At 41.1% G+C, this 51,217-nt stretch overlaps 3 protein-coding genes across 3 annotated transcripts; all 3 read left to right on the forward strand.

Moving 5' to 3' along the window:
• The first annotated feature begins 25,097 nt into the window (after positions 1–25,097).
• Positions 25,098–26,717, forward strand: LOC116015876. The gene has a single exon (XM_031256044.1). It carries the CDS (start codon positions 25,098–25,100, stop codon positions 26,715–26,717), a length of 1,620 nt encoding a protein of 539 aa, XP_031111904.1.
• Positions 26,718–26,804: 87 nt separating this feature from the next.
• Positions 26,805–28,325, forward strand: LOC116015877. The gene has a single exon (XM_031256045.1). The coding sequence runs from the start codon at positions 26,805–26,807 to the stop codon at positions 28,323–28,325; it is 1,521 nt and encodes a 506-aa protein (XP_031111905.1).
• Positions 28,326–28,917: 592 nt separating this feature from the next.
• On the forward strand, positions 28,918–31,805 carry LOC116015878. The gene is made up of 3 exons (XM_031256046.1): positions 28,918–30,522; positions 30,583–31,145; positions 31,223–31,805. Exons 1-3 carry the CDS (start codon positions 28,918–28,920, stop codon positions 31,803–31,805), a joined length of 2,751 nt encoding a protein of 916 aa, XP_031111906.1.
• Positions 31,806–51,217: the final 19,412 nt, after the last annotated feature.

Consider the following 51,217-nt stretch of genomic DNA (forward strand, 5'->3'; position numbering starts at 1 on the left):
TTTTTTTTTTTTTTACTTACACCAAGCAAGATTACAGTGAAAAAATTCCAAAAACACTGCGACTTAATTATTCTAGATGCAAGTTACATTCCAACAACCAAACTACTTGTGAAATTTAATAAGGTGCTCAGAGTTCCACACTCGGGCGACTAATCGACCAGAAAGAGTCTCTAACTTATAGGTACCTGGCTGAACCATTGCAGAGACCCTGTAGGGTCCTTCCCACTTCTTGGCAAATTTTCCGTGATCAGTCGGCTTGCTAGCTTCCCTCCGCCGTAGGACCAGATCTCCTACTTGGAAATATCGTGGGTTTACTCGACCGTCATGGGCTACTTTGGCATTCCTCTGATATTCTATTAACCTTCGAGCTGCCATGTCCCTTTTTTCGTCTATGAAATTGAGTTCCGTACCTTGCATCTCATCATTCACTTCCGGATCGTAATTTCTTTCCCGGGTGGTAGGGAGCCATGCTTCAATCGGGACTCTTGCCTCGAATCCATATGTCAGCGAGAAAGGTGTCTCATTCGTTGCGCGACGCGGGGTGGTTCGATATGTCCAAAGAACATATGAAAGCTCATCAACCCAGCCTCGACCTGCAGTTTGCAACTTCTTTTTCAATCCATCCAAGATCGTCCGGTTGGTGTTCTCCACTTGACCATTTGATTTTGGGTATGCTACGGCCACTCGGGTATGCTTTATGCCCAAATGAGCCATGAAGTTCTTAAACGGTCGGCTGTCAAATTGTGTCCCGTTGTCTGTGATCAATTGAACAGGTACCCCGAAGCGAGTAATCACATTTTTCCAAAGAAACTTTTGACACTGTTGAGAAGTGATGGTTGCCAACGCTTTTGCTTCCACCCACTTGGTGAAGTAGTCGATCGCCACTATCACATACTTTTTGCGTCCGGCTGCCATCGGGAATGCTCCGATCAGATCCACACCCCACCTTGCAAAAGGTATTACTTCGCTGACCGGTTGATAGTAGGTGGCTGGTCGACCGGGTAACTTATGAAATTCTTGACAAGTGGCGCATCGTCGAACGTACTGTTCGCAATCCAGGTTGATCGAAGGCCAATAGTAACCCATCAGAATGATCTTTTGCGCGAGTGTTCTTGGTCCTTGATGGGCAGAGCAGATCCCTTCATGAACTTCTTCCATCACTACTTTCGCCTCGTCGCTGGTTAAGCACCGGAGCAGCGGTCCGCCATATGATCTTTTGTAGAGCCTATCATCAACCAATTGAAAACGTGGTGCCCTTAACTTAACTTTCTTTGCCCGGGAGGAGTCGTCCGGTAGAGTGCCGTTGGCGATGTAATTCTTCAAGTCGTACATCCAATCTGGCTCGCCTATCTCAACCGGTCTGACTTCTATGACATCAATGCTTGGCGCTCCAATTTCTTCAATACGTGCAATCTTGGACACGTATTCAGGAGCTTCTTGAGTCAACTTGGAGAGCATGTCAGCGTCCGTGTTCTCCATCCTTGATACTTGGATCAGCTCGTATTTTTTGAATTGTTGCAACAATTCGAGCGCAATATCCTTGTACTGTATCATTCGATCTTCCTTTGCATCGATCGTGCTGGATAGCTGTCCGATTATCAACCGGGAGTCTGACCGTGCCCTTAACCGTTCGGCCTTCATCTGCTTGGCCAGTCGCAACCCGCCTATGAGTGCCTCGTATTCTGCTTCGTTGTTGGTAGGTTGAAATTTGAAAATCAAGGCTTGATAAATCTTGAAGCCTTCGGGTGATGTGAGCACAATTCCACCCCCACATCCCTTTTTACTTGACGACCCATCAGTAGAAACTTCCCACCATGGTTCTTCTAGGGCAGTCGGTTGGTCATGTTCCGGATCGCGTGCGGTGCATTCGACGATGAAGTCAGCCAATGCTTGACCCTTGATGGCAGGACGGGGCTTATACTCAATCGCGAACTGGGTGAGCATCATGGCCCATTTGATCAATCGTCCTGATGATGTTGGATTCCTGAGGATCGTTCCCAACGGTTGATCGGTTAACACTACTATCGGGTGAGCTTGGAAGTAAGCTGCAAGTCTTCTGGCCGTCACCCAGAGCGCCAACGCGGTCTTCTCAAATTTTGTGTACCTAAGCTCTGCTCCTTGAAGAGCTTTGCTCACGTAGTAAATCGGCTTCTGAATTCCCTTAGCTTCTTCGCGGACAAGCACGGAACTGACCGCTCGGTCGGACACGGCCAAATAAACGAATAAGACCTCATCTTTCTCCGGCTTCGAGAGGACTGGTGCGGAGCTCAAGTATACCTTCAGACCTTCAAAAGCCGATTGACACGCCGGTGTCCACTCAAAGCCATTTGATTTTTTCAGGATCTGAAAGAACGGCAGAGACTTTTCGGCTGACTTGGATAGGAAACGGCTAAGCGCTGCTAGTCGACCAGTCAGTCGCTGAACATCCTTGACCGATCGGGGGGGTTGCATCTCCATTATCGCTCTGACCTTCTCGGGATTTGGCTCAATCCCTCGCCCCGTCATCATGAACCCCAAGAATTTTCCCGTCTGAACAGCAAAGGTACACTTACTTGGGTTCAGACGCAAGTTGAAAGTTTCCATCACCTTGAACGCCCGGGCAAGATCGGTAGGATGAGTTTCTTTTAATCGACTCTTGATGAGCATGTCATCCACATATGCTTCCATAGTTGATCCGAGCAAACCTTTAAACAATTTGTTCACCATCCGTTGGTATGTGGCTCCAGAGTTCCGCAAACCAAACGCCATTACCACGTAGCAAAACACTCCGTCCGGAGTGATGAAAGCAGTCTTCTCTTCATCTTCCTTGCTCATGAAGATTTGATGGTATCCTTTGAAGGCGTCCATGAAACTCAACAGCTCACACCCAGCCGTTTCATCAACCATCTGGTCAGGATTTGGTAGGGGATATGGATCCTTCGGGCAAGCTTTGTTCAAATCAGTGTAGTCAACACACATTCTCCATGTTGGCGGTTTAGGCGCGAGGACTACATTGGCTAACCACTCCGGGTAGAGGACCTCTCGGATGTGCCCTACCGACAAGAGGGTGGCGGTCTCCTTTTTCACGAATTCTCTCCTTTCGCTTGACAGGTGCCTTTTCTTTTGCTTGACTGGTTTCGAACCTGGTTGAATTGATAAGCGGTGGCAAATGACAGACCGATCAACCCCGGGCATGTCTTCCGGTCCCCAAGCAAAAACGTCTTTGTACTCCTGCAACACTCCGATGATGTCCTCACGTAGGTCTGCAGGGAGTCCCCGACCGATTTTAACCACCCTTTCTGGTCGGTCGGAGTCAAGTACTATCTCTTCCAATTCTGAGGCAGGTTGCGGTTTTTCCCTCTCTTCTCCGCGATCTACCTGCTGGGATATGGTGTGAATCCTGCCTTCCTCCCGGTCCGACTGTTTGACTGCTCGCACGTAGCACTGTCGAGCAGCACGTTGGTCTCCTCGAACCACTCCAACCCCATTGGGTGTATGAAACTTCATGCACAAGTGGTTCATGGATATAATAGCAGCTGCGCGAGTGATACCTGGTCGCCCAAGTATGGCGTTGTGAACACACTTCAATTTCACTACCACAAAGTCCATGGTAGTCTTCAATATGTTTGGTTGGCTGCCCAACTCCACATTCAAGCTGATGACTCCCTCTGCTTCTATGGAGTCACCGGTGAAACCCGACAACGGGGTCCGAATGGGGGTTAACTGATCGGTGGACAGACCCAATTGAGCAAAGACATCAAAATATAAGATGTTCACCGAGCTCCCTGTGTCAACCAGCACCCGCTGGACATCCGTTCCGTTGACATCTAGCGTGATGACGAGTGGATCATTTTGGGCTTCCCCATGGAATGGTAGATCATCGTCAGTGAAAAGTATTGGTTCTGTACGCTTTCTCTTCTCTCGAGGTTCCGAATGAATCGTCCCAACGTATAAGTTTCTCGCCCATTGCTTCCTTTGTCGTGAAGAGTCGCCTCCTTCAGGGCCCCCGTAGATGACGTGGATCACTGGTTTCTTTCCGACCGCCTTCTCATCAGCTAACCTGGGTGGGACGAATGCCTCGTCGTGCCTTTCGGGATTCCTTTTCATCACATTCCTTTCCGTTTTTCTTTGATTTCTATCCTCCTTCATCACAAATTGCCTCAACTCTCCCTTCTGAATGAGTTGTTCAATGAGTATGCGCAAGGCCATGCACTCCGAAGTATTGTGTCCCTTGACTCTGTGGAAAGCACAATACTTTCTCTTGTCCTCCCCCTCGGGTATCGGCTCCGGTGGGTGGATCAAATTGCATTGCTCGGCAAACTGCAAGACTTCCACCAGGGGTCTGTTCAACGGAGTGAAACGTGGTACATCTTCTGGTCGATTGTATTGTTTGACGTGTTTGAACGGTGGTTTATTTTTCCTTTGATCGTGGCCTCTGTCTCGATTGACCGGCTGCTCATCGCGTCTCTTTGCCATGTTAGCTTCGGTGGCATCTGCATGATGCTTGGCTCTGGTGATGGCATCCTCATAAGTTCGGGGGGGATTAACTATGAGGTCGTAGTAGAGCGTCCCGGAACAAAGTGATGCAAGGAAAGCTTGGATTGCCACCCGGTCCTCCATCGGTTCAACCTCATCAACCTCACGTTCCCATCTGAATAGGAAAGTAGACAACGGTTCTCCCACAGCTTGGTTTACCTTGTTCAGGCAAGTGTAAGATTTCTTTCTCGATTTACTTGCAGCGAAACGCTTTACAAACTTATCGGCCAACTGACCAAAATTTCTTATCGACCCCTGCTCCAAACCCTTGAACCATTCGGCCGCCTTACCGACTAAGGTAGCGAAGAAAGCTCTACAAATGACCGCATCGCTTACTCCCAACATCAACATGTTGCCATAGTACATGTCGACATGCTCTTGCGGGTCGTACCTTCCGGAATAAGTGTGAGCCAACGGGATTTGGAGGTCCTGCGGATAGTGGGCACTCATGATGTCGTCCGTAAAGGGGGTGGCAACCAGCGAGCATGATGGTTCTTTTCCCGCGCCGACTCTCTCGCGAAGCTCTTGTTGTAAACGATCTATTCTTTCCTGCATCCTGGCCATTTGGAGTCGGGGACTATCCTCCTCATCGAGTTGCCTCTCTTCCCTAACCGGTTGATCGCCTACTCGATTGGTCTGCCGATCACTCACCCGACCGACAGGTCGGGCCCTTCTGTCAGCTAAATGGGCGTCCCCATGTTGTGCACTCCCAGTGCTGCTTTCCTCTACAGTCATTTGGGGCCTTTGTCTCGCGTGTTCATTGTTATTCTGGGGCCCCAACCGAGATCTAACGCTATTCCGAATGCGATCAAAAGCGCTCCTACGTTGAATGGGGTCATACCGACGTCCCTCTCGATTGGACCTCCGTGTGCGATCCGTAGATTGGACTTCCTCCAAGTTACGATCTTGAGGTTGGGGGTGCGACTGTTGCCTCTGGGAAGGTCGGGGCGCCTGTTGTTCCACGGCAGGGATTTGAGGAATTGCAAGCATTTGGGGAGTGGGTGATACAACATAGTATCCGGGAGTTCCCGGCCACGGTTGGTACACCGGAGTCAATCCTTGTTGTGGAGTCCCTTGCAACGGGTTCCCCCCAAGTGCACCTGGTGGTGGAGTCAGCATTTGGCCAGTTGGGGGCAACATGGCATATGTCACTGGAATTTGAAAGCTCGTTTGCCTTGCATGTCCGCCTGCATTCGGGTTGACCGGTTGGGTAGGTCGTGCATCTTGCCTCTGGTTGGATGTCAACTCGTTCATTAGGCTCCTGGATCGTTCCAACTGGCGACGTAGATCATCTTCAGGGAGTGTTTCAATTACATTGTCAGGGTGAGGTCCGACCAACCGAGTCGGGCTCCCCCTACGCGCATGAGTTTGGCTCAAACTTTTCCTACTGTTCGTCATTTTAAGATGGATAATAGTGTGAAGAAAGAAAAGATAAAGGGATAGAACAGAGTGACTCGTTCAATCCCCACAGACGGCGCCAATGATAGCGTAAATGTAAACGGGGTCTACGATTACGCTACGGATACGTGTGTTACGTGTAGTGAAGAATGTCGCTCGGCCGGTCAGACGGTCGGTCTACCGGTCAACGACTGAGCGGTTCGAAGCTATATCGCTCTACGGGTGACGAACAGTGATAAAGAGTAAGCAGGAGAAAGACAATCGGCAAATCACAAGTGTATTAGTGTAGTACTGATGAGTCCCCTTTTTCAGTGAGGGGAATGACCCCTATTTATACAAAGTGGATTCACTATGCACATGGTGTCTGATATGCAAGTGGAGGGCATATGGGCTGTCACTCCGCAAAATGCGCATCGGTTTGCTCGAAGTGGTTGAGTTACTCGAGGTGATGAAAACACGGATCCCTTGTTCCCGAAAAGTTGTCGGTCGTCACATCAAGCAACTGTTGCGCTCGTGAGCCTCCAATCCACAAGGTGTGTTGCTTCCGATCATGCGGCCGATGGACCGGGCGACCGTCGACGGACCGTTGGGTGACCGTTGACGGACAGGTTGGGTGACCGACGGACAGGTGATTTACGGACCGACTAGTACATGTGCATATTTACCCATCAGTATGCATGCATGTAATTATTTTTATCTTGAAATAGTTATCTTTTAAAATTTTAACATTTAATACCAAAACTTTTGTATTTTAGAAGTAAAAAGCTTTCCTTGAACGCCCTGATTTTATTAGAAATTAAAGTATAAAAAAAGAGAGAAAAATAAAAATTATGACATCTTCAGTAGAGAATAAAAAGTAAAATAGAAATAGAAAATATATATAATATTAGGATTACACTTGTGTGAGATCGTTTCACAGATTTCAATCTGTGACACAAGTTGAATTAACATAATTTGCCATAGTATTATAGTATTAATTAAGTGCTAAAAATGATTAGATGCCGTAGGATTGATCCTAGACTCCTAGTAGCAATTTATACAGTGTATTTAATGACTAATAATTACGACAAATATCCTCATTTTTAATGGCGGCATTGAAGGCTTCCCCCTCAGGCGATCACATGCGTATTCATGAAGGATACGAATTATTGTAATGGATCCCCACGGATATTGACTCGAATTTGTGGGGTAGATCCGGTCAATTTTGTAATGGCCTCCGTGTCTTCTTTTCTCATTTTAGGTATCTTATATTTAGGATTAACGAGGACGTCAAAATTAGTATGATTTGCAAACCCCGCGGGGAGGGGGGCCTGGGTCTTAGAAAGGCCAGAGATTTTAATCTCGCCCTTCTCTCTAAGTTAGGTTGGCAATTGTTGACTAATGAAGACAAACTGTGGGTTAAAGTTATGAAAGAGAAATACATGAGTAACGGAGACGCCCTTGATGCTAATAAGCACAACTGTTCGTGGGGTTGGCGTAGCATTGTGAAAGGGAAGGAGGTGCTTGAACGAGGCATAAAATGGAAGATCGGTTCGGGGTCATCCGTTAACTTTTGGCACGACTGGTGGACGGGGGATGGTCCCATTGCCAATAACACAAATGTACAGGTCCCGTCGAATAGTAATAATATGCAGGTCAGTCAATTCATCGGCCGCGATAAAAATTGGGACGTAAGCGCTCTTGAACTCCTCATCCCCGATAATATTCTCAATTCCATTCGGGCGTCGCCAATCCCAATCAGAGAAAACCAGAGAGACTCGTGGTCATGGGCGCACTCAGGTACGAGTCTTTTTTCAGTTAAGTCTGCTCACTCTCTCATTGCAGGTCACCAAGAAGAGGAAGTCTCGTATGACTGGGTATGGAGCATCAAATGCATTGAGCGAGTTAAATTGTTCATCTGGAAAATCTTACACAATGGATTGCTCGTCAACTCAGAACGTAGGAAGCGGGGGCTAACATTGCAAAGCGGCTGCCCGAACTGTGAGGAGGGTGAAGAGACGCCGGATCATGTCTTTAGAAGATGCCACACTGCGGTTGCCTGTTGGAGTCTGATTAACGGTCCGACTGGTTTCAATGCCGGCTCCCATGCTCCCTTGGCGAGTTGGATCGAGGAAAACTGCAGAAGGCCACGACCTGGATCAGCAAACAGCGGCTGGAGCTCCTTCTTCCCTTACGTCTTGTGGAACCTTTGGAAAGCCAGGAACCATTCTGTGTTCAATAATGCAATTCTACCAGCATATGTTATTTACCAAAGGGCAAGTCGAGAAGCGCTAGAAGCCAGGGACCTTTTATTCCGAAGGTACGGCCCCATGCAAGGGAGTCAAATTTGGGTTAATTGGTCTCCACCACGGCAAGGGTTCATCAAACTTAACACGGATGGGGCCAGAAAAGCAAATTCAGGTATGGCTAGTGCCGGGGGAGTCTTTCGTGATCACCGTGGGGCCTGGATTGTGGGGTTCACAGCGAAAGTGGGGGTGGCAAACAGCTTCATTGCAGAGTTGTGGGGTCTCCGGGAAGGTTTAAGGATTGTAGTAAACCGGGGCTTCAATAAACTCATTGTGGAAACCGATTCCAATGCTACGATTCAAGTCCTGAACAAAGATGAAGATTCACGTCCTGAAGCGGATACTTTGATCGCTGACTGCCGCTTCTTGATGAACAAAGTTCAAGATCTTGAGATTGGCCATGTCTTTAGAGAAGGAAACCAATGCGCAGATTATCTGGCCAACATGGGTCAAGTCAACCAATGGGGAAAGTCAATCCTGGTTCATCCTCCTGATGGGGTCAATGACATCCTTTTAAAGGACGCCATGAATGTCGCAACTAGGAGGATTCGTTAGTTTTTTCTCACCGGGGCTTAGCCCCTCTTTTTCACCAAAAAAAAAAAAAAACTTAAAGAATAAGTTTTATAATGCACAATAACCACTGATCATTACATCAGTCATCTACTAAGTGCTAACGCAGATTAAAGAGAAATGTATTTTAATTCTTTTAACATTTATTATCTTTACATTTCATAAATTTTCAAAGCTGACATAATTTTCTAAGCCAATAATTTCGAACATAGAGGCAAACAAAATTAGCAACACAAACACAAAATAAATGCTATTAAATTACTTGATTTTTTTTTGACATTTTATGTTTCTAGATTTTTTTTTTGAAAACTTATGTTTCTAGATTTTAAGAAAGAGGAATACTATATGCACTCTCACATTCCAGTATTTGTTTACATGTCACTCTTTGATGATTTATTAAAAAATATGCAAACCACATTTATATTACTTTCTTTTCATTTTCTTCTAGTCAAATTAAAGCGCGTTACGAGAATTTTATTTAAATACATATATCATTTACCTTCAAGAAATTCCGAAAATTCATTTTAACCTTTTCACCTTTTGCAAGTGCTCATCTTTTCATCATTGGATAACAGTACTTTTTTGATTTTAGCCTCCCGTCAATCATTCATTCAGTCAGAGAAATCAACTTATATAATTTATTCAAAAGGTACTTTACTCTTTGCAATGATGCTCTTCTAGTCAAGTCTCTTTCAGCACATTCCAATTTTGCGTCTCTAGGAGGCAAATATATACTCTCATTCTCCATCACTCCATGCTCAATTTTTACTCCACATTTTAAAATCTTGAGATAAACACTCGTAATAAGACTTAAGACTTACATAAAAAAAAAAAATTATTAGTATTCATTAAATCATTGAGTAAAATTTAAAAAGTCAGAATTAAGAATACATATAATAGAATTAATTATATCATGAGGCATAATTTACCTTGTACCATGAATTATAGTTCATTAATATTATAATATTATAATTTCATTAAAAAGTATCTCTGTTCATTATTACTTATTATTATAACTAGTTTTATACGCGCATTGCGCGAATGGGTTAATGCCCAATGTTTATATTTCAATAAATATTTGAAAGTATATCAATGCAAGATTATATAGGAGAAGTTTATACATGGGTAATTGAATGTCGAATTTTTTTATTTAAATATCTAACTCAAAGTATATGAATCCAAGATAATATAGAAAATTCATTATAACTATTACTAAAATAAATGTTTGCAATCTTGTAAAATCGATAGTCTAAATATTTGGTCTAAAAATGATAGTCTAAATAAATACTACTTTTAATTTGAATTTTTCTAAGTGGTTCTTAATTCTCTTTTGAGTAACATTGTCATTGTCTTCATCTTTACTATTTGTTCTCTTCCTTTTTGTTGGTAGTGTGTTATTTGCAATTCGGATATTGTTAGTAGCATAGATGACAACGTCATGCAATGAGATTATGATATAGGAGCTATGGACTTTCCTTTAGGTGTTTTGTTTGGGGTTCATTTGGTTCAACCATTATTGTAGAATGAATTATTGTGGATAAATAAATCCCTAGTTTAAGAAAAATGACTAAATAAATTAATAAAAATTTGAAAATTTAAAATATTATGTATTCCAAAGATATTAAAAGGTAGTTTATCGCTTCAATTTGCTGGGTAATGGGTTATTTGATTACTTTCATTGTCAACAAATCCCCCAAGTAATTAATATGATTGGTTTCAAACTATTCTTTTTTTTTTTCATGATATTAAAGAAATACATATGTATCATTTTTTGGTGTAACTACTAATTTATTTAATTCAATAAAAGTAAAATAGAGTGATTATGCTTCAATTTGTTGGGTTATTATTTGAGTACTCTCTTTGTCAACCAATCCCCGAGTAGTTAATATAATTAGCTTCAAATTATTTTAAATTTTTTTTCATAGTATTAATAAAAATAAATAAATATATAACATTATTTTGTACTATAACTTTGATATTTAATTACAAGATATTGTAAAAATAAGATAATGGACAATGTAATGAATATCAATTGATAAATTTGAATGTAAAGAATCTTTCCATGAGAGAAAATAAAGACAATATAACTGTAGATTCATTATAACAATATTGTAAATTTATTAAGATGACATCAATTTGCATATTATCATTTACATAATAATAATAATAATAATAATAATAATAATAATAATAATAATAATAATAATATATTATTATTATTATTATTATTATTATTATTATTCATCTATAGTATAAATAAAACAAATGTTTCAAAATATATATACTATTCAAAATATGTCATTAAAATCTTTTGAATGATACTTATATTAATATTTTTTGAATTTTATTTGTCTATTGTTGAACTTAAAATATTGACAAAATGAATTTTTGTATTGTGAAAATGAATCTCCAGTATTCTTTTAATGAACCTATTTTAGGTTCAAGAGTATTATGATGCAGTTGCAATATTAATTTAAAGATGAAGATTCAATATTTAAAAATGATACACCAATGTTGTGAAAATGAACCTGCAACGTTTCATTAATGAATTTTCTTGAATGGAATATGGCCCAAAATGGTGGCAAAATAATAAATAAATAAAAAAGTTAGGAAAGTAATAAATAAACTGGAAATAAATAAGCTAGAGAAGTAATAAATAAAATAGAACTATGGTGTGTTTGGTTGACATGTTTAGCTATCAGGAATGTGTATCAAAGTCATTGTTATTGTTTGGTTGACAAGTTTTTAGAACACTACTATGAGTTTTGATTACTCAATTAATTGCAAAACTCATTCCCTAATAAAATAAGGATTTCATTTCCCTTCCTCCCCCGCTTTCCCAACTATTAATAATCATTCTCATTCCACCATACTACCAAACATACAAAATACTTTCACCAGAACTCATTACTACACAATTGCCAAGTATTTGATACCCATTTTGATTCTGATTCTCATGTGTGAATCAAACACACCCTAAATATGTTACCAACGTGACTCGAACCCTAGCGTGCCTGTAGGAGAGAGAAGATTTAGACTAATAAAACAGAAGATGTTAGGTGAGATGCCTTTTAAAGGGAGGGAATGGTGTCTTTTTATATTGTTAAAGGGAGATGCCTTTTAAAGGGAGGGAATGGTGCCTTTTTATATTGTTAAAGGACTCATGGATGGTTGACAAATGGACGGCATCTGGCAGCCTTCATTCTTAGTCACACACGTGTCCCCCCACTACTTTGCTTCTAGCGCATTCCCATGCATAAGTGGAGTTTCATACCCTTTAGTACATAAGATATCGATCTTGATAGCTTGGGTGGTTTGTCCTTGTATTGTTATGTGGGAGGTTGTGGGTAGGGGTGGGCAATTCGGTTCGGTTTATCCGATCCGATCCGATCCGATCCGAACCGAACCGAACTAGTAATACAAAACCGAACGGTTCGAGATTCTTGTAAACCGAATGGTTCGGTTAAAAACCGAACCGAACCGAACGGTTTAGTGAAAACCGAACCGAACCGAATGTTGTTAGGTTTTAATAATAATATATACAAATATATATTATATATAATAAATATATATTAAATTATATATATGTATATCCTAATTGGAATGAAAAAATTCATTCCTCCAGTTCACTGGAAGTCCAATTTTGGAATATTAGTTCCAGTTTTATTTATTATTTATTATTATTTTTTTAATTCAACTGGCCCTATTACATTGTAACATATGCTAATCTAATATTATTAATTTTTTTAAAATTTGTTTCTCAGCATTAGTTTTATTTTTTATTTTAATTTGTTTGAATTGTTAATTTGTTATGTTGGTATTTAATATTTAGATATTAGACTTTGGATTTGGATTATGTGATGTTTCATACATAGTTATTACGGTGTCCCGTTAAGTCGCGGTGTCCCTGGCCGCCTTATCGCGTAGGAAATGTTGAAATTCGGGGGTCGTAAACCGAATCGAAACTGAACCGAATTAAATCCGAACCGAAACCGAACCATTTCAAACCGAACTCTAATATTAAACCGAATGGTTTAATTTTTTTAAAACCGAAAAACCGAAACCGAAACCGAAACCGAAAAAACCGAACCGAAAACCGAAATGCCCACCCCTAGTTGTGGGTTTGAGCTCTTATGATGGACACCCCGCTTGGGAGGTTGGCCAAAACTTTCCCAATAAAATAGACCTTGGGTCCCATGACTCCATCAATTATTATTATTATTATTATAATAAATAATATGTTTATTTTTTAACAAAATGAACCCACAAATTTTTAAATACAATTTATTAACTTTTAGCCAAATAAAAAAAAATATAATTTTCTAACCTTTAGTCAAATACCAAAAAATTAAAATATCTTTTACAAAATGAGTTATTTTTTATAGAGCAAATTCTACTAAAGTTCATTTGAGTTTGAGGCACTACCAACTTTGGTCCTCAATTTACAAGCATACCACAATAAGTTCTTCAACTTCTCTAAATTAAGTTACCACTAATAGTCTTTCGCTCTTTTTTTTTTTTTTTTTTTTTTTTTTTTTTTTTNTTTTTTTTTTTTTTGTGAAAGTACAATGAAATTGGAGGGTAAAATAATAATATCCACTTTTCTTTCCACTCAATATAAGGATAACCTTAAAATCAAATCTACAAGGAGATTGAGAGAGTTATGTGAAATGGTATGCACTATGGGGAAAGTAAAATTTTTTTTTGTTTGTCAACAAATCATGAATTCTAGGAAAATGTAAGCATATTTTCCTTCCTTTTTTTTGTTTTTTTTTTTAAAATCTTTTTTCTAGTAGATATATATATATATATATATATATAATTTATATCAACAATAATTATAGAATATTTTTACACGTTTTTTTTTAAAAATTTCATAAGTATAAAGATTTGGTAGAGTTAAAATTATTATATCTACCCTTTTTTTTACTAAGTAAAAAAAAAAAAAAGAGTATTCAAAATTATGAGTTAATGTTTAGGGTTTACAGCCAGTCATTTTCATAACTGTGAAAATAAATTGGAAATCCCAACATTTGTTTTTAAATGACACAACTTACCTTTAAAAAAAATAAAAAGTATTCGTGATTGAGATATAAAAATACATTTCATAGTATTGGATATTGTATTCAATCTATCAAACTAATACCTATATAATCCAAAATACATAATATGCACATTTAGATCCAATAAATGTGTTTTCTAATTATAGTACAATTTTCAGAACTTATTTACCGACCATAAATATATTCCTCATAAATTACCATAACAAATATGATGATATTTTTTAGTACAATATAATTTATCTGTAACAAATATGATGATTTTAGTCCAATTTCATGGTACTTTCAAAAAAAAAAAAAAAAAAAAATCAACGAAAGACTATTAGTGGTAGCTTTAGAGAAGTTAGAGGACTTATTGCGGTAGACTTTAAGTTGAGGACTAAAGCGGGTATCTCCTCAAACTCAGATCAGAGGTCTATAATAGTAGCTTTAGAGAAGTTAGAGGATTTATTGTGTTTGGTTTATAAGTTGAAGATAAAAATTGGTAGCGCATCAAACTCGAAGAACGTAACCTTTAGTGGAATTTATTCTTTTTTGAAAATCATTTTGTAAAAAAAAATTTGAATAAACTAAGAATTAGCATAATGTTGGGAACAAAGTCCAAATAGTCATTTTAAGAGATAATGGATATGATATTTCTAATAATATATGATTTTTTTTTTTGTAACTCTTACTCTAATGTCTTCTTAAAATCTTTTTTAAAAAATATTTAGGGGATGTTTGGTTCAAGTATTGGAATTGCAATGGTAATGAGAATCAAATACTTGGTAATGGTAATGAGTTTGAGTAAAAAGAGTCACTTTATTTGCTAGTAAATAGAGAATTGGAATCAAAATAAATTATATATATATACACACACTCACACTCACACACACATATGTATATATATTAAATTCCATATTTAATACATGGATAATAAATTTTTAATTTTTTTAAATTTTTTTCTTATTTTTTATTCTATTGTTCAAAAGTAAAGGAGTAAAAGAGTAATGTGTTTTGTAATTATTAACGATTTGATTCCAATGGAAGGATAACAAAAGTAGGCAAATAAACATAATAATAGATTACAAAACCTATACTAGGGTGCAAAAGTCCCTAAGTAAATACCACCCTAGATTTTTTTTTTATCATATCTGTATATTGTTTAAAGAAAAAGTAGTGTGATTTTTATTTAAAAAATTACCGTCTTAGTTTTTAATATAACTATAGTTAAGTAAATGAGAAAATAATTTTTTCGTAATACTCCATGTCTTATTTTATTTGTCATTTTATCATCTATTGATCAAATTAATTTTTTTAGTAATCTTATATAAATTTTGTAGTTAATATAGTAATTTTAATATTGTTTGAAATACATAATTTTATATACTAATACTAAATTTAATATTATGAACATTAAATTGTAAAACTAACTCTCATTAAATCTTGTTAATTGAATTGGACCTAGAAAATGGGTGGGAGGAGGTAATGACTATGTTTGGCAAACATAGCTGAAAAGGTAGCTGAAAGCTGAAAAGCTATAAGCTAAAATCCGAAATCTGAAGAACTGTTAAGCTAACTGTTATGCTTAAAAGTGTTTGGTAAAATTAACTTTTTAATAATAAGCTATAAATAAAAAAAGAGTAAAAATGACATTTTCATAAAATTTAAATAGTTTTAATTTAAATAGGTTTGTTTACACATTAAAATATAAAATAATGAAACCAATATATTTTAATAAAATATAAAGTAAAAAACATATATTTGAAAATATATAAAGTAAAACAAAATATTTATAATTCATAAAATTAGTTCATACAAAAAATAATGTTCAAATACATAAATATCAAATTGAAATTACAACCAAACATATTGCAGAGAAAAGGCCAAAAGGAGCTTGCATGGGTAGCTCAACTGGTCACAATGGTGAAGTTTGGGAGCAAAAATTAGGGATAAAATAAGTTATACGCTCTTAAATAAGCTCGGTAAAACGGAGCCACATTAAAGCCATTATATAATTGGAGTATTAATTAAATTTGTACACTGTTAGTATGATACAATGTTGTTTGTTTGTTATCGAAAGAAGAAAAGGAAAATTTGAAACTGAACTGTGGAGCATATCTATATTGTGAGAGCTTTAATCATGATATGGACCAAAGCCCTCCATCGCTATACTAGGAATGAGTGAAATGTCCCACCATTCTATCCAGCTGTCTTCCTAGTGATCATGTTCTTATTTTGGTAATGATTTTTCGTGCAGACTTCTTGTTTTCCACCGTCAGAATTGGATAATGAAATATCATGATTTATGTAACAAAGGATCTACCCGATGAAACATGGGGTGAGATCTAAGCGCCATTAATCTTCAATCAATTTAGAGCGTGGTGTTTTTTAATTCGATCTGTTTAATATATCATCTTATACTAGCGAAAACAACATGCAATAAAGCTTTAAAAAGGAAAAGATAAGATCATATCAGAGATGCTCTCCCTCAATGTATCCTACTCGTTCATTATATTTAGTTTCCCATTATATCGAATTTTCTTGATGAATGCAAGAGATACAAAACTTGTGTACCTAAAGAACAAAACTTATGCATTTGAAAAACAAAACTTATACTCTTGAAGAACAAAACTTGTACACCTAAAAGTTCAAGGTTATGCACCTGAAAGTTCAAAGTTATGCACTTCAATGTCCTCAAGGTTTAAGGTTATGCATCTCAAGGTTTAAGGTTATGCACCTGAATGTTCAAAATTATGCCCCGTAAGTTTTAAAGTTATGCACGTGAATGTTCAAAGTTATGCACTTAAAAGTTTAAAATAATGCACCTGAAGGTCTAAAGTTATGCATCTGAAGGTTCAAAGTTATGCACATCAAGATTCAAAGTTATACACCTCAATGTTCAAAGTTATGCACCTCAAGGTTTAAAGTTATGCACCATAAGGTTTAACGTTATGCACCTGAAAGTTCAAAGTTATATATGCACCCATAGGTTCAAAGTTATACACCCATAGGAGTTAATACCTAATTTGGTCCCTCGACTATTAGGATTTCACCACTTTGATCCTCGACTATTAAAAAGTTGCTCAATTTAGTCCTTAACTATGTAATTTTTAACTAAAGTGGTCCCTCGACTATTAGGATTTCACCACTTTGGTCCTCAACTATTAGGATTTCACCAGTTTAGTCCTCGACTCTCAAAATAGGTCCCCAAATCCACAATAAACTTACATTCTAGATTAACATTTGCATAGTTGGAAACTAAATTGAGCAACTTTGGTAATTGAGGACCAAAGTGGTGAAATCATAATAGTCGAGAGACCATTTTAGGGAAAAATTATATAGTTAGGGACTAAATTGAGCAACATTGGTAGTCGATGACTAAAATGGTGAAATCCTAATAGTTGATGGATCATTTTAGGTAAAAATTACTTAGTTAGGGACTAAATTGAGCAACTTTTAAAGTCGATGATCAAAGTGGTGAAATCCTAATAACCGAGGGACCAAATTGAGTATTAACTCTAGGTTCAAACTTGTGCAATCGAAGAACAAAACTTGTGCACTTCAAAGTTAAGAAAATATTACCAAAATGTCATTGCATTTTTTTAAAACAAATTTTCCTTCAAAGTTACTATGGAACAACATAACCCCTGAACCAGCTGCCATCCATCATGAGGCCAGTGCTCTGTTTAATGCCTGGAAATCACTAGGAGAGAGGTATGTGATACCGGCATAAGGTTAACAGAGACCTCATCCTCCATGACAACCCCTCAGTTTGCCAAGTTGATGCAGCTTGATCCCCACACAGCACAACGTCATCATTTGGAGCGGGTTTACTATTGTTGGGAAATAATCTCGAAATACCCAAGAAAATGGACGAAAATAGAAAATCCACTAAAACAAATTATTACAAGAAATTCCAGGAATTTAAACCTACAACAAAGGTTAAATAAACCTCGAATACAAGGGACGATGAAGAACGGACTTTGGGGTAGATGTAAGTACGAGTTGAGTTGCCTCTATCCTTAAAACCTTATTTACCGCCTCCCGGGTTGCTGGAGCGTTGCGGTCTAGGTTTCCCAAGATAAAACGTACTACGATCCGCCGTTTGAGCACACAAACTTGGATCCGGCGAACGAGAACATGGGATGAACACAGATGGCTAGAACAAAGGAAGAGCAGAGTTTCGAGGTGGAAAACGGATTTTCGTATGTCACGTTTCAACTTGTCAAAAAGCTACTGCTCCCCTGGAAATATATAGAAGATTAAGGAATAATGGCACATCAATATGGCAACTAATTCTGGCTGTGTAACCTATGTATCAGCTCTCCACTAACCCCATTAACAAGAGCTTTAACTTAGAATAATAATAATTGGAATTAATATAAAATTAATTCCGTAACAGCTAGAGTTAAGCTCCTGAATGGTTACCACGGAGGTGAAAGGTTAAGCCAGAACCTGTCCACGAGAGGTCACCCAAAAGTCACGCTGGAATACCGCCTGCGAGCCGTGACTCTTTGCATCGAGAGGTCGATTTAGGCGGACTGGGAGTGATCAGTTCTCAGCCGCGAGAGATCGACCTGTGAGCTGCGAGAGATCACGTTCAGCCTGCCTAGCGTGTACTTCCTTCCTCGAGACATCGAACATGTTCGTGTCGTGCGGGCGTAACCTGGCCGCACGAGACATCGCTGATGTCTCGAACTATCGTGCCGCGCACCTTCGAGAGGGCAGCGACATCATCGATGTCGAAAGGTCGCTGCCCAGTGGCCTGAGATGGAAAAATTGTTCGGAGTTTTGGCATAACTTATGCCTGCAAGGCCAGCCCCGTGCACACGAGTTCAAGCCTTTTCGAACTCATTTTGGGATTTGATTTGCACCCCACCACCCCTGCGCGCGAGAGAGAGCCTCTATGCCATACAAGTCAATTAGCTTAAAAAAAGTCTCTTGTTTTTATAGTGGGTGAAATCCTCTTCCCAAACCAATGTGGGACAAAGGCTTTCCTTAAAGCTTTTCCAACACAAATTCCATCTCAATGGGTTTACTTTGAGAACCAATTTCTCATTCACCTGTTATCCATTTTGAGTGTATAATATATCGATCTCTTCGTCTCACTACGAAGAATCCGAATCCACTTTGACTCGACCCAAATCGGATGTGGACCCTACATATATTTATACCACAAAATGACCACTTAAAATGTCATTTATGCCATTTTTTCCAACAACTATCAAACAGATGCCGACCATTTCATTGAGGTGATCAATGAAGTGTTTAAAGGAGCCCTTGACTCTTACATGGTTGAAGTTATGGCGTGTAGAGAAGCCCTATCAAATCACGACCTCGACACCATTTTACTCGAATCCGATTGTGCAAATGCAGTTGTGGCCTTGACCAAGCAAAACAGAGTGCTTTCATATACGGGTTATGTAGTTAAACAATGCCTTAGTATCATTTCTAGTTTTCAACACTTTTCTTGTCATCATATTAGGAGATCAGTGGACGTCGTTGCCCATATGTAGAAGGTCCTTGGTGAAGATTCCTAAACTTCGGGCATATCACAACGGTTTTAATAAAACCGCCATCAAAATATTAAATAAATTTATAATTTAAAAAAAATGTTGTAACATCAGTTTTATAAACTAACTGACACTGTCTATAATTATTCAATTTTTTAAATTTTAAAAATAATACATCTGTTTTTTATTCAGTTGAAAGTGTATAAGATACAATTTTTTAATTGGCGATATAGCATCGGGTCATCGATTCCTTTAAAAAATTGATGTCGTATCTTCAAATATTTTTAATTTTTTTAATGAAACCAACGTCATATCTTTTAAAATTAAAAATAAATAAATATTTTAATTTTTTTAATTTAAAGGAAACAATGTAAGTTTCCTCCGGATACCGATCAACATCGTTTCCTTAAAAAAAAATTATTATATAGGGCATCAGTTATCTCAGATAATCGATGTCATACATAATTTTTATTTTAAAAAATTATTTTTATTTTTTATATGATACAACATCAGTTATTTGGAATAATTGATGTCGTATCTTTATTTTTTTGTTTTTAAATTAACAACGTCGGTTTATCTCCTCATCCTCTTCCTCCTCCTCACCACCACCCTTCTGCCACTATCTTCTTCACCGTACCACCACTGCTCGTTGCTGTTTGTCATTGCCGCCACTACCAACTAACTTTGTTGCTGCCTCCACCTTCCTTCGTCATTGTGAGTTTTTAATATTTTTTTCAAATATTATCTTAATTTTTAAATTTTTGTGAATTGAAAATAATTCTTTAAATGTATTTTGAAATATTTTTAAAATTTTTTGTGAATTGTCATAAATATTTTTAATTATTCTGAATTATTTATTCAAATATGTGGTAATTTTTGTAATTTTTTGTGAAATTATTGTGAATTCTTAGAAATTATTATGAGCTCTAATTTTAGGAATTACATTAAGTGATTATGAATTTAAGGTAATATTGTGAGTTATTCTAAATATAGTTTTGAATTATTGTGTAATTTTAGGAATTATTGTTAATTGTGGATTATTGAAAATAGTTAGGAATTATTGTGGATTTTTTGAAATTGTTGTGCCTAGGAATTATTGTAGTTTGTTTGGAACAAGTGCATATTAGTTTTTGATGATACCAAAAGAATTAGGAAATTTTAGTCCCCAATTCGATTTTATTTTCTTAGACTTAGGAATTTCTCTTCATTCCGTTCGAATAGTCCGAATTGTAATTCAAATGGTTATACCTTGGATAGTTAGCAAGGAGCTTTATCGAAGAGTCAAGAAGTCGATGAGTAGAAGATCGAAAGGCTGCAAAGGTCAAATAATGGAAGAGCATGCCTATCGAATATAAAGGACTTAAAGTAGTAATCGAATAGTAACGTCAACTATTCGATTATGAAATGTTACATAGCTTAAGGTTCAAAACCCTAACTCAAATAACAAAAGTTAACTATTCGCACTAGTACACAGACGGCTTTTAACGTCGGCTAAGTAGATCCTTTAACATCGGCTAAAAGCCGACGTTGTAAGTGTACATATACAACGTCGGCTAAAAGTTAGCCGACGTTGTAAGGTACACATACAACGTCAGCTATTTACAAATAGCCGACGTTGTAGGTAATTTGAAAACAAATAAAATACCCTACAACATCGGCTATTTGTAAATAGCCGACGTTGTAGGTAACTTAAAAACTACTAAAATACCCTACAACGTCAGCTATTTACAAATAGCCGACGTTGTAGGTAATTTGAAAACAAATAAAATACCCTACAACGTTGGTTATTTACAAATAGCCGACGTTGTAGGTAACTTAAAAACTACTAAAATACCCTACAACGTCGGCTCTTTACAAATAGCCGACGTTGTAGGTAACTTAAAAACAAAAAAAATTACCTATAACGTCGGCTCTTTACAAATAGCTGACGTTGTAGGTAACTTAAAAACAAAAAAAATTACCTACAACGTCGGCTCTTTACAAATAGCCGACGTTGTAGGTAATTTAAAAACAAAAATATTACCTACAATGTCGGCTCTTTACAAATAGCCGATGTTGTAGGTAATTTAAAAACAAAAAAATTACCCTACAACGTCGGCTAATAAGACTAGCCGACGTTGTAGGGTAATTTTGTTGTTTTTAAATATTCATTTTATTTTTCTTTTTACACCCAAAACCTGCTCAAATATATATAGCAATCACAATCACATTCAAAACCTGTACAATTTATATTTATAATATCAAAATTAATAAAAGCAATAAATCTCACAATTGATAATAATTAATAATACAAGTTCATAAAAAATTATCTATATTAATTAATACAAGCCATAATATTATCCCAAACTTTGTAACAAAAGCAATAAAAGCAATACATCACATTACTATTTCACATACTAATAATGCAATGTATTAATCCATTCATCAATGAAGTACTTGGCCCATGTGTCTCTAACTTCATCAATCTCTTTTTGATTGTAGCTCAACGAACCAACTCTCTCCACTATCTGTAATAATTTTGAAAAGTAATAAATAATAATTAGCAAGCTAATTTAAGCTAGTATTTTTAAAATTTGAATGAGAAATGTATGTATTTTCTTAAATTACTTGCCTTATCCATTCCTTCGTATGCTTCTTTGGAAAGAATTTCAAACATGTACTTCATCACATAATACCCGCATTCGGTAGCTCCAACTTGTTTGGCACACTATATATTTAAATTATAATACAATTAAGATTTCATTTAATTAAAAACTATGAAATATATGAAGTTTTACAAATGTATAAAATACTTACCAAACAATTAATCCATTTTGGTTGACGATTTGTTTTCTTTCCTTTGGAATGTAATGTTGATTTCATACACCTATAAATATAAGAGATATGTATACATAAATACTATATGGCACCGTACTTTATGTATAATAAGTATTAGTTAGTTATAAGTTTACCGACATTTCAACTATGTCTTTAATGTCCTGACGTGGTTCGCGTCCAACGGAATCAAACCAATAGATTTCATATAACAGTGGACAAATTGCCATCAACATCCAATGTTCCCTACAAACAAATAATTTATTAGTTGTAAGTAAATATAATATGTAATAAAAGCACATTGTATTTAAACTATTTTATTTAAAGCAATTAAAACTTACTTATAAATGTAAGGGGCTAAATAACATTTTTTCTGTCCGTATTGCATGGTGACATTTATATACCCTGTTCGTTGTGCTTTAGTCATCAATTTTGGTTGAATGTAAGATGGATCTATAAAGCCATACGTGGTCTTGGATGCCAAATGAAATTCCTTATACAGACACCTATTACAAAAATACATCCAATTAATTATATATATATCAAATAATTGAAATGAAAAATATTATAAACAAATAATAGCAAAGAACTTATACCTTATAAAGAACTGCATACAACAAATATCCAACGTCTCCATATTCAAAAACTGCATGGTCTCCAACTTCTCAACATATACATCATATTCAATGTCGCCCACAATACCACGAGACATTTGCACCACAAGATTTTGTTCTAGTTTGCGAGCAACTTTATATGCCTTTTGACATAAAGGACTCAAAGAAGTCGGATCAACTATAATCATATCAACATTAGATTGTTGCACAGCGGATTCAATCGTCAATTTGGACATTCTTTTTAACTGTTCAATATAAGTAACAATTACTATTTTTAAAGAGTAAATTAAATACTTTTTAAGAACCAAAAGTTTTGATGGATATTCTTCAAATTATGTGGACGGATATTCTTCGCTTGTATCTCTTGATGTTTTTTTCTTGATGCCTACATAAAAAGAAACCATTAAGTAGTAATATATATTTAATATATTTGAGATAATAATAATGATATATATATATATACCTGAAATTGTGGAGTTTGACGAAGAACAACATATTGTTCCCATGTGGCTGGGTCAATGAATGAGTATGAATCACAAGGGTTCTTGTTTGAGTCATTGTTGAATATATAGTCTCTATTTAATCTTGATTTAAAGTCTTTCCACCGATCACCCGCATATGACAACATAGCCTTCCTCACACTATCTGTATTGGGAATATCATAAACACTCTACAAGACAAGATTATTGATTAGTATAAATGTAATTATATTAATGTATTTTTTGTAAATATCTAAATATAAAAATAAGTTACATACCAAGATATCATCCTAAATGTTGTCTTGAATCTCTTCTGGGACTTCAGGCCATGAACCTATTGTGATAGGAATTTTGCTTCGTCCTTGATGGTATATGGAGGCGGCTGGGTGGACGAACCGGTCGGTAGGAAGGCGAAGCCAACAAGCATCAATGTCTACCCTCCAGACTCCCTTGGAGGTCGGGCAGTAGGAAGGCGAAGCCAATAAGTATCAATGTCCTGAACATTCAAGGACCATCCCGACTCCCTTGGAGGTCGGGCGGTAGGAAGGCGAGGCTAATAAGCATCAATGTCCTGAACATTCAAGAACCATCCCGACTCCCTTGGAGGTCAGGTGGTAGGAAGGCGAAGCCAATAAGCATCAATGTCCTAAACATTCAAGACCCATCCCTACTCCCTTGGAGGTCGGGTGGTAGAAAGGCAAAACCAATAAGCATCAATGTCCTAAACATTCAAAGACCATCGCCGACCCCGGTAAGACCAGTCGGTCGGAAGGAGCTATCCGACCGAGTATACTAAGTGACCAGTTGATCCTCAATGGATTCCCGTAGAGACGATCTGCGAGGACAGGAGTTAAAAGGAATCAACGGCTATTTACGTTTGAGTGTCCGTCATTATGAGCACTTAATGTCTTTTATGAGCTATTATTTGTATCATTAATTAGGAGATTAAGTGTGTAACCGACCAGGTGCGTAAGATATATAGCTGCACGAACCCTTTGAGAAGGAGGGGGTATGCATGAGAGGAGATTAAGCAACTTGAGAGCTTAACATCAAATATACTTATCATTCTTGTAATTTTTCGGTAGTGTTGGCCCGCTAGCCGATCGCCTGAAGATCGGGAAACCATCACTGGCGCCGTCCGTGGGGATCGAATAAAAGTGCCGCATCTCCGGTGAGCAATGAGAGGGGCAAGGAAGGCAATCAGTGCGGGGGGACGACCCCGCTCCAACGACCTACGAGAACAGTTGGGCCGGTCCAATGGCCACGACTTGCGAGAACAATTAGCACGACCTAACAGTCAAGACTTACGGGAACAAATCTTGGGACATCCCAATGGAGCGCCCTTCGGTGGAGCCGATCTAAGAGAGCAGTTGGGACGACCAAACGGCAGAGACCTGAGGGAGCGCTTGAGCCGGCAGACTTCTCGGCATACCGGGGAGTCACGTCAAGGTATGATCAGTAACCGACCCCCACCAGGGGAGTTAGAACAAATTGTAGTTCAAGTTATCAACGAAGTGGAAAGACGAAGGCTTGAGAACTTCGGCACGAACAATCAGACCGATCCCGTTCGACCGACGGGAGAAGGGACTGCGAACCCTCAAGTTACTGAGCAAGAAGGGCGTCACAGGGAAGACCACCTGGCCCCCGTCGAGAAGACGGCAGGCGTCGGGAGGTAGCTCGATCTGTTATGGATCGATTAAGTGACCCCCAGGGAAATTCGTTACGAAACCCACCACGCGGAAACCCGGATCGACCGAACGGCAATCGCCAAGAACGTTGAGCCGCGGCAGCTTGGCGGAGGGTACAGGCTGCTATATCAGAAAGTAGCGCGGAATCTCCCGCGGAACCTAAGTACCGCCGAAGTCAAATGGAAGGTTTCGAGCGAAGGCTACAAAACCTACAGGACCAATTTGAAGGCAAGGTGAGGCCTTCCGCTGAGAATCTATTAACCTCCTCGCCCTTCGTGGATGAAATTATGGATTATCGGGCTCCCGCGGACCTAAAAATCCCGGAGCATGCTAGTTTCGATGGGACGGGGGATCCCCGAGAACATCTGGTCAGTTATCAGGCCAAACTGCAAGTCCTAGGGGTGGAAGAACCACTTATGTGCAAGGCTTTTCTCCCTACTCTCAAGGGACTCGCCCAAAAATGGTTTCTGGCACTGCCAAGCCGTTCCATTCGGTGCTTCAATGATTTGGCCGACCGATTCCTTACTCACTATGCCGTAAACATCAAGCCGCAGCGCAATCTTACTCACCTGAGCGGGATCAGTCAGGATGAGGGAGAAGCTTTGAAAACGTATCTGGCTCGCTGGCAAAAGGAGGTACAAACCATTGAGGGGTTAGATGAGCAAGTGGCTATCACCTTTTTCATGGAGTCGCTCCGAGCGGGCAAATTGTTTATTCATCTTTACAATGATCGCCCAAAGACGTATGTAGAGGCTATCCAAAGAGCCAGTCGTCAAGCAGACACGGAAGAGGCTGTGAGACAAAAGCGGCAGCGAGAAGCTGCCGGGTCCAGCGCTAAGCGATCACAACCTGAGTCCAAGAGTCGAACGGAACCTGAGCGCCCTAGTCGTACTAAGGTACGACGAGGATCTGAGAGGGTGGGGGCTTCGCCCCCTCACCTTACCGTAGCCCAACCCGTGCATGAGGTTAAAGATACCTTGCCTCCCCCTCCGCCTCTGAAACCTGGAGATCAGCCCGAGATCTTGCCCCCGGGAGGGGTCTCGTCGAAATACTATCGATATCACCGATCGACTACACACACCACGGAGGAATGTTCTTACCTGCGCAGAGAAATAGAGGCAATGATACAGAAGGGTGCTCCGCCTCCACCTAATCAATGGAGGCGATATCCGCGTTCCGATAAAACAGATTCACGCTCTGATCGAGGAAAACAACCCGCCTCTGAGGAAGAGGAGACTAATTGGAAGCACAAACCTGTTATCAACATGATAGTAGGAGGACTGGAAGGAGGGGATTCATCCGGTTCTCGGAAAGCTTGGGCTCGGCAACTATATGTGGGAACCATCTACGGTCGGGACGACAGTCTAAAGAAGGTATGTCGAGAACCCATTGTGTTTACTGATGAGGACTTACCCCGAAGCCAACATCCCCATCGGGATGCTTTGGTTATTGCCATGGACGTCCATGGTACGGTAGTCCGAAGAGTCCTAGTGGACACAGGAAGTAGCGTGAACATTTTGTATTTAGAGGTGTTTGAGAGGTTAGGGTTACAACGTAACAAGCTAAAACCTGTGAAAACGCCTTTAGCCGGTTTTACCGGGGACTCAATTGAGTCAGAGGGATCCATACGTTTACCGGTTGAAATTGGGACCTTTCCCAACCTTCGAAGCATAGACATGNGGCGTCGGGAGGTAGCTCGATCTGTTATGGATCGATTAAGTGACCCCCAGGGAAATTCGTTACGAAACCCACCACGCGGAAACCCGGATCGACCGAACGGCAATCGCCAAGAACGTTGAGCCGCGGCAGCTTGGCGGAGGGTACAGGCTGCTATATCAGAAAGTAGCGCGGAATCTCCCGCGGAACCTAAGTACCGCCGAAGTCAAATGGAAGGTTTCGAGCGAAGGCTACAAAACCTACAGGACCAATTTGAAGGCAAGGTGAGGCCTTCCGCTGAGAATCTATTAACCTCCTCGCCCTTCGTGGATGAAATTATGGATTATCGGGCTCCCGCGGACCTAAAAATCCCGGAGCATGCTAGTTTCGATGGGACGGGGGATCCCCGAGAACATCTGGTCAGTTATCAGGCCAAACTGCAAGTCCTAGGGGTGGAAGAACCACTTATGTGCAAGGCTTTTCTCCCTACTCTCAAGGGACTCGCCCAAAAATGGTTTCTGGCACTGCCAAGCCGTTCCATTCGGTGCTTCAATGATTTGGCCGACCGATTCCTTACTCACTATGCCGTAAACATCAAGCCGCAGCGCAATCTTACTCACCTGAGCGGGATCAGTCAGGATGAGGGAGAAGCTTTGAAAACGTATCTGGCTCGCTGGCAAAAGGAGGTACAAACCATTGAGGGGTTAGATGAGCAAGTGGCTATCACCTTTTTCATGGAGTCGCTCCGAGCGGGCAAATTGTTTATTCATCTTTACAATGATCGCCCAAAGACGTATGTAGAGGCTATCCAAAGAGCCAGTCGTCAAGCAGACACGGAAGAGGCTGTGAGACAAAAGCGGCAGCGAGAAGCTGCCGGGTCCAGCGCTAAGCGATCACAACCTGAGTCCAAGAGTCGAACGGAACCTGAGCGCCCTAGTCGTACTAAGGTACGACGAGGATCTGAGAGGGTGGGGGCTTCGCCCCCTCACCTTACCGTAGCCCAACCCGTGCATGAGGTTAAAGATACCTTGCCTCCCCCTCCGCCTCTGAAACCTGGAGATCAGCCCGAGATCTTGCCCCCGGGAGGGGTCTCGTCGAAATACTATCGATATCACCGATCGACTACACACACCACGGAGGAATGTTCTTACCTGCGCAGAGAAATAGAGGCAATGATACAGAAGGGTGCTCCGCCTCCACCTAATCAATGGAGGCGATATCCGCGTTCCGATAAAACAGATTCACGCTCTGATCGAGGAAAACAACCCGCCTCTGAGGAAGAGGAGACTAATTGGAAGCACAAACCTGTTATCAACATGATAGTAGGAGGACTGGAAGGAGGGGATTCATCCGGTTCTCGGAAAGCTTGGGCTCGGCAACTATATGTGGGAACCATCTACGGTCGGGACGACAGTCTAAAGAAGGTATGTCGAGAACCCATTGTGTTTACTGATGAGGACTTACCCCGAAGCCAACATCCCCATCGGGATGCTTTGGTTATTGCCATGGACGTCCATGGTACGGTAGTCCGAAGAGTCCTAGTGGACACAGGAAGTAGCGTGAACATTTTGTATTTAGAGGTGTTTGAGAGGTTAGGGTTACAACGTAACAAGCTAAAACCTGTGAAAACGCCTTTAGCCGGTTTTACCGGGGACTCAATTGAGTCAGAGGGATCCATACGTTTACCGGTTGAAATTGGGACCTTTCCCAACCTTCGAAGCATAGACATGNGACCTATCCTGCTCCCATAATATGATCCTAGGGCGACCTGGATTAGAAGATCTGGGCGCTCTCATCTCCCTCGAACATCTTTGTCTGAAAATCCGGACCCCCAATGGGATCGGAGTCGCTCGGTGCGACCAGAAGGTAGCTCGGGATTGTTATTTACAGTCCTGCCGAGAGATTGGGAAAAAGGACTTGAGGATTCATGTTATCACTAGTCGGGAGGAACAGTTAAAGAGTCTTGACCGACCCGAGCCGGCGGTAGAGCTAGAGGAAATTGAGATCGACCCTTCGCGCCCTGAAAGACGGGTAAAGATCGGAGTGGGTTTGGCTGAGAAAGTCAAACAAGAAATCATCCAGGAACTGCGAAAAAATCAGAAGGAATTTGCATGGGGCCCTGAAGACATGCCGGGAGTTGACCGGTCGGTCATTTGCCATCGACTGGCCGTCAACCCTAACCACAAACCGGTGATTCAGAAGAAAAGATACCTCTCGGCGGATCGACGAGAATTCGTTAAGACGGAGGTGGAAACCCTAATGGCTGCGCAGCATATCCGCGAGGTAAAGTACCCGGACTGGCTTGCCAACGTAGTGCTCGTGCCGAAGCCTCCCGCTTAGCGAATGTGCGTGGATTACACAGATCTTAATCAGGCTTGCCCAAAAGATCCGTTCCCTTTACCAAGGATCGATCAGTTGGTGGACGAGACGGCCGGCTGTGATTTATTGAGTTTCATGGACGCCTTCCGAGGCTATCATCAAATCTTCATGCACCCCGCTGACGAGGAGAAGACTGCTTTCATTACTCCGGATGGGGTATACTGCTACCGGGTAATGCCTTTTGGTTTAAAGAATGCCGGGGCCACCTATACCCGAATGGTAGGACGATTGTTCAGAGACTTGCTGGGGAAGTCCATGGCAGCCTATGTGGATGACATGCTTGTGAAAAGCAAAGACGAGAGAACCCATGCAGGGGATTTGGCATCCACCTTTGCCATAATGGAAAAATACAATCTGCGATTGAACCCAAAGAAGTGCGCCTTCGCGGTGCGAGGAGGAAAGTTCCTCGGTTATATGGTCACTCGGAAAGGAATCGAGCCTAACCCTGAAAAGGTGAAGGCTATACTTGATATGCAGCCTCCCGGGACCTTGAAAGAGTTACAAAGGTTGACTGGGCGACTCGCGGCCTTAAACAGGTTCCTGTCCAAATCAGCAGACCGGGCTTTACCCTTTTTCGAAGCTATGAAGAAAAGGGAAGGGTTTCGCTGGACGGAAGAATGCCAAAAGTCGTTCGACGAGTTAAAAGATTACTTACAGACTCCGCCACTACTATCTACTTCGAAGGAAGGGGAAGTGTTATTCCTTTATCTGGCCGCTTCCCAAAAAGCTGTTAGTTCTGTGTTAATCCGAGAGGAAGAGCGAGTACAGCATCCGGTCTATTATGTCAGTCGAGCTTTAAAAGCCTCAAAAATCCGTTATACCCCCTTGGAAAAGGTGGTGTACGCTCTGGTAATCACTGCCCGGAAGCTGGTACCGTATCTCCAGGCCCATCCCATCCGAGTCTTAACTGATCAGCCTTTGGCAGGTGTTTTACGAAATCCCAAATCTTCGGCGTGTTTGGTAAAGTGGGCCGTAGAGCTCACACAATATGGGATTGAGTATCACCCTCACCCCTCAGTGAAAGGTCAGGCATTAGCCGATTTTATAGTAGAATGCACCGCTCAGAGTCCTGAACCCAACGCCAAGGCCCCTGAGGAAGGGGATTGGTGGGAAATGCACGCCGATGGAGCTGCCAGTCAGCACCATTGCGGAGGAGGGATCATGTTGACGACTCCTGAAGGTTTCCGCTTATACTATTCATTAACGTACGAGTTCAGAGCCTCGAATAATGAAGCCGAGTATGAGGCCGTGATCGGAGGATTGCGGATGGCCAAAGCCCTTAAAGTCCAGAGGATCCGGATAAAGACTGACTCTCGCTTAGTGGTCGGACAGGTAACCGGAACATGTGAGGTGAAAAATGAGAGACTCGGACGGTATAAAAAAATCACTGAGGGACTTTTGGGTGAATTTGAAGCTTATGAGTTAGAGCACGTGCCCCGCGCTGAGAACACAGAGGCCGATATTCTGTCCAAAATAGCCTTAGGAGGAATACCAGATCATCTCATCAGAATCTGTCAGAATGAACGAATCTTGCTACCCAGCATAGAACCAAAAGTCGTTCCAAAAGACGTTTGTATCACCGAGGAACTGGACCTTGAGGAACATCCAGAAGTAAAATTCTGGATGTAGGAAATTCATAGGTATAAGGAAAATGGGGACCTCCCTGATGACCCAGTTGAAGCAGCAAAAATCCTGAGACAATCTCCTGCCTATGTGTTGATAGATGGTCACATGTACAAGAAGTCCTTCGGGGGATCGTTGTTAAGGTGTTTGTTCCCTTCTGAGGCAAACCAAGTCATGGAGGAGGCGCATCGAGGAATTTGTTCAGCTCATCAAGGGGCCCATATGCTAGCCCGCAAGATAGTGTTACAAGGATATTATTGGCCCACTATGGTCAAGGACTGCACCGACCGAGTCGCTAGATGTGCGATATGTCAGTCTTTCGCCAAGAAAGACACTCGGCCGACCTCCTTCTATACTCCGATTACGGTAGCTATTCCCTTTGCCAAATGGGGAATTGATACTGTAGGACCGTTGCCCCAGGCACCCGGACGGTTGCGATTTTGTGTGGTGGCTGTGGATTTCTTCACCAAATGGGTAGAAGCCGAGCCCTTGTCAACTATCACTGAGTTTCATGCCGCAAGTTCCTTTGGAGGAAGGTCATTTGTCGATTTGGGCTCCCGGAGCACTTGGTTAGTGACAATGGAAGACAGTTCGATTGCCGACCCTTTAGAGACTTTTGCCAACAGTACGGAATACGACACACCAGGGTCTCCATAGCTTACCCCCAGGCCAATGGTCATGTCGAGAATGTTAATCGAACCATTGTGGATGGAATCCGAAGAAAGTTAAATGACTTGGGAGGAATCTGGGTTGATGAGTTAGATCGAGTCCTATGGGCATATCGAACGACTCCTCGGAGAGCAATCGGAAAGACCCCATTCTCTCTGACTTATGGCTTCGAAGCAATGGTACCTTCCGAGATTACCACCCCAACCCTTTGGGTGTTACAGTACAACGATGATGAAAACGAAGAAAATCTGCAAATTGAGAAAAACTTCCTTGAGGAAAGGAGGGACGCGACGCATGGACGAATGGCCGAATATCAGCAGTCGGTCAAACGCTACTATGATAAAAGAGTAAAGGAGAAGAAGTTTCAAGAGGGGGATCTGGTCTTAAGAGACCGGGACGCCAGTCAACCTAATCAAGGTGGGAAATTTGCAATCAAATGGGAAGGTCCTTACCGGATCAGAGAAGTCATTCGCCCGGGAACATATCGCTTGAAGACCCCGGAAGGGCAGGCTGTGGAAAGGAAATGGAATGCGGTACACCTGAAGGAATTCTTTCAGTAGAAGGTTAGGCTTTTAAAAGATTGTAATGAAAGTCACGAATTTTAATAGAGTGATCTCTTTTTTTGCGACATCTTGTTTTTGAGGGAATTTATGAGTCTGGCAGTCTGTCTGCCTTTGAGTGAGTTAGGTTGAGATAACCTAAGTCTCATTTCGATCTTCGGATCCTTATAAGTCTGGCAGTCTGTCCGCCTTTGAGTGAGTTAGGTTGAGATAACCTAAGCCTCATTTCGATCCTCGGATCCTTATGAGTCTGGCAGTCTATTTGCCCTTGAGTAAAGTTAGGTTGAGATAACTTAAGTTTCGTTTCGATACTCGGAATGTATGAGTTTGGCGGTTGTATGCCTTTAGTAAGGTTGAGAAAACCTGTCGGATGAGTCCTCGACTGAGGGACTCGGAATATATGAGTTTGGCAGTTGTTTGCCTTCAAGAAGGTTGAGAAAACCTGTCAGATGAGACCTCGACTGAGGGACTTGGCATGCAGCTAAGGTCAGCGAATTATCAGGTGAGGGAAAGAGCAAAGAGAGATGGAGTAAAGCCAAAACAAGCAGACGAAAAGGAAAGGCAATTGTTTGTTCAAAACATAAAAGGCCTAAGGTAGTCAAAAAAAGCCCCCTTACAAAAGCGCAGCGAATATTTTTTAAACCCCCGAGTTGCCACCAGCTGTCTCCCCCTCTGTTGAGCCAATAGGGGGAGGGTCGTTGGTGCTTCCCTGAAGGCGAGAGCGTTGTACTAAGCCACCTTCCGCCGGCTCCTCCTCCTCTGATATGTTGAGTATTGAAGGCACAGGATTGCGATCCATTCCCGCCAGAGCAGTCAAGTTGGCAGCAAAATTCAGATATGAGGAATCCATCGGAATTTGCCCGCCACTTGAGTTCTCCGGAGTAACCCTGTCGGTTTCTCCGGCCCCCTGTTGACGTGCGGGGGTAGCAGGAATGCGAGAAGGAAACTCGGCTAACTGCGCTGGAAGGCCCCATTTTTCTGGGTTGAAAGTCGGATCCCTCTCCAAAAGAACCGGGTAGATGTCACGTTGCATGTCCAAGGACCCCATGTGATAATCCTCCTCTCCCAGATCCGTCAGATAGGCTCGGCCTTCATCAGAACTTAGCCACTCCATGGCCAACAGCCTTAACCTCGAACGAACGTTGGCCAGCACATCCTCTTCAAAGGCTCGGGAAGACTTATAAGTAGCCACGGCTAAGTCCGCAGCCTCAACACTCTTTTTCTTCTCCGCCTCGAGCTCTAACTCCAGTTGACCTACCCGGAGTGCCGAGTCGTCCAGCTCTTTCTCCCATTTGTGAAGGTCGGCCCTTAGGGTCGGCACTAGCTCCGCATCGGCCAGAAGAGGACTTATTCTCTTCTGCATTTCAGACTGGACAGCAAGAGCCTGCCAAGTAATAAAAAAAAAGTGATGATGAACGAGGAAGTACAATATGAACTCCATGCGGGAGCTGGGCATGAGTATAGCTTACCCGATACAAGTAACGGGAGACGCCTTCGAAGACCTTCTCGGAAGGATGACTCTCGTAGTGAGCTGCGTCCTTGGGAAGGATAACTTTGTCCAGCCAGTCATGCACTGGAAAAGCACCTTGAACGATGCCCTCATCGGCATCAATCTCAAGACCGACAGCCACTCTTTTTGCTGATGGGGCTGACAGAGAAGGGCCGGCCGGGCGTTTTGAACCAGAAGTGGAGCCAGGAGGAGGTAGGGCCCGACGAGCCTGACGACCGCGTGATGCCTCCGCGGAACGAGTAGGGGAGTCATGAATGACAATCGGGTTGGAGGAGGCAGCGCGGCTCCGAGAGCGTTCTTTCAATGCATCATGGCGGCTAGACATTTCGGAAGAGAGAGAGGGGGTGGTGGAGTCGCCGGAGAAGGTTTCGTTACCCGCTTTTTCACCATCTTCCTCTGCTTCTGCCTCTTCCTCAGGATCTAGAAAGCAGTATATTAAAAAGGTAAGCTATAAAGAGAGAGTTTAAAAAGATGAACGACTCATCACCTAGAAGGGCTGCCCCGGCAGGAAGAAGTCCGGCTTCCTTAAGGGCCTTTAGGCTCGACCATACGCTGACTTGAAGCTCGCACAAGTCTTTCAAAACTTTCATCCCATCGGTCGTTTTTTGGTCAGGGGGAGGTTTTTTGAGGCATTTGAAAAAAGAGGAGTTCCAGGTCAAGGGGAAGTCAAAAGCCGGATGAGAGGAGGATGACCGTACAAATAAGAAAAGGGGTTTCCACCCTTTGAGAGAGTCGACCAGTCCGTCAAAAATTTTACAGCCGCTCCGCTGTGAAATTTGGACATAGCCCGGCGAGTTGGACCCGACTCTATTGACTAGGTAGAGTTGTAAGAATAGATTGATCGTTGGATCAATCTCAAGTTTTATGCAAATCGTTTGAAAACAAGTGAGGAGGCGGTGGGAGTTCGGAACGAGCTGACCAGGAGATAAAGCAAAGAAGCGAAAAAAGAGAGAAGCGAACGGACTCATAGGGACTCGGAACCCGTGACGGATAGATTGGAGGTGCACCCCGACGAACCCACCAGGAGGGGGTTCGTACACATGAAGCTCGCGAGGGGCATAGATTTCTGTCGCGGGGCCCAATAAATCTTGGGCCTCTTCCAGTTCACAGGCCGAAATTTTGGAATGTAGGCCTGCGAGACGGCCGATGTCCTCTAATTGGCCTGAAGGCCTTTGGAGGTCAGTGGGTAAGGCCGCAATGGCCTGAATGGGCTCTGGGTTTAGAGCAGCGGAAGAAGAGGCGCCCTGTGCGCTCAATGAGGTCGAAGCGTTGGGGTTTATCGTAACCCCCGTGCAGTTAGGAGTAGAAGACATAATGGAAAACAAATACGAAGAAACCTACCTGGTAGACTCGGAGGCAAAGAAAGAGAAGTTCAAGAGAAGGAAGGACGGGGCGGAGGTCTAATTTGCAAGTCGCCGGAAATTGGTCGGAGGGTTGAATGGAAAATCACAGTTGCGCCGGAGATCCGATAATTCCTTTTGTTGGGGGAAGAAAGTAAAACAGTGAAAAGTAAAAGGAGGACGGTGAATCTCGGTATTTATAAGCAAGGGTGATAAAAGGAGATGATGACACGTGGAGGGTGAGATTTAATGACCTGACACCGAAGAGACGTGAAACGTACGCGGGAAGTTACTTCTTTTGGGAATCACAATCGGCGCGAAGTGTAAGCGGTGGCGACGTTCAAATAATCCGTAATCCAATAATGGGATTTCAAAGGTTAGACCGGAGTCCTGAAAATGGAGTCGGCACTCGGTCAACCGTGCCCCGGAGTCCTGAAAATGGAGTCGGCACTCGGTCAACCGTGCCTCCCTGACCTGAAAATGGAGTCGGCACTCGGTCAACCGTGCCTCCCTGAAATGAAAATGGAGTCGGCACTCGGTCAACCGTGCCTCCCTGAAAAGGGAGTGTAGTCGGCACTCGGTCAACCGTGCCTCCCTGAAAAGGGAGTGTGAAAAGAAGTCATAAGGTTGGAGTGTTGGTTAGGCCGGAGTCCTGAAAATGGAGTTGGCACTTGGTCAACCGTGCCTCCCTGAAAAGGGAGTGTGAAAAGAAGTCATAAGGTTGGAGTGTTGGTTAGGCCGGAGTCTTGAAAATGGAGTCGGCACTCGGTCAACCGTGCCTCCCTGAAAAGGGAGTGTGAAAAAAAGTCATAAGGTTAGAGTGTTGGTTAGGCCGGAGTACTGAAAATGGAGTCGGCACTCGGTCAACCGTGCCTCCCTGAAAAGGGAGTGTGAAAAGAAGTCATAAGGTTGGAGTGTTGGTTAGGCCGGAGTCCTGAAAATGGAGTCGGCACTCGGTCAACCGTGCCTCCCTGAAAAGGGAGTGTGAAAAGAAGTCATAAGGTTGGAGTGTTGGTTAGGCCGGAGTCCTAAAAATGGAGTCGGCACTCGGTCAACCGTGCCTCCTTGAAAAGGGAGTGTGAAAAGAAGTCATAAGGTTGGAGTGTTGGTTAGGCCGGAGTCCTGAAAATGGAGTCGGCACTCGGTCAACCGTGCCTCCTTGAAAAGGGAGTGTGAAAAGAAGTCATAAGGTTGGAGTATTGATTAGGCCGGAGTCCTGAAAATGGAGTCGGCACTCGGTCAACCGTGCCTCCCTGAAAAGGGAGTGTGAAAAGAAGTCATAAGGTTGGAGTGTTGGTTAGGCCGGAGTCCTGAAAATGGAGTCGGCACTCGGTCAACCGTGCCTCCCTAAAAAGGGAGTGTGGAAAGAAGTCATAAGGTTAGTGTTTTGGTTAGGCCGGAGTCTGGAAAATGGAGTCGGCACTCGGTCAACCGTGCCTTCCTGAAAAGGGAGTGTGAGAAGAAGTCATAAAGCGGTTATGATAGTTAGTCCGGAGGCCAAAGAGAGGAGTCGGTGCTCAATCATTCGCGCCTCCTGGAGAAAAGAGTAAGAAAGTCATGAGAGGAACGACGCCACACACAAAAGAGCCATTTATTCATTAAAGCTTAGCCGAGGATACAAAATAGCCCTATAGGGCCTAGCAGGTCTACGATTATGGCTACATAGAGACTTTCGGTCGATGGGAGGTCAAGCTGAGGCAGTAGGAGAAGCGACAGAAATCACGAATGGCGTCTAAGAAGGAGGCGACGGCGGATCAACCTCGAAAGCAGCTGGAGGGGTAACTGGGAAGACTGTGTCCGGAGTCGCTGGGGAAGCTGGTGGGGTATTCCCTAAGGAATCATCAGCCAAGAATTCTGTTAGTAATTCTAAGTAGTCAGAATCGTAGTTGGGGTCAAGTGGAGAACCTACTTCAGTTCCAGGAGGTGGCGGGGCCGCCACTTCCTTCTCTTCATCTGAAGGAATGAGAAGAGAGTCTTCGTGGGTATCCCCCACTTCATGACCACCGTGCGCAATTTTCTGTTGGCGAAGCATTTCTTGCCGGGCCTGCTCGGCCAAGCGCAGGGAACGTCGTGAGGGAGGACCAGCGGCGTCGCTTTTCTTCATTGTGATCAACAAAGGGAAGTGAGCCCTTCCGAGAAGAGGAGAATATTTATAGTAGAAGGGAGCGAGTTAAAGGGATAGGGAAAAAGGGATAAAGATCAAAAAGGACGGTTGTCAGAATAAGGAAGGTTCTAACATATAGATTTGGTGAAGATATCTTGATAATCGAGTAGAATCAGGGATTCTGATTGGAATTGACAAGGAGAAAGACATAACAGAGATACGGACCCACTTTGTCAGGGGAATGTACTTTCCTAGGCTTCGGTTCCTTAAACCAAGGAAAGTGAGGGACTAGATGATGGTATATGGAGGCGGCTGGGTGGACGAACCGGTCGGTAGGAAGGCGAAGCCAACAAGCATCAATGTCTACCCTCCCGACTCCCTTGGAGGTCGGGCGGTAGGAAGGCGAAGCCAATAAGCATCAATGTCCTGAACATTCAAGGACCATCCCGACTCCCTTGGAGGTCGGGTGGTAGGAAGGCGAGGCTAATAAGCATCAATGTCCTGAACATTCAAGAACCATCCCGACTCCCTTGGAGGTCAGGTGGTAGGAAGGCGAAGCCAATAAGCATCAATGTCCTGAACATTCAAAGACCATCGCCGACCCCGGTAAGACCAGTCGGTCGGAAGGAGCTATCCGACCGAGTATACTAAGTGACCAGTTGATCCTCAATGGATTCCCGTGGAGACGATCTGCGAGGACAGGAGTTAAAAGGAATCAACGGCTATTTACGTTTGAGTGTCCGTCATTATGAGCACTTAATGTCTTTTATGAGCTATTATTTGTATCATTAATTAGGAGATTAAGTGTGTAACTGACCAGGTGCGTAAGATATATAGCTGCACGAACCCTTTGAGAAGGAAGGGGTATGTAACTATGTATGAGAGGAGATTAAGCAACTTGAGAGCTTAACATCAAATATACTTATCATTCTTGTAATTTTCTGGTAGTGTTGGCCCGCCGGCCGATCGCCTAAAGATCGGGAAACCATCAGTCCTAACAATGCAACATAGTTTTTGAATTCAGGCCTGTTTTTTCCAACTGGCTCCAGTCCTTCAAATTCAACTACCTTCTTATTTTCGACAGTAGCACGCTTTAAAATTAATTTATTCAGTCGAGTGACACCCCTCTTTTTCTTAGCAGCGGTATTAGTATATTGGGTGGTACTATCATTAGTGGGATCACCTGATGAATCCATATGTCTGTTTAGCAAAGAAATTATTAGTAAATGACAACACAAAATAGTATGCATAAATATAAATATTTAGATAGTGTAAACACAAGAACAAGTTAAAAGCATTACAAGTAATATCAATGCTCCCATATCCCTTCATGATGATCATCCCGTGATGCATGCACTTCATCTATCTCATTATCCACAATGACTGGCAATAAACTTAAAGAAAATGGTGGGATTTCCTCAATATCAAAACTAACATCTTCGTTCAAATCACCAGTAATTTGTTTCTTTCCATGAAGGACAATTGACCATTTTTTATTACAAGGATCAGTAACATAAAATACTTGTTTTGCTTGGGATGCCATAATGAATTGCTCATTTTTGTGACCTTCTCTGTTCAGATCTACAAGTGTAAATCCTAACTCATCAGCTTTCACACCGTGTTTACTATCTACCCATTTACATCGGAACATCGGCACCCTAAACTGAACATAATCAACCTCCCATATCTCTTCAATCACACCATAATATGACAACTCTGCAATCACAGGATTTTTATCTTTCGGACTACTAAAATGCATTGAATTTGCAACTAAAGAAACTCCACTGTTTTGCATAGTGCTCATATCATCTTGCTCTTTTGTATAAAAAGAAAACCCATTAATATCATATCCAGTATAACATATGACTTGCATACCAGGCCCATGAGCTAACCATCGTACAGTTTCAAAAACATTTTTATCTTTAAGAACTTTACTTTTGAACCAACTAATAAAATTACGATTATGTTCGCTCACAATCCACATGTCTGTCCTTCTTGGATTTTGCTCTTTAATCAAGGCCTTATGTTCTTCTAAATATGGCTCAACTTCACTTGTATTGTGCAAGATGTACTCTAAATATGGCTCAACTTCACTTGTATTGTGCAAGATGTACAATAAATATGGCTCAACTTCACTTGTATTGTGCAAGATGTACAAATGCGATGGCTCAACTTCACTTGTATTGTGCAAGATGTACAAATGCGCTTGCTCAACTTCACTTGTATTGTGCAAGATGTACAAATGCGCTTGCTCAACATCTTTACGAGGCATATCTTGCACATTGGTTCCTCGAGTACCTTTCCCAACAATTCTTCCTTCATGTCGATACTTAGAAACACCAATAGCTTCTACCCCCGCCAAGTATTCAGTACAAAATTCAGTAACCTCCTCAGCAATATAGCTTTCAACAATAGATGCTTCTGGTCTATATCGGTTCCTCACATAACCTTTTAACACTTTCATGTATCGTTCAAATGGGTACATCCACCTCAAATAGGCAGGGCCGCACTGTCTTATCTCTCTCACCAAATGTATAACCAAATGAACCATGATATCAAAAAATGAAGGTGGAAAGTACATCTCTAGCTGACACAATGTAACAGTAATACCATTTTCCAATTCATCTAATTTGTCTGGATCAATAACTTTTCCACAGATAGCATTGAAAAAGAAACAAAGACGTATAATAGTATATCTCAACTTTTTAGGCAATATACCTCTAACAGCCACTGGCAATAGTTGTTGCATTAAGGCATGACAATCATGAGATTTCAATCCCACCAATTTTAAATCTTGCATATTCACAAGTGTTCTGATATTTGATGAATACCATTGTGGTACCTTCATTCCACGTAAACACTCACAAAAACTTGTTTTCTCCTTTCTTGATAAAGTATGAGCAGCTGGAGGCAAATATGTCTTCTTATCCCCTTGGCGTGGAGCTAATGTAGCTCGTATGTTCATTTCAATCAAGTCCAATCTAGCATTGAGTCCATCTTTAGTCTTACCCTTTATGTCTAAAAGAGTTCCAACAATACTATCACATACATTTTTCTCCACATGCATCACATCAATACTATGCCTCACATCTAATGTCTTCCAATATGGAAGATCAAAGAATATAGATTTTTTTTTCCATGGACTCTTTTCATTTGAACGTATCTCAACATTAGTTTTTGACCTCTTACCTCTTTGAGATATTAGCTTTTGAGTCTTACCAAACGTAACATTTATACCTTGCACACGTTCATAAACTTCAATCCCAGTCAGTGGTTGTGGAGCATTTGTAGAGTCTTGTTGCCCATTGAAAGCCTTTTTTAATCTCCTATAAGGGTGAAATCTATCAAGAAACCTCCGGTGACCCATGTAAACTGTCTTTCTACCATGAACAAGTTGATAATAGCACGTATTCTCTTCACAAATAGGGCATGCCTTATGTCCTTTGACAGTATTCTCTTCACAAATAGGGCATGCCTTATGTCCTTTGACACTATTCTCTTCACAAATAGGGCATGCCTTATGTCCTTTGACACTATACTCTTCACAAATAGGGCATGCCTTATGTCCTTTGACACTATACCCAGACAGGTTTCCATAAGCTGGAAAGTCATTGATTGTGCAGAAAAGCATAGCTCGCAACTTAAAATTCTCTTTCCGGTATGCATCAAACACTATAACACCTTCATCCCACAATTTTTTCAAATCTTCAACCAAAGGGGCCAAAAAGACATCTATGTCATTACCTGGTTGTTTTGGACCAGATATCATCAAACACAATAATATATATTTGCGTTTCATACACAACCAAGGAGGTAGATTATAATCACCAACATTACTGGCCACGAGCTATGCTTACTGCTTAGGTGTTCGTGAGGGTTTATTCCATCAGTACAAAGTCCAAGTCTAAGATTTCTAGACTCATGGCCAAATTCAGGAAAAGCATTATCAAAAGTTTTCCATTGAGGAGAATTAGCAGGGTGACGAAGCTTTCCATCAGATATTCTTTTATCTACATGCCATGTTAAGTTTTTCGCGTCACTTGGATTTGAAAACAAACGCTTAAATCTTGGAACAATTGGGATATACCACAAAACTTTAGTTGGTGGCCCTTTTAAACTTGCCGTACCAACAACATGCTCTCTTGGTTTGTACCGAGATGCCCCACAGATTGGACATGCATGCAATTCTTTATAATCATTCCTAAACAATATGCAATCGTTAGGACAAGCATGTATCTTTTCATACTCCATACCCATGGGACATAGAATTTTCTTGGCATCATATGTATTCTTTGGAAGTTCATTATCTTCTGGAAGCATATCTTTTAATAACCCAAGTAAAGCTGTAAAACTCTTGTCGCTCCATCCATTTCCAGCTTTTAAATTGAATAATTTCAGAACATCAAATAACCGAGTATATTTACTACACCCTGGCCATAAAGGTTGTTTTGAATCACTTACTAATTCATCTAACTCATTTGATCGATCGGTGAACTCTTCTCCAACATCGCAAAACATTTCATCCAACCGATCTTCAGACTCATCATCTTCATTTGCTTCGTTCTCAACATAAGTGTTAGATGTACTAGTTCTTTCCCCCCCCCCCCCCCTTCACCATGCCATATCCATTTTGTATAACTTAGATTAATTCCATCACAAATTAGATGATCATATATGTCATTTGCACTTAATTTTGTTAAATTGCAACACTTCTTACAAGGACAAAAAAACCTCCCATTATTATTCGGAAGACGGCGTTTTGCAAAGTCCAAAAATTCTTTAACTCCGTCATCATATTCCCTACTAATCCGAGAAGCATGCATCCAACTTTTATCCATGACAAGTCAATCTAAAATCATTATTAACTCTAATTAATCTAGTGTTAACATTCAATCATTGATTCAACAAATATAATAACTAAAACTTACTTCAGCACAGACCACGGTGTGGCTAATCACTGGATGCGCAATAGAAAGCCGAAAAGTTAAAAAAGCACAGACCACGGTATGACTAATCATCGGTTGCATAAGAGAAAGCCGAAAACATAAATAAGCACAGACCACGGTATGGCTAATCACCGGATACATACGAGAAAGCCGAAAACATAAATAAGCACAGACCACGGTGTGGCTAATCACCGGATGCATACGAGAAAGCCGAAAACATAAATAAGCACAGACCACGGTGTGGCTAATCACCGGATGCATACAAGAAATCCGAAAGTTCGTAGAAAAATAAATGAATAAAGATCTTACCTCACAAAGCTTTGTCCACGTCGATAAGCTAAACCTCGAATCAAACTAATCACCTACAATGGAAAGGGTGATTTGATCATAACTAAAACTATTTGTAATGTAGTATAAAGTAATGTTCTAGGAAATTAAAGGAGAAACTAAATACTTTAATGATTTTATAATTTTATAATGTGTAAAATTTAAGACATATAATACTCCTTAATGATATTGGTCCATTGTGATTCAAGATTAATTTAACTTTTTTTCCTAGAAACCCAACACAAAGAAGAAATATATTAATGAATAATTTAACTATTCTTATTTAATTTAGCTAACAAGCAAACATTAATCCATAAACATTCATGTTGTGAACAATTTAGCTAACAAGCAAACATAATCTAGTGAACAATTTAGCTAACAAGCAAATATCATTAAAAAAATCCATAAACATTAATGTTGGAGGCATCTACTTGCTAATGAATAAAGTGTGAGATCCTCAATGATATTTTTAAATAAAATAATTCAAAAATTAAAAAAAAAATAAAACCCTTACCGTGAAGGCTGATCGGCGGCGGAGCTCCGGCGGTGCAGCGGTGCGGCGTTCGGCTGCGGCGGTGCGCCTTTGAGCGACGGCCGATCTCCCGCGGCGGTGCGGCTGCAACTGTGCTCGGCGGGAGTGCTTCGCGGTGCGGTTCGGCGGGACTGCTTCGCGGCTGCGGTTCGGCGGGCGTGCTTCAGCGGCTGCGGTTCGGCGGGACTGCTTCGCGACTCCGACAGCTTGCAGCGGCGGAGGCGCTTTGTGGGGATGTGTGGGCGACGGCGGTCGGCGACGGGTAGTTCAATGTTGGGAGGCGACGGCTGTTGGGGTGACGACGGCTTGGATTAGGGATTGAACGTCCGAATCCTGTTGGGGGGGGCGACGGCTTGGACGTTCGAATTATTTTGGTTTTGGTTTATTAGGGATTGAACGTCCGAATGTTAATTTGGGGGCGACGGCTTGGATTTATTAAACCCTACAACGTCGGTTATTTTAAATAACCGACGTTGTAAGTCAATCCTATAAAACACGGCGCAATACGACGTCGGCTAACTTCCTAGCCGACGTCGTATTGCGCGGGGGCGGAGTCCGTTTGGTGATACGACGACGGCTAAAGATGCAGCCGTCGTCGTATCACCCGTCGCCGGTGTAAAACTGCAATACGACGTCGGCTAACCAGCTAGCCGACGTCGTATCGCGTAGTAGTATTAGGTTGAGACTTTACACGTCAGTTATGTCATGAAAACCGACGTTAAAGGTTTTAAATAACATATAACGTCGGTTAATTACTTAGCCGACGTTAATTAGCCGACGTTGTATGTGATTTCTGTAGTAGTGTCGATAGAACTGTTTGAGACATTCTCTGAGCAAACAGTTCGAAACCTTAAAAGGTCAGGAACTTTATGCTGAGTGTTACCAAGGCAAATGAGATCCAAGGTACACTTTCTAAGAAAGATTTTAATTAAATTCCTAGACAAAAAGATCTGAGCAAAAAGCAAAATGTAGCAGGTAAATGCATGTTAACGGCTAGAAAATCTTAAACAAAAAGTAACCTTTTGAAATATCCACTGGTCATTACCCAAGCGTTAAGCTAAGAGATGTTCGAAATTCATCTGCCTCCAACGGATTTATTTCAAACAAGCATTATAAATACTTTCAATCAAGACTAAAGAAGGTGCAGGTCAATTAAGACAAATTATACAAGTGTTCAAAGCTTTCATGTGCTAAGAAATTCTTGACCACTGAGAGAGATTATAGCTAAAATTTCAAGATCAAGTTCAAGACTTTGGCAATGATAAGATAACATTCAAGAGGCAAGCTAAGTCTACGTGTTGGAGGATCAACAACTCTTTGTTGAAAATCATTTTTATCTCTACTCGGTATAAGTAGAAAGATGTACTGTGGAGTAACAAGTGAAGATTTGTGAAAAACCTAGACAATTAAGGTCGGGTTTGTGTTCAAGGCTTAAGTGGTCTCGCACTATACTAAGGAGTTTAGTGCGATCCTCCAAGGAATTTTTGGAGAAGAACGGAGTAGGCTGGTTGATAGCGGGACCACTATAAAAAAAATCTCTATATCTCTTTCTCGCTCTCTCATTACTAATTTACAACATTCATATTATACTATAAACAACCAAACCCCTAAAATTTGTCAAAGAACAAAATTGTGCTTAACATTTAAAAAAGGGTTCACGTTTTTCGCTGGAAATACTTTATTAAAAATTATTATAACTTTAGATTATTTCAAGTCTAGAATATTTGAACAGTAAAGATTTTAAAAATATATAGATGTCTATTCACACTCCCTCCCTTCTAGACTTGTAACCCACCCTTTGGGGCCAACATAGTATTTTAGGAATTTTTACCATTTGAGAGTTATTATGTATAATTAATAATTAATAATTGTAAAATATTATTGTGAAATTTTGAGATTTATTTTTAATATGTAGAAATTATTGTGAATTTTAGGTAGTATTGTGATGAGTTATCCTAAATACTTAGAGAAATGCATTATAGCCTCCCTTTTCTCTCTAAAACCAAACGCCTTTCTCTGCTGCTCAACTTCGGCTTCCACCGCCGGCCTCCGGCCGGAGCTCTAATGGAGCTTTGAGCCGGCGGTTTTGGTCACCTTCTACGTTTGCTTTCGCTCCGACCATCGTCGCAGTTCAGTCCGCCTCCGACCACCGCCACAGATCTTCTTCTTCCGTTTTCTTTCCCTTTGAATAAAATAATAGTAGGTAAGTATTGGGTTTGTGTTGGTAGTCTTGAACTCCCAACCCTACTTTGACTTTACCCACTTTTTATTTTCTCTATTATTGTGTTTTCCTCTCGTTACTTTCACGAGCATTTTTCCTCTCGTTACTTTCACGGGCTTTTCATTTTCATTAGCATAAATCGTTTAGTTTGGTTTCGGCAAGTGTTGATCTTATTCAAGTTTTCTATAGCATAGTTAGAAAAAGTTGTTTCTATGTCTGACTGTAAGGAATGGTTTACCATTTCATTGATCGTTGATGTAAACGTTTTATGTTATGAATTAATGGAATAGCTACGTTTTCTTTCAAAAAAAAATACTTAGAGAAATGCATTGTATGTTATTTTTAAAAATGTTAATAAACATGTACGACATTGATTGTTTGAAAAAAAATCGACGTTGTATCTCGTTATTAAAAATTCTTAAAAAGACACTACGTCAAATTTCTTACAAAACCAACATCATATCTTTTTAATAGTAATTTATTTTAAAAATGATATGACATTGAATTTCCATAAATAACCGACGTCATTTCGTTATTTTTTTAAATGACATACAACGCCAGTTTCGAAAAGTCGACGTCATATCATTGATTTGCTACTACGGCAAAATCTACTACACAATATAACCAAAGTTGTAACTTAAAAATAATTGACATTAAAATTATTTTTTGGTGGTAGTGTATGATTTGGAGCATGCAAGCAAGGACTTTTAGCTGGATGTAAACAATTGGTAGGGATAAATAGTTTTGAAGGGATTCTATAAAGGAGGGCAACTTCTATCTATTGTAGGAGTAGATCAGATGGTAATAACTACATGTTTCCTATAGCATTTGCAGTTGTAGAAGGTCGTCAGTTGGTATACGGTGGACCATGGTCCACTATGCATTGTGGACCACGGTCACAAAACGCAGCCTTTTTTTTTTTTTCAAAACTTCAACTTTCATTAATCATAAAACTGTCTGTACATCAAAGCCCAAAAGTGGCTATGAAAGTAGAACTATATATACAAGGTGCTATCAAAAGAGGCCAAAAGGCTAACACATGTATGCATTCTTCTAACTCAAATCCAAAGTCTTCCATGTCCACCAAGTCTTCATCATACCTGACATCCAAACATAATGCAAGTTCCTTGCCCCACACAAGAAGGTGGGACCGATGCTCCTATACATAAAACAAACCCAACCACCCTTAGAGGCACAATCAACCCGGAGGTACAGAGCTCTGCATTTTACCCTCCGTGCCTTCACAATCATACCTCTAAGCAATGGCTCTCACCTCCAACACCCTTATGCTCTCAAACCACTCTCTAGTGCACAGATCTCCGTGTTTTACCACCGAAAGCTTAATGGTTCAAGTGCACAAGCAATGCCTCCCTCACCCAACACCCTCAGCACCCAAACCAGTCCCATACTGTACAGAGCGCTGCATTTTTATCAGTAGGGACCTTAATGATTTGGATACTAAGCAATGCTATCTCCAACACACCCCCATCCCCATCAGAAATCATTCATCTCATCATACATTTTTCAGCATCATTTCCTTATACCACCAAACACCAATTCAAACTTTAAAACATAAAGTGCACAAGAGCACTCCCACCTCAATGTGTATGCTATGCAAGGAACCTGTATCATATCAACATCAACAACCATATCAAACATCATTTCCAAAGGGAGACTATGGGTGTAAGATAGAAGAATGCAACATGCCACAGCCCCCTAAACCCATACAAGCACATACTAGTTTTACATCAGACAAAACTATACAAAAAAAGACAGCAGATCCAACATGTGACTGTCAGATCTGCCATCTCTACTGTGATTTCTGTGTTGCTTCCTCCTCTACACTTCCTGTAACATGCTACTACCTGCAAAATTGAACAATCCATTAGATCAAGAGTGTGCCCTTCAGCCTTATCTTCATTAGGGCAACAGCACTCCAAAATAATCTGCATTCTGGTTCCCAGCACTGCAGCTGCAAATATAAATCTGTTAGCTCCCTCTATACATTTCTTTTCACTCAAATTGTGTTGTCTTCATTTCACTCCTCTCATTTTTCCACACAAAAAACCACCCCTTCTCTCATTTTTCACTCATAATCTTCATTTGTCACCACCACAGAAACTCACCAGCCCCTCAAACCCCCAGAATCCTCACTGTGATCAGACCTCCAAGCAACCCCCCAGGGTCCCATACCCTGGCCCCATATAGTATTTCAACCCAGGGGTCATGGTTCTACCCAAGGCACAACCACCAGGGTCCCATTTCCTGAACCCCCACCAATTCCATCTCTGAGGGATCCCCATTATGCAGAATTAAGTCCAGGCACAAATACAAAGTGGGGGACCCCCTCCAAGGCCAAAACCCTTCCAATTCCTCTTGGGAGGGCTTCCTTCTTAACATAAATAACATTCACATTGGTGCATGCATTCACAAAGCAACCAGCAACACAGTTGATTCTTTCAGTACACTGATTCACAACTACCTGAACCTCCTCAGAAAATCTGCTTAAATCTCCATCATCAAACCATTGCCAGTCACTGGATTCCAAGATCATTCTCCTTATTTTTTTCTGCCAACACCAAGACCAGCAATCTCTAATCATATTCTTAATTAATTCACCCATGCTACCCCCATCCTGCAAAAGGTAAATCCCAGCTACACAGAACCCTCCCTTTGAATTTCTTACAAAGAAGCCACACTTAAGACCATCTCTAGCCACAGCCCAGTTCACTTTAATACTTCCAACAGGAGGCCTACACCAACTTGATCTCTGTACAATTCTTTCACATCCAAACTTCTCCATTTTCCCCAAAATAAAATTCCAGTTGGGTGGGAAAGGGTCCCAATAGGGCCACTTTCTTTGTATACAATCAGCAACATCCCTCACCACTCTATAGATCACCCTTTGCACTGATGGATTGGCCCCTCCATACTTGCAATTGGTATGATTTACCCACAGTTCCCATAGGATCAAAACAGGTAATCTATCAGCAACAAATTTCCTCATTCTATTTTTTATGCCTTTCAACCACCACTCATAACAAACATGTCTTGCACTTCTCACCTGTATTCCCAATCCCATTGACTTAGAGAAATACTCCCATACCTGCCTTGCTGTCTCTCCCAAACCAAAAATGTGATTCAGACTACTACTCCCAGGATGCACACAGCAGGAGCATTTTGAGACAATTTGAAAACCCATTCTTATCAGCACATCATCCACAGGCAGTTTACACTTAAAGACTCTCCAAGCCAAAAATGACATTTTCCATGGCAAGCCTTTTGCCCAAATCTTTATACTCCATAGGCCCTCAGCTGCTCTTTGTTGCCTCATTAGATTTTTTGCAGATTTAAAAGTGAAATCTCCTCCTGTTGGCTTCCACACAGGTCTATCCTTAACCCCAGGTCTCATACTCAAACCCTGAACTCCATCAATTTGGTCATGAATTCCAAAGATTGATAGGTCCAAGTTCCCATTCACAAATCCCTCACACAGTTTTTCCTTTGACTGCCCTTTTCCTGTCAGATTCAAATGTTGTGCCAGAGCCCCAACACCTGCCCAGTTATCCCACCAGACACTTACCTTTCCTTCCCCAATTTTCCATTCAATTTGAGATTCAGTCTTCTCCCTAATACATACCATTCTTCTCCATATATGTGAATTAGTGTACTGCTATCCTTTCACCACAGGGTGTGCCCTTCTGCAATATTTAGCCATCAAGAACTCACTCCACATGGTTCCACCCTGCTTGAAATTCCACCAAAGTTTTGCTCCTGCTGCCCCAATCATTTCATTTAAACCAACAAACCCAACCCCCCCCCTTCTGCAGTTGGCCTAGCAAGTGTGTCCCATGAGCTCCAATGGTGTTTCTGTCTTCCATCCTCCTTCCCCCAATAGAATTGTGCAAATAGCCTTTCAATCTGTTTGACCACTGCCTTAGGTGGATCAATGGCATAAAATATATGAGCTGGCATAGCTTGTAGCACATTTTTGATCAGTACAGCTTTTCCTCCTTGGGATAATAGTCTAGTCTGCCAGCCCTTGCATCTTGCTGCAATTCTCTCTACCAAGCCTACAAATAGGCTGATTTTCTTCCTCCCTTCATATACAGGACACCCCAAGTAGGTAAAGGGGAATTCCTTATGTTGACACCTTGTAACCCCCCTGATTTTGCTTATAGCCTCTCTTGTTGCCCTTCTGTGCATGTAAAATGCACTCTTTGCTCTATTAATCAATTGCCCATATTGGCTTTCATACTTCTCCAGAATCTGCATTACTCCTTGGATACCCCCCTTCTTCCCTGATGTAAACACTATCATGTCATCTGCAAAGGCCAAGTGTGTGATTTGTGGCCCTCCTGCTGGCTGTGTAAATAAAGCTCCTTGCTGGTTCATCATTTTGGACAGTAACTCTGCAGCCAATATAAACAAGCTTGGGGAGAGAGGGTCCCCTTGTCTCAAACCTCTAGAGGAATGAAAGAACCCCTTAGCCTCCCCATTAACAATTACAGAGTACCAAACATTGTTTATTGTGTTATTAACCAAGTCAATCCATGTTTTGCAGAATCCCAGCCTCCTAAGTACCATCTCAACACATCTCCAATCCATTCTGTCATATCCCTTTGTCATGTCCAATTTGAGAATGACATCCTCATTAGAGGCTGTCATCCCATGGCACACTTCTTGGGCAAGCAAAATATTATCTGTTATGTTTCTTCCCTTAACAAAGCCAGCCTGAACTGGAGATATGATCCTTAACAGTACTTCAGACAGCGTAACTACCATGATCTTTGTTATTGTTTTACTACAAAAATTGCTCAAACTTATAGGTCTAAAATCATTAAAAGATGAGGGATTATTTACCTTTGGTATGAGGACAATTGAAGTGCTAGTCACAGCCTTTGTCAGGCTTTTCCCTTTAAAGAAACTTACCACCATATTGTGCAAATCATCCTTCACAATGCCCCAACAGATCTGGTAGAAATCTCCACCAAATCCATCAGGGCCAGCTGTACTATTGGCATTCATGCTAAACACAGCACTTTTGATCTCCTCCATTGTTGGCTCTGCTATGAGTTTCAAATTCTCCTCCTCCGTGACCATTTCCTGCAAACAGTTAAATATAGAAGGGTCCTGGTTTATTGGTTCAGCAGTAAACAACTGCTGGAAGTATCCAACAGCCATTTCTGCTATCTGTTCTTGATCTTCCACCCAAACACCCTCCTCACTCTTGATTTTGTGTATTATCTGTTTTCTCCTTCTCTCTTTCACAAGCCCATGAAAATATTTTGAATTCCTCTCACCCTCTACTACCCACTCAGAATGGGATTTCTGTTGCCAATATTTCTCCTCTATTCTCACTTGTTTTTGTAATTTTGCCTGAGCATGTTTATACTCTGCAAGCCTGCCCTCAGTTGGGTCATCTTGCAGCCTCCCTTCTAACTCCCTCACTGTCTCCTCAAGCTCCCTCACCTTTTTGAAAATGTCCCCAAAGATTTCCCAGTTCCATGATTTCAGACCTTCCTTAACTCTCTTTAATTTTGTCATAAAAGTATACATTACATTCCCATCCACATTCTCCTCCCAAGCTTTCTGAACCACTCCTAGTAACCCCTCATGATCACCCCAAGCATTTATAAATGAGAAAGGTCTCCTTCCCACCCTGACCTGAGGTGCCAAATCCAACACCAAAGGGGAATGGTCTGAAGATGCCTTTACAAGGTGCTGTATGTATGATTTGATTGTTTCCTCCCACCCCTCACTCACTAAACATCTATCTAATCTTTTCCATACTGCCTGACTCCCCCTTCTCCCATTCCACCATGTGTATGTATTACCATAGTACACCACCTCTCTTAAACCTGCCACATCAATGCAATGTTGGAATTCCACACTTTTTGCCATATTATATTCTTGTCCTCCCTTCTTTTCCTCACTCTTTAGAATGCAATTGAAATCACCAATTAAAGCCCACCTTTCCTTCCCAACTGCCCCATGTTCAATTTGATCCTAAAGTTCCTGTCTCACTCTTCTATCACAGCTTGCATAGATAAATGACAAGTGCACATTTCCCAATTCTGGCAAATCAGCCTTCACACTCACCATTTGCATGTCAATCTCCCATTCAGACACTCTTACTGAACTATCCCAGAAGATACAGACACACGCAGCCGTTTCATTAAGTAAAAAAAGTGGTTGCGACGGAGCTCCGTAAAGGATACTACAGTTCATCTCAAAAGATACTGCCTCACATTTATTTTTATATTATCAAATGAAACTGTAATTATATCAAAATGTAACTGTAGTTGTGTTAAAAGGAAACTGCCATATATATATATATATATATATATATATATATATATATATATATATATATATATATATATATATATATATATATATATATATATATATATATATATATATATATAT

Source organism: Ipomoea triloba, chromosome 4 (genome assembly GCF_003576645.1).
Source record: "Ipomoea triloba cultivar NCNSP0323 chromosome 4, ASM357664v1".
In the NCBI taxonomy this organism is placed as follows: Eukaryota; Viridiplantae; Streptophyta; class Magnoliopsida; order Solanales; family Convolvulaceae; genus Ipomoea; species Ipomoea triloba.

Coding starts and splice junctions, on each gene's coding strand:
- LOC116015878 (XM_031256046.1), top strand. CDS start 28,918: ATGTGCGTGGATTACACAGATCTTAATCAGGCTTGCCCAAAAGATCCG. Junction 30,523..30,582: donor CAAAAGTCGTTCCAAAAGAC/GTTTGTATCACC, acceptor TTCTGGATGTAG/GAAATTCATAGGTATAAGGA. Junction 31,146..31,222: donor TTGGGCTCCCGGAGCACTTG/GTTAGTGACAAT, acceptor ACGACACACCAG/GGTCTCCATAGCTTACCCCC.